Below are 72,089 nucleotides of genomic sequence, written 5' to 3'. Positions count from 1 at the left end.
TATATTGCCAACAGCCACTTGGGAGAAGTGTGTGGTGTTTCCTGAAACATCTAAAAAACAAAGCAACAGAGCCTAGAGCACTTCCTCTTATGGTCCTATAGCTTAGGGAAATTAAAATCAAAAAGACACAGCCACCCCAAAAGTTGGGACGGCTCTGTTTACAAGAACCTCGTTTATGGTACAAGTTCAATATCGCAGAAAGTGAAAAATGGATAAAGAAGTTGTGGTACTTACGTACAATGCAATATCACTCAGCAATGAAATCTATGTCATCAGGCCCGTAGCAGCATAATGAGTGGATTCAGGTATGATGATTCTAACTGAAATAAGTCACACAGAAAAAGAAACATCATAAGATATCACTAATACACGGAATGTAAACTTGGCTACACAGGAACTGAATTACAAAACGGAAGAGTGTCTCTAATTTAGAAAACCAACTTATGCTTGCTTAAGGGGAAAGGTGAGTTGGGGTGCTGCATAAAACCAGAGATTGAAATGAGCACAGATAAAGTTCCTTAAGCCAAATATGGAATAGACAAGAGCTACTCCTTGCTCAACGAAATGGACTCAACACCCCATATTAAACGCCTAAGAATGTACCTGACTAGTAAGTATCTTAAAACCTATGGATTGCTATATCTCCAAAAGAGAATCAAGCGTAGGTACAGGGGCATAAACGCAGCAGTGATAGGATTGGAGAGGTTCGGTGAGCTAATGAAGACCCTTTGAAGTCATATTGCATGGTACCCATTCCACAGGTCTCAAATCTCCAGGTTTAAGGTATTCTTCCTTCAGCTAAAACATGCATGTGGTACCCAGAGTATGATCAACCGTGTGATCAGGAGAAGTATTCAAATATGTCACAGTTTTCAACGCCTGGTACTTGGGTGCAACATTCCAGACGCTTTACTAACACTCTCCCAACTTAGAGAGTCAGTGCCTTTAACCTCCTGTTTGGCCCAGTTTGCAATTTCTGCGGAAGATGAACAGGAATAGGGAGAACCAATGAGAGACTAGCTGGAGGTGTCTGGACGGGCAAATTTAACTCTCATTTCCCACCAGGAAGAGGAATTAACCAAAGGCTCAGCGTGCCATGCCGGAACCAGATTAGGGCCTGAAGCAACCCTGCGGTGTTGCGGCCAGCTCACAAAAAAGCGAGTTGAAGGAAGGAGCTCAGGGGCACTGTAATTCACAAACCTGCAGAGTTATAAATGACAGCTATCGTCCAAAAATATACTGAAGTAAGGCTGCCAAGAGGACTTGAAAGCGGGGCAGAATTGCAGGAAACCGATTTCAGGAGTTAGACTGGAATTGCATTTAAAACATAGGAAAAGAGGCAGAACGTCCACAATGATGCACTTGGCCAAAAAGGGCGTATGCGTTTTTTCCTGAGTATATTCAGGAAAAAACGCATACGCCCTTTTTCGCCAACCAAGCAAGCTTGCAAAGGAAATCTGCACTACAATGAAGTCTCACTTCCCCCCGCTCAAAAGGGCCATCTGAAAAAAGTGTAAAATCCAGAAAGGCAGGACAGGCCATGGAGAACTGGGAGCCTTGTTATGCTGATGGGTGGGATGTAAATTGCCAACAGCCACTTGGGAGAAGTGTATGGTGTTTCCTGAAACATCTAAAAAACAAAGCAACAGAGCCTAGGGCACTTCCACTTATGGTCCTATAGCTTAGGGAAATTAAAATCAAAAAGACACAGCCACCCCAAAGTTTGGGACGGCTCTGTTTACAAGAACCTCGTTTACGGTACAAGTTCAATATTGCAGAAAGTGAAAAATGGATAAAGAAGTTGTGGTACTTACGTACAATGCAATATCACTCAGCAATGAAATCTATGTCATCAGGCCCATAGCAGCATAATGAGTGGATTCAGGTACGATGATTCTAACTGAAATAAGTCACACAGAAAAAGAAACATCATGAGATATCACTAATACACGGAATGTAAACTTGGCTACACAGAAACTGAATTACAAAATAGAACAGGGACTCAAATTTAGAAAACCATCTTATGCTTGCTTAAGGGGAAAGGTGAGTTGGGGTGCTGCATAAAAGCAGAGTTTGAAATTAGCACAGATACTGTTCCATAAGCCAAATATGGAATAGACAAGACCTACCCCTTGCTCAACGTAATGGATTCAGCAATGAGGTATCACCTCACACCTGGTAGAATAGGCATCATAGAAAATCTACAAACAAAAAATGCTGGAAAGGGTGTGGAGAAAAGGAACCCTCTTCCACTATTGTTTGGAATATAAATTGATAGTCATTATGGAGAACAATATGGAATTTCTTAAGAAACTAACAATAGAATTACCATATGATACAGCAATCCCAGTACTGGACATATACCCAGACAAAACCATAAATCAAAAAGAGTCATTCACCGCAATGTTCATTGCATCACTATTTACAATATCGAGGTAATGGAAGCAACCTAAATGCCCACAGACAAACGAATGCATAAAGCCGTGGTACATATATAAAATGGAATATTACTAAGCCATGAAAAGGAACGAAATTGGGTCATTTGTAGAGACGTCGATGGATCCAGAGACTGTCATACAGAGTGAAGTAAGTCAGAAAGAGAAAAACAAATCTTGTATATTCATGCATATATGTGGAACCTAGAAAAACTGTACAGATTAACCATTTTGCAAGGCATAAATAGAGCAACAGATGTAGACAACAAACGTATGGACAACAAGGGGGGAAAGCTGTTGGGGGGGTGGTGGTGGGAGGAGTTGAGAGACTGGGATTGGCATGTATACATTTATATGTATAAAATAGATAACCAATAAGAACCTGCTGTATAAAAATATAAAATAAAATTCAAAATTAAAAAGAAATAAAATTTAAAAAATAAAACAGAAAAAACAATTATTCCCTGCACATACATGTATTTATATGAATAATTTATTTCCATGCTTATATCTGTAAATACAAAAAAGAAGAATAAAATCTACCTTGAACCAAAAACGAAAAAGAGAAAAAAAACACAGAACCCACCAGTTACACAGAGGAAAACCGTATCAGGGCACTTGCTCCAGTTGTAAACAATTCTGAAGTTGGTCAGTGGTGGGGAATCATCTCCCATTCAGCCAGCAGCCCCCACGCAACAAGCGTCCTCATTGCAAAGCTGGGGCACCGTGCCAGGGCATCTGTGAGTAAACGTGAGCTGAGCCCCAGGCCAGTTGCTGCTGAACTATTCCCACCCGTCCCAGGTAAAACACCTGAATATATACAAGGACTTGAAAGCCTAGAGGAAGGGCCATGGAGCCACACGAGTGACAGCATGCCGGCCGACTTGGTGCCTGCAGGCCAGCCAGGATGGTCCTGGCCCTGGGTGCTCTTCTGGAAGATTTCCATTTCCCTGCCTGAGATACCCGTCCTGTCCCTGCCCCCACTGCTTTTTTCCTTCCTCACCTCTGCCCAGGGAGAAATTCCAGCAGCAGGTATGGGTGACACATCCTCTTCTTTAGCAGGTGGCAGCCTGGCAACTGCTGCAGAAAGTCCAGCAGAGCCCCACTCACACTGGGCCACCCACAAAGCCGTGGCCTCTCCCTCCCTCCCACCAGCCCAGCCCCGAGACTGCTGACAGGGCAGAGAAAATGGCGTCAGGCACGGCTGCAGGGGCTCTTGCTGCCTGGAGTGGTATTTATATTGATCTCAACCCAGGCACACCTGGGGAGGGCTGGCCGGCACGGTAAGTCTGCCCAGGTCAGCCAATCATCACCCCTCAGGGGCTCACAGTTGCAGAAAATGGAACTTGCTGAAGCGGCTAGGTCCAAGGAACAGGTGTGGGCTCCCGAGAGTCAGGATAGACAAGGGGCTGCAGCTTTGGCTTGTTTTCTAATCATTTTATCTGGCCCATGAGTGGGAGACAACTTCAAGAAAACCCTCTCCTAATGAGAGGAACCCAGGAGTCAGGGAGAGGAGGGGTGGGTGGTGGTTGGAGACAGAGGCCTGGTGCCCCGGGTGCAGTGGAAGTCTCTGGAAGACCAGGTGGAGGGAGGCCGCACGGAGTGATGCCCAGGGTCACAGACCTGTCACAGCTGCTGTTTGTTAGTTCAAGTCCTGCTCTGAGGTGCTCTGTGTCAGCTCTGAGCGACAGGTGAGCTGGGGGTGCTCTGCAATGAGGGCTATGTGCACGGTTCCTGTGTGCCCAGCCCTGCCACAGTATCTGCAAGGGTAGCTCTGTATCCTGGGAGGGGCCTGACCACGAGAGCCCCGTGGGCTGGGGTGGGGGTGGGGTACCTGCCCAGGTGAGCTCCATATTCTGGGATTGGTCTGACCACGAGAGTCCCATGGGCTGCTGGGGACCTGGTAAAGGATGTCAGGACAGTCAGTGAAGCCACCGAGGATATACCTCCAGTTGCTCCTAATTCCTACACCCTGCTGGTCATTCTACCAACCACCAGGACATGGTATTCTGTATTAGTCTTCAATGATGCCTTCTTTTGTATTCCATTAGTCCCAGAGTCACAAGAAATTTTGGCTTGTGAGTGGCAGGACTCAACATACAACTAAAACAATACTTCCGGGCCGTTCGGCCCCAAGGGTGCAAAAATTCCCACACCATCTTTGGGGAAAGCTTAGCTAAAGACCTAAAAGTTCTACCTCTGGAAAAGGAAACCCTCCTTCAATATGCAGGCGACATTCTGATCGCTAGCCCTACTAAGGAGGCCTCTGAACTACCAAGCCAATAAAGGATAGAAGTTGTCCAAGAAAAAGCTCAAATATCACAGACTGCGGTGACCTGCCTGGGCTTCATTCTCACAGAAGGTCGGAGAAGCCCATCCCAGGAAAGGGAAGAAACCATTTTCAGCCTTACCCCTTTCTAAAACTAGAAGACAGCTTAGGGGTTCCTGGGGAGGCCAGGGTTTGCTGCTTCTGGATCCCTAACTACAGTCTACTAGCTGGGCCTCTATATGAAACACTGAAAGGAAAAGATGATGATCCTTTTGAATAGAATCCAGAAGTGGCCTTTCAAGAATGGAAAGAGCAGTCAATTCAGACCCTTGCCCTGGAACTCCCTAATTTAGCTAAACCCTTTGACCTTTACATTCCCGGTGAAAGGTGAATCGCCATTGGAGAATTAGTGCAAAAACTGGGACCACTTGAAATGGAACAATGCAAGAATGCCATCCAGGTAGGATAAACTACGGTCACTAAGGGGCTTGGCCCACTGCCACATCTGGCCAAGATACTGGCGGTATCTAAAAACCTGGAAATCAGCAGCCCAAAAGGCCACCTCCCTCCTAAGGGAAAAGGACCCCACGTGGTGATCCTAACCACCAACCATGCCCTGAAGTTGCAGGGTTCGCTCCGCGGGCACACCGACCTCGAGTGAGGAGGCCCTCCAACTCCAACATCCAGAGAGATAACCGGGGGCAACAGGGCACCATGACGACTCGTGTGAACATCACTTGACCTGGAGTTTCTCTCATAAAACAACAAGAGTGTGTCCCAAAAGAGTAGACTACTGCTTGCAGGACTTACTGCACCCAGAGGGGAGCTAATAATCTTGGCGGGGGAACAGTATACCACACTGTCACCATAGAAAAGCCTACAGACACCGTGATGATGGTGGCCAATAAGACCGGCTGGACTCCTGTTTACTTCAAAAGGCTGTTGACTCAGTGGCCATCATGGTCCTTGATCACCACTGACCCTGGACTGTCTGGGAGTTGAGCGGGCAGGGCTCTGACACCTGGTGCTGTTTGTACGTTAATTCAGGGGCCTAATTGAAGAAAGCGCAGACTACTGGTCAGAGCATCTAGGCTGGCAGAAACGGTCAGCCTAAGGTGGCCAAACAAATGTGGGGCGGGGTGAAACCGGCCCCCACAGCGTCTCTGCACATCTCTTTCCTGGACCCTTAAAGGTCATTAGAATCTATAACACTTCCAATGCTGGTGCTCAGGTGGACGAGCAGGGAGGCAGGGGTCCTGGGGACAATCAACGTCACCGGGAGGCTGCTGGGGAGAAGCTCTGACCCTCGCCCCAGGGTATGAGGGCTCCCAACTCAGCACTCAGCAGTTACAGAAGAAGGGTCTGCACCCTCAGCACTCCAAGAATTAGGAACGGGACAAAAGGCAGAGGAGGGGTTTGTCCCCAGCAAAGCCCATTAAAAATCCCTGGGAGATAAAAATAGAATCTGGGCAATAAAGTCAAGTCTAACCTTTTTTATCCTTTGTGCTTTGTCTAATTTCACGTGCTCCTAGGGTCCCGCATGCAGAGGTTCCACACCCGGCACTTCAGACCAGATTTCCTAGTGCAGAATGGCTGGGTCGACACCTCAGCTCCTGGGGCCCAGTGCAGACTCCACGATATAGAGCCTGAGCTACAGCCAACCCGGCCCTCGAGAGCTCCGCCCCCTCCCTCCCTCCCACTGACTCTGACAGGATCTCTACACAGCAGCCCAGCCCACAGCCCACGGGGTAGTGCATGCTCTCACCTCTCCATTCTCTGATCAAAATATAAAGTTTCCTTTGCTTGTGAACCAAACTCAGTCTCGATCTGTTGGCCCCAATGACACTGGGCAGGGGGACACTTGTTGGGGTCCACTCTGGAGGATCAGTAACAGAAATTGAGACTATTGTAACCTCAATGAACAGATGTGTGAGCCAAACTGTAGTTAACATAGAACAGTGTATAAGGCTCGGGTAAAATAAGATGTTTTTAACACTTCCATTTGATATTTCCATTACTTTTTATAAGCAAGTTCAGTGAAAAGGTTTGTCTTATTTGTCAGGTCAATATTAGAGAAACGAAGTGATTTCTTTCCAAGGATGTACATCTAATAATCTTGGTTAAACCTTCAATCTTGTTTTAAATGCTTTTCCATTGAAAAGGATACCTCTCTTTCAGCTCCCCCATTTCTGAGAAGTATAAAATCTTATAATTTATTATTACCAAAGGGGAAAGGTGGAAGGAGGGATAAATTAACAGTTTGGAATTAACACATACACACTGTTATGTATAAAATAGATCATCAACAAGGAACTACTGTATAGCACAGGGAACTACACTCAACATTTTGCAATAACCTATAAGGGGAAATAATCTGAAAAAGAATAGATATTTTTATTGACATCATCTATCAATGACAGTTAAAGTGTAGCCTAAGGGAAGCTGGTGGTGAGTGCTTCTGACCCTGAAGACTTCAATTATCTAAAGTTTGGACTCTGCCTACTTCCCAAGGCCCTTAATGAACATATGTGTAGCCGTAGCTTAAAAACTTCCCCAGTTTGGGTTTCGGGGAGACACTGATTTTGAAAAAGCCCTGGTGTTCTCCTTACATGAATGGGACTCTTCCTACTGCTAAAACATGTCTGTCACACCCAGAGGATGGTATACCGTCTGATCGGGAAGAGTTTGGAAAAGGCATCTCATCTCCTCATCTCCTGGTGTTCGGGTTCACCCCTCCAGCGTCTTTACTAACAGTCTCCCCACTTGGAGATGTCAGCACTGTCAACATCCTGTTGCGTACAGTTTGGAATTTGTCCAGAGGATGAAGCGGAAGGATGAGGAACAATGAGAGACAAGTCCTAGGTGTTCAGACAGGCACGTGTCACTCTAATTTCCAATCAGTAAGACGAATTGACCAAAGGCTAGGGTTGCCCATGGAAACAGTATAGGGCTTGAGGAAATCCCGCTGCTTTGTGGCCAGTTCCCATAAACACAAGTTGAACAATGGAACTCAGGGGCAGTAAAATTCACAAAACTGCAGAGTTGAAAATATCCATCACTGAAAAATGTCTTGAGGAAAGTCAAAGAAAAGGACTTGTAAGCAAGGGAGAATGGCAGGAAAGGGATTTGAGGAGGTAGAAAGGACTCGCCATTAAGCACAAGAAAAGGAGCTGAACATTGCAGTTGGCCAAAAAGGGTGTATGCGTTTTTTTCTGTATATATTCAAGAAAAGGGCATACACTTTTTTAGCCAACCAAACAGGTGGGCACTGGAAGTCAATACTACAAAAGATATCACTTCGCATCAGTCAGAAGAGCCATCCTCATAAAGCGTAAACAACAGAAATGCAGGACAGGGCAACGAGAAGAGGGAGCCCTGTGAGACTTATAGTGGAAATGTATATTGCCAACGGCCATTCTGGAGAAGTGTATTGTGTTTACTAAAGCATCTAAAAAATGAGCTACAGAGCATAGGGCACTTGCACTCATGGGCGTATATCTTGGGAAAAACAAAAATCGAGAGGACACAGGCACCCCAATGTTTACCCCCTCTCTGTTTAAAAGATCCTCGACTAGGATATAACTTAAATGTCTCTGGAGGGAAAAAATGGATAGAGATGTGGTACTTAGGTAGAGTGGAATATTATTCAGCCTGGAAATCAATGAAATATGGCCAGTTGTAACAACTCCCGAGGAGTTATGTATGATCATTCTAAGTGACAGAATTCAAAAAGAAAAAGACACATATCATAAGCTATCACTTAAAGGTGGAATCCAAAATGGCTACACATGAAATAAATTACAAAACAAAAACATAGTCAAATATGTAGAAAACACGCATAAGGCTGCTAAACGGGAAAGGTGGGGAGGGGTGAGGCATCATCCAGGAGGTTGAAATTAGCAAAGATACCATTCCAAATACCAAACTGATAATCAACAAGGCCTACACGGTAGCTAAAAGAACTGCACTCAGCACACTCAAGTCACCGGAAAAGAATATATACGACTGGTAAGAATCTGAAAAAGAATTTATTGATGTCTCTCTGTACGTGAATCAAGTGGATGTACAGCAGCAAGAAACAGAGCTTTGAAAATCAGCTGTAACCAATATAGTAATAAATTGAAAAAAATAAACGACAGAGAGACAGAGAAAACCTCTTACAACTTTTCCTCAGGGACGGTGATGCAACATGGATTGAACACATCTAGACCCACAGCAGGATGAGACATAAGGCTGGAAACTGTTTGCGCTAAGAGAAATGTGAGGTTGGGTGAGGAAATGCACACCCTTTAAAGTAATACTACCTGGTACCCATTCAATGGGTCCCAAATCTGCAGGTTCAAGGGATCTTCCTACAGCTAAAACATGCATGGAAAACCCAGAGGACTGTACACCATGTGATCGGGAGATGTGTCTAAAATGCACCTCATTTATCCTCTCCTGGTGCTCCTGTTCACCATTCCAGCCACGCTACTTAGAATCTCCCCACTTGGAGAATCAGCACATTTAAACTTCTGTTTCACACATTTTGCAAATTGTGAGGAGGATGAACGGGAAGAGGGGGAACCAATGAGAGAATAGTTGTAGGGGTTTGGACGGGCACATATCACTCTAAATTCCCATTAAGAATAAGAATTAAAGAAAGGCTCAGCCTGCCTCGCCGGAGCCAAAATAGGGCCTGAAGCAATCCTGCGGGTTTGAGGCCAGCTCACAAAAGAGCAACTTAAAAAATGGAGCTCAGGGTCACTGCAATTCACAAACCTGCAGAGTTATAAATGAAAACTAACGTCCAAAAATATGTTGAGGTAAGGCAAAGAAGAGGATCTGAATGCAAGACAGAATTGCAAGAAACAGATTTCAAGAGATAGATTGGACTCGTCTTTAACGCACATGAAAAGCGGCAGAATTTCGACAATGATGCAGTTGGCCCAAAAGGGCGTATGCGTTTTTTCCTGATTATATCCAGGAAAAAAACGCATACGCACTTTATGGGCAACGAAGCAAGCAAGCAATGCAAATGTGCACAACAAAGAAGTCTCATTTCCCACCAGTCAAAAGGGCCATCCTAAAAAATTGTAAAAACCAGAAATGCAGGACAGGCCATGGAGAACAGGGAGCCTTTATACGCTGATGGGCAGTGTGTGAACTGCCGAGAGCCACTCTGGAGAAGTGTATGGTGGTTCCTAAATCATCTAAAAAACAGAGCTACAGAGCATAGGACACTTCCAATCATGGGAGTATATCTAGGGAAGTCTAAAAATCAACAAGACACAAGCACACCACAGTTTAGGGCTACTCTGTTTACAAGAACCTCAACTTCAGTACACCTTAAATATCCCAGGAAAGAGAACAATGGATAAAGAAGATGTGGTACTTATGTACAATGGAATATCTCTTCACCATGAAATCAATGTAATAAGGCTAGTAGAAGGATAAAGAGTGGATTTAGGTCCGATAATACTACTTGAAATAAGTCAAACAGAAAAAGAAACATATCATAAGATATCACTTATAGAGGGAGGGTAAATATGGCTGCACAAGAAATGAATTACAGAACAGAACAGTGTCTCACATTTAGAAAACACACTTATGTCAGCTTAAGGGGAAAGGAGAGGTGGGGTGATGCATAAAACCAGAGTTTGAAATTAGCACAGATACCGTTCAATAAACCAAATAGGTATTAGACAAGATCTACACCTTGCTCAATGAACTGGCCTCAACACACCCTATACACCGCAGAGAAATATATCTGAGTAATAAGAATCTTAAAACCCATGTATTGATATATCTCCATAAGGGAATCAAGTGTGTGCAGAGCGGCACAAACACAGCAGTGAAAATGAGCTAAACCCCATTATAGAAATAAATTTTAAAAACAAAACGCTGAAACAATGAAAGAGAGAAAAATTCTTACAAAATTCGCTCAGGGGCTGTGATGCAACCTGGATTGACCACATATAAACCCACAGCTGGATAAGACATAAGGCTGGACACTTGGGGCTGAGAGGATTGGTGAGCTTTGGTGAGCAACTGCCGAAAGTTTAATGCAATACTTCATGCTACTCATTCCAAGGGTCCCAACACTCCAGGTTGAAGGGAATCTTCCTACAGCTAAACCATGCTTGGGAAACCCAGCGACTGGTATACCATATGATCGGGAAAGGTTTCTAAAACGCACCTCATTTTTCCTCTCCTGGGGCTCCGGATCGACATTCCAGCCACTTTACTAACAACATCCCCACATGGAGAGTCAATGCCTTTAAGTTCTGGTATTGCACAGTCTGCAGTTAGTGCGGAGGATGAATGGGAATAGGGGGAACCAGTGAGAAACTAGCTGTAGCGGTTTCAATGGGCACATGTCACTCTAATGTCACATCAGTAAGAAGAATTAACCAAAGGCACAGCAAGGTGCCCCAGAAGAAAAATAGGGCTTCAAGGAATCCTGTGGTTATGGGGCAAGACCACAAAAATAAGAGCTGAAAAATGGAGCTAAGGGCCACTGCAATTCAAAAACCTGCAGAGTTATAAAGGCCAACTATTTTCAAAAAATATATTGAGGTAAGGCTATGAAGAGGCATTGAAAGCAAGGCAGAATTGCAGGAAACCGATATCAGTAGGTAGACTGGAATTGCATTGAAAACATATGAAGAGAGTCAAAACCTCGACAATGATGCACTTGGCCAAAAAGGGCGTATGCGTTTTTTCCGGAATATATTCAGGAAAAAACGCATACGCACTTTTTGGCCAACCAAGTAATCTTGCAAAGGAAATCTGCACTACAATGAACTCTCACTTCCACCGGGTCAAAAGGGCCATCTGAAAAAAGCGTAAAATGCATAAAGGCACCACAGGCCATGGAGAACTGGGAGCCTTCTTATGCTGATGGGCGGGATGTAAATTGCCAACAGCCACTCGGGAGAAGTGTATGGTGTTTCCTGAAACATCTAAAAAACAAAGCAACAGAGCCTAGGGCACTTCCACTTATGGTCCTATAGCTTAGGGAAATTAAAATCAAAAAGACACAGCCACCCCAAAGTTTGGGACGACTCTGTTTACAAGAACCTCATTTACCGTACAAGTTCAATATCGCAGAAAGTGAAAAATGGATAAAGAAGTTGTGGTACTTACGTACAATGCAATAACACTCAGCAATGAAATCTATGTCATCAGGCCCGTAGCACCATAATGAGTAGATTCAGGTATGATGATTCGAACTGAAATAAGTCACACAGAAAAGAAACATCATAAGGTATCACTAATACACAGAATGTGAACTTGGCTACACATGAACTGAATTACAAAACAGAACAGGGTCTCAAGTTTAGAAAACCAACTTATGCTTGCTTAAGGGGGAAGGTGAGTTGGGGTGCTGCATAAAACTAGAGTTTGAAATGAGCACAGATAAATTTCCTTAAGCCAAATATGGAATAGACAAGAGCTACTCCTTGCTCAACGAAATGGACTCAACACCCCATATTAAACGCCTAAGAATATACCTGACTAGTAAGAATCTTAAAACGTATGGATGGCTATGTCTGAAAGAGAATCAAGCGTGTGTACAGGGGCATAAACACAGCTGTGACAGGATTGGAGAGGTTCAGTGAGCAAATTAAGACCCTTTGAAGTCATATTGCATGGTACCCATTCCACGGGTCTCAACTCTCCAGGTTTAAGGTATTCTTCCTTCAGCTAAAATATGCATGTGGAACCAAGAGTATGATCAACCGTGTGATCGGGAGACGTGTTCAAATATGTCTCAGTTTTCGTCCCCTGGTACTCGGGTGCAACATTCCAGACGCTTTACTAACACTCTCCCGACTTGGAGAGTCAGTGCCTTTAAACTCCTGTTTGGCCCAGTTTGTAATTTCTGCGGAAGATGAATAGGAATAGGGAGAACCAATGACAGACTAGCTGGAGGTGTCTGGACGGGCAAATTTAACTGTCATTTCCCACCAGGAAGAGGAATTAACCAAAGGCTCAGCGTGCCATGCCGGAAACAGATTAGGGCCTGAAGCCATCCTGCGGTGTTGCGGCCAGCTCACAAGAAAGCGAGTTGAAGAAAGGAGCTCAGGGGCACTGTAATTCACAAACCTGCAGAGTTATAAATGACAGCTATCGTCCAAAAATATACTGAAGTAAGGCTGCCAAGAGGACTTGAAAGCGGGGCAGAATTGCAGGAAACCGATTTCAGGAGGTAGACTGGAATTGCATTGAAAGCATAGGAAAAGAGGCAGAACGTCCTCAATGATGCACTTGGCCAAAAAGGGCGTATGCGTTTTTTCCTGAATATATTCAGGAAAAAACGCATACGCCCTTTTTGGCCAACAAAGCAAACTTGCAAAGGAAATCTGCACTACAATGAAGTCTCACTTCCCCCCGGTCAAAAGGGCCATCTGAAAAAAGTGTAAAATCCAGAAAGGCAGGACAGGCCATGGAGAACTGGGAGCCTTGTTATGCTGATGGGCGGGATGTAAATTGCCAACAGACACTCGGGACAAGTGTATGGTGTTTCCTGAAACACCTAAAAAACAAAGCAACAGAGCCTAGGGCACTTCCACTTATGGTCCTATAGCTTAGAGAAACTAAAATCAAAAAGACACAGCCACCCCAAAGTTTGGGACGCCTCTGTTTACAAGAACCTCGTTTACCGTACAAGTTCAGTATCACAGAAAGTGAAAAATGGATAAAGAACTTGTGGTACTTACGTACAATGCAGTATCACTCAGCAATGAAATCTATGTCATCAGGCCCGTAGAAGCATAATGAGTGGATTCAGGTACGATGATTCTAACTGAAATAAGTCACACAGAAAAAGAAACATCATAAGATATCACTAATACACGGAATGTAAACTTGGCTACACAGGAACTGAATTCCAAAACAGAACAGGGTCTCAAATTTAGAAAACCAACTTATGTTTGCTTAAGAGAAAAGGTGAGTTGGGGTGCTGCATAAAACCAGAGATTGAAATGAGCACACATAAAGTTCCTTAAGCCAAATATGGAATAGACAAGAGCTACTCCTTGCTCAACGAAATGGACTCAACACCCCATATTAAACGCCTAAGAATGTACCTGACTAGTAAGTATCTTAAAACCTATGGATTGCTATGTCTCCAAAAGAGAATCAAGCGTGTGTACAGGGGCATAAACGCAGCAGTGATAGGATTGGAGAGGTTCGGTGAGCAAATGAAGACCCTTTGAAGTCATATTGCATGGTACCCATTCCACGGGTTTCAACTACCCAGGTTTAAGGTATTCTTCCTTCAGCTAAATCATGCATGTGGAACCCAGAGTATGATCAACCGTGTGAACGGGAGACGTGTTCAAATATGTCTCAGTTTTCGTACCCTGGTACTCGGGTGCAACATTCCAGACGCTTTACTAACACTCTCCGAACTTGGAGAGTCAGTCCCTTTAACCTCCTGTTTGGCCCAGTTTGCAATTTCTGCGGAAGATGAACAGGAATAGCGAGAACCAATGAGAGACTAGCTGGAGGTGTCTGGACGGGCAAATTTAACTCTCATTTCCCACCAGGAAGAGGAAATAACCAAAGGCTCAGCGTGCCGTGCCGGAACCAGATTAGGGCCTGAAGCCATCCTGCGGTGTTGCGGCCAGCTCACAAGAAAGCGAGTTGAAGAAAGGAGCTCAGGGGCACTGTAATTCACAAACCTGCAGAGTTATAAATGACAGCTATCGTCCAAAAATATACTGAAGTAAGGCTGCCAAGAGGACTTGAAAGCGGGGCAGAATTGCAGGAAACCGATTTCAGGAGGTAGACTGGAATTGCATTGAAAGCATAGGAAAAGAGGCAGAACGTCCACAATGATGCACTTGGCCAAAAAGGGCGTATGCGTTTTTTCCTGAATATATTCAGGAAAAACGCATACGCACTTTTTGGCCAACCAAGCAAACTTGCAAAGGAAATCTGCACTACAATGAAGTCTCACTTCCCCCCGGTCAAAAGGGCCATCTGAAAAAAGAATAAAATCCAGAAAGGCAGGACAGGCCATGGAGAACTGGGAGCATTGTTATGCTGATGGGCGGGATGTAAATTGCCAACAGACACTCGGGAGAAGTGTATGGTGTTTCCTGAAACATCTAAAAAACAAAGCAACAGAGCCTAGGGCACTTCCACTTATGGTCCTATAGCTTAGGGAAATTAAAATCAAAAAGACACAGCCACCCCAAAGTTTGGGACGCCTCTGTTTACAAGAACCTCGTTTACAGTACAAGTTCAACATCGCAGAAAGTGAAAAATGGATAAAGAAGTTGTGGTATTTACTTATAAAGCAATATCACTCAGCAATGAAATCTATGTCATCAGGCCCTTAGTAGCACAATGAGTGGATTCAGGTATGGTGATTCTAACTGAAATAAGTCACACAGAAAAAGAAACATCATAAGATATCACTAATACACGGAATGTAACCTTGGCTACACAGGAACTGAATTCCAAAACAGAACAGGGTCTCAAATTTAGAAAACCAACTTATGCTTGCTTAAGGGGAAAGGTGAGTTGGGGTGCTGCATAAAACCAGAGATTGAAATGAGCACAGATAAAGTTCCTTAAGCCAAATATGGAATAGACAAGAGCTACTCCTTGCTCAACGAAATGGACTCAACACCGTATATTAAACGCCTAAGAATGTACCTGACTAGTAAGTATCTTAAAATCTATGGATTGCTTTGTCTCCGAAAGAGAATCAAACATGTGTACAGGTGCATAAACGCAGCAGTGATAGGATTGGAGAGGTTCGGTGAGCAAATGAAGACCCTTTGAAGTCATATTGCATGGTATCCATTACACGGGTCTCAACTCTCCAGGTTTAAGCTATTCTTCCTTCAGCTAAAACAGGCATGTGGAACCCAGAGTATGATCAACCGTGTGAACGGGAGACGTGTTCAAATATGTCTCAGTTTTCCTCCCCTGGTACTCGGGTGCAACATTCCAGACGCTTTACTAACACTCTCCCCACTTGGAGAGTCAGTCCCTTTAACCTCCTGTTGGGCACAGTTTGCAATTTCTGTGGAAGATGAACAGGAATTGGGAGAACCAATGAGAGACTAGCTGGAGGTGTCTGGACGGGCAAATTTAACTCTCATTTCCCACCAGGAAGAGGAAATAATCAAAGGCTCAGCGTGCCGTGCCGGAACCAGATAAGGGCCTGAAGCCATCCTGCGGTGTTGCGGGCAGTTCACAAGAAAGCGAGCTGAAGAAAGGAGCTCAGGGGCACTGTAATTCACAAACCTGCAGAGTTATAAATGACAGCTATCGTCCAAAAATATACTGAAGTAAGGCTGCCAAGAGGACTTGAAAGCGGGGCAGAATTGCAGGAAACCGATTTCAGGAGGTAGACTGGAATTGCATTTCAAGCATAGGAAAAGAGGCAGAACGTCCACAATGATGCACTTGGCTAAAAAGGGCGTATGCATTTTTTCCTGAATATATTCAGGAAAAAACGCATACGCCCTTTTTGGCCAACCAAGCAAGCTTGCAAAGGAAATCTGCACTACAATGAAGTCTCACTTCCCCCCGGTCAAAAGGGCCATCTGAAAAAAGTGTAAAATCCAGAAAGGCAGGACAGGCCATGGAGAACTGGGAGCCTTGTTATGCTGATGGGCGGGATGTAAATTGCCAACAGACACTCGGGAGAAGTGTATGGTGTTTCCTGAAACATCTAAAAAACAAAGCAACAGAGCCTAGGGCACTTCCACTTATGGTCCTATAACTTAGGGAAATTAAAATCAAAAAGACACAGCCACCCCAAAGTTTGGGACGCCTCTGTTTACAAGAATCTCGTTTACCGTACAAGTTCAGTATCACAGAAACTGAAAAATGGATAAAGAACTTGTGGTACTTATGTACAATGCAGTACCACTCAGCAATGAAATCTATGTCATCAGGCCCGTAGCAGCATAATGAGTGGATTCAGGTACGATGATTCTAACTGAAATAAGTCACACAGAAAAAGAAACATCATAAGATATCACTAATACACGGAATGTAAACTTGGCTACACAGGAACTGAATTCCAAAACAGAACAGGGTCTCAAATTTAGAAAACCAACTTATGCTTGCTTAAGGGGAAAGGTGAGTTGGGGTGCTGCATAAAACCAGAGATTGAAATGAGCACAGATAAAGTTCCTTAAGCCAAATATGGAATAGACAAGAGCTACTCCTTGCTCAACGAAATGGACTCAACACCCCATATTAAATGCCTAAGAATGTATCTGACTAGTAAGTATCTTAAAACCTATGGATTGCTATGTCTCCAAAAGAGAATCAAGCGTGTGTACAGGGGCATAAACGCAGCAGTGATAGGATTGGAGAGGTTCGGTGAGCAAATGAAGACCCTTTGAAGTCATATTGCATGGTACCCATTCCACGGGTTTCAACTACCCAGGTTTAAGGTATTCTTCCTTCAGCTAAAACATGCATGTGGAACCCAGAGTATGATCAACCGTGTGAATGGGAGACGTGTTCAAATATGTCTCAGTTTTCCTCCCCTGATACTCGGGTGAAACATTCCAGACGCTTTACTAACACTCTCCCCACTTGGACAGTCAGCGCCTTTAACCTCCTGTTTGGCCCAGTTTGCAATTTCTGCGGAAGATGAACAGGAATAGTGAGAACCAATGAGAGACTAGCTGGAGGTGTCTGGACGGGCAAATTTAACTCTCATTTCCCACCAGGAAGAGGAAATAACCAAAGGCTCAGCGTGCCGTGCCGGAACCAGATTAGGGCCTGAAGCCATCCTGCGGTGTTGCGGCCAGCTCACAAGAAAGCGAGTTGAAGAAAGGAGCTCAGGGGCACTGTAATTCACAAACCTGCAGAGTTATAAATGACAGCTATCGTCCAAAAATATACTGAAGTATGTCTGCCAAGAGGACTTGAAAGTGGGGCAGAATTGCAGGAAACCGATTTCAGGAGGTAGACTGGAATTGTATTGAAAGCATAGGAAAAGAGGCAGAACGTCCACAATGATGCACTTGGCCAAAAAGGGCGTATGCGTTTTTTCCTGAATATATTCAGGAAAAAACGCATACGCCGTTTTTGGCCATCCAAGCAAGCTTGCAAAGGAAATCTGCACTACAATGAAGTCTCACTTCCCCCCCGTCAAAAGGGCCATCTGAAAAAAGTGTAAAATCCAGAAAGGCAGGACAGGCCATGGAGAACTGGGAGCCTTGTTATGCTGATGGGCGGGATGTAAATTGCCAACAGACACTCGGGAGAAGTGTATGGTGTTTCCTGAAACATCTAAAAAACAAAGCAACAGAGCCTAGGGCACTTCCACTTACGGTCCTATAGCTTAGGGAAATTAAAATAAAAAAGACACAGCCACCCCAAAGTTTGGGACGCCTCTGTTTACAAGAACCTCGTTTACCGTACAAGTTCAATATCACAGAAAGTGAAAAATGGATAAAGAACTTGTGGTACTTACGTACAATGCAGTACCACTCAGCAATGAAATCTATGTCATTAGGCCCGTAGCAGTATAATGAGTGGATTCAGGTACGATGATTCTAACTGAAATAAGTCACACAGAAAAAGAAACATCATAAGATATCACTAATACACGGAATGTAAACTTGGCTACACAGGAACTGAATTCCAAAACAGAACAGGGTCTCAAATTTAGAAAACCAACTTATGCTTGCTTAAGGGGAAAGGTGAGTTGGGGTGCTGCATAAAACCAGAGATTGAAATGAGCACAGATAAAGTTCCTTAAGCCAAATATGGAATAGACAAGAGCTACTCCTTGCTCAACGAAATGGACTCAACACCCCATATTAAACGCCTAAGAATGTACCTGACTAGCAATTATCTTAAAACCTATGGATTGCTATGTCTCCAAAAGAGAATCAAGCGTGTGTACAGGGGCATAAACGCAGCAGTGATAGGATTGGAGAGGTTCGGTGAGCAAATGAAGACCCTTTGAAGTCATATTGCATGGTACCCATTCCACGGGTTTCAACTACCCAGGTTTAAGGTATTCTTCCTTCAGCTAAAACATGCATGTGGAACCCAGAGTATGATCAACCGTGTGAATGGGAGACGTGTTCAAATATGTCTCAGTTTTCCTCCCCTGATACTCGGGTGCAACATTCCAGATGCTTTACTAACACTCTCCCCACTTGGACAGTCAGCGCCTTTAACCTCCTGTTTGGCCCAGTTTGCAATTTCTGCGGAAGATGAACAGGAATAGCGAGAACCAATGAGAGACTAGCTGGAGGTGTCTGGACGGGCAAATTTAACTCTCATTTCCCACCAGGAAGAGGAAATAACCAAAGGCTCAGCGTGCCGTGCCGGAACCAGATTAGGGCCTGAAGCCATCCTGCGGTGTTGCGACCAGGTCACAAGAAAGCGAGTTGAAGAAAGGAGCTCAGGGGCACTGTAATTCACAAACCTGCAGAGTTATAAATGACAGCTATCGTCCAAAAATATACTGAAGTAAGGCTGGCAAGAGGACTTGAAAACGGGGCAGAATTGCAGGAAACTGATTTCAGGAGGTAGACTGGAATTGTATTGAAAGCATAGGAAAAGAGGCAGAACGTCCACAATGATGCACTTGGCCAAAAAGGGCGTATGCGTTTTTTCCTGAATATATTCAGGAAAAAACGCATACGCCCTTTTTGGCCAACCAAGCAAGCTTGCAAAGGAAATCTGCACTACAATGAAGTCTCACTTCCCCCAGGTCAAAAGGGCCATCTGAAAAAAGTGTAAAATCCAGAAAGGCAGGACAGGCCATTGAGAACTGGGAGCCTTGTTATGCTGATGGGCGGGATGTAAATTGCCAACAGACACTCGGGAGAAGTGTATGGTGTTTCCTGAAACATCTAAAAAACAAAGCAACAGAGCCTAGGGCACTTCCACTTATGGTCCTATAACTTAGGGAAATTAAAATCAAAAAGACACAGCCACCCCAAAGTTTGGGACGCCTCTGTTTACAAGAATCTCGTTTACCGTACAAGTTCAGTATCACAGAAAGTGAAAAATGGATAAAGAACTTGTGGTACTTACGTACAATGCAGTATCACTCAGCAATGAAATCTATGTCATCAGGCCCGTAGCAGCATAATGAGTGGATTCAGGTACGATGATTCTAACTGAAATAAGTCACACAGAAAAAGAAACATCATAAGATATCACTAATACACGGAATGTAAACTTGGCTACACAGGAACTGAATTCCAAAACAGAACAGGGTCTCAAATTTAGAAAACCAACTTATGCTTGCTTAAGGGGAAAGGTGAGTTGGGGTGCTGCAAAAAACCAGAGATTGAAATGGGCACAGATAAAGTTCCTTAAGCCAAATATGGAATAGACAAGAGCTACTCCTTGCTCAACGAAATGGACTCAACACCCCATATTAAATGCCTAAGAATGTATCTGACTAGTAAGTATCTTAAAACCTATGGATGGCTATGTCTCCAAAAGAGAATCAAGCGTGTGTACAGGGGCATAAACGCAGCAGTGATAGGATTGGAGAGGTTCGGTGAGCAAATGAAGACCCTTTGAAGTCATATTGCATGGTACCCATTCCGCAGGTCTCAACTCTGCAGGTTTAAGGTATTCTTCCTTCAGCTAAAACATGCATGTGGAACCCAGAGTATGATCAACTGTGTGAACGGGAGACGTGTTCAAATATGTCTCAGTTTTCCTCCCCTGGTACTCGGGTGCAACATTCCAGATGCTTTACTAACACTCTCCCCACTTGGACAGTCAGCGCCTTTAACCTCCTGTTTGGCCCAGTTTGCAATTTCTGCGGAAGATGAACAGGAATAGGGAGAACCAATGAGAGACTAGCTGGAGGTGTCTGGACGGGCAAATTTAACTCTCATTTCCCACCAGGAAGAGGAAATAACCAAAGGCTCAGCGTGCCGTGCCGGAACCAGATTAGGGCCTGAAGCCATCCTGCGGTGTTGCGGCCAGGTCACAAGAAAGCGAGCTGAAGAAAGGAGCTCAGGGGCACTGTAATTCACAAACCTGCAGAGTTATAAATGACAGCTATCGTCCAAAAATATACTGAAGTAAGGCTGCCAAGAGGACTTGAAAGCGGGGCAGAATTGCAGGAAACCGATTTCAGGAGGTAGACTGGAATTGCATTGAAAGCATAGGAAAAGAGGCAGAACGTCCACAATGATGCACTTGGCCAAAAAGGGCGTATGCGTTTTTTCCTGAATATATTCAGGAAAAAACGCATACGACCTTTTCGGCCAACCAAGCAAGCTTGCGAAGGAAATCTGCACTACAATGAAGTCTCACTTCCCCCCGGTCAAAAGGGCCATCTGAAAAAAGTGTAAAATCCAGAAAGACAGGACAGGCCATGGAGAACTGGGAGCCTTGTTATGCTGATGGGCGGGATGTAAATTGCCAACAGACACTCGGGAGAAGTGTATGGTGTTTCGTGAAACATCTAAAAAACAAAGCAACGGAGCCTAGGGCACTTCCACTTATGGTCCTATAGCTTAGGGAAATTAAAATCAAAAAGACACAGCCACCCCAAAGTTTGGGACTCCTCTGTTTACAAGAACCTCGTTTACCATACAAGTTCAGTATCACAGAAAGTGAAAAATGGATAAAGAACTTGTGGTACTTACGTACAATGCAGTATCACTCAGCAATGAAATCTATGTCATCAGGCCCGTAGCAGCATAATGAGTGGATTCAGGTACGATGATTCAAACTGAAATAAGTCACACAGAAAAAGAAACATCATAAGATATCACTAATACACGGAATGTAAACTTGGCTACACAGGAACTGAATTCCAAAACAGAACAGGGTCTCAAATTTAGAAAACCAACTTATGCTTGCTTAAGGGGAAAGGTGAGTTGGGGTGCTGCAAAAAACCAGAGATTGAAATGGGCACAGATAAAGTTCCTTAAGCCAAATATGGAATAGACAAGAGCTACTCCTTGCTCAACGAAATGGACTCAACACCCCATATTAAATGCCTAAGAATGTACCTGACTAGTAAGTATCTTAAAACCTATGGATTGCTATGTCTCCAAAAGAGAATCAAGCATGTGTACAGGGGCATAAACGCAGCAGTGATAGGATTGGAGAGGTTCGGTGAGCAAATGAAGACCCTTTGAAATCATATTGCATGGTACCCATTCCGCGGGTCTCAACTCTGCAGGTTTAAGGTATTCTTCCTTCAGCTAAAACATGCATGTGGAACCCAGAGTATGATCAACCGTGTGAATGGGAGACGTATTCCAGTATGTCTCAGTTTTCCTCCCCTGATACTCGGGTGCAACATTCCAGATGCTTTACTAACACTCTCCCCACTTGGACAGTCAGCGCCTTTAACCTCCTGTTTGGCCCAGTTTGCAATTTCTGCGGAAGATGAACAGGAATAGCGAGAACCAATGAGAGACTAGCTGGAGGTGTCTGGACGGGCAAATTTAACTCTCATTTCCCACCAGGAAGAGGAAATAACCAAAGGCTCAGCGTGCCGTGCCGGAACCAGATTAGGGCCTGAAGCCATCCTGCGGTGTTGCGGCCAGGTCAAAATAAAGCGAGTTGAAGAAAGGAGCTCAGGGGCACTGTAATTCACAAACCTGCAGAGTTATAAATGACAGCTATCGTCCAAAAATATACTGAAGTAAGGCTGCCAAGAGGACTTGAAAACGGGGCAGAATTGCAGGAAACCGATTTCAGGAGGTAGACTGGAATTGTATTGAAAGCATAGGAAAAGAGGCAGAACGTCCACAATGATGCACTTGGCCAAAAAGGGCGTATGCGTTTTTTCCTGAATATATTCAGGAAAAAACGCATACGCCCTTTTTGGCCAACAAAGCAAGCTTGCAAAGGAAATCTGCACTACAATGAAGTCTCACTTCCCCCCGGTCAAAAGGGCCATCTGAAAAAAGTGTAAAATCCAGAAAGGCAGGACAGGCCATGGAGAACTGGGAGCCTTGTTATGCTGATGGGCGGGATGTAAATTGCCAACAGACACTCGGGAGAAGTGTATGGTGTTTCCTGAAACATCTAAAAAACAAAGCAACAGAGCCTAGGGCACTTCCACTTATGGTCCTATAGCTTAGGGAAATTAAAATCAAAAAGACACAGCCACCCCAAAGTTTGGGACGCCTCTGTTTACAAGAACCTCGTTTACAGTACAAGTTCAGTATCACAGAAAGTGAAAAATGGATAAAGAACTTGTGGTACTTACGTACAATGCAGTATCACTCAGCAATGAAATCTATGTCATCAGGCCCGTAGCAGCATAATGAGTGGATTCAGGTACGATGATTCTAACTGAAATAAGTCACACAGAAAAAGAAACATCATAAGATATCACTAATACACGGAATGTAAACTTGGCTACACAGGAACTGAATTCCAAAACAGAACAGGGTCTCAAATTTAGAAAACCAACTTATGCTTGCTTAAGGGGAAAGGTGAGTTGGGGTGCTGCATAAAACCAGAGATTGAAATGAGCACAGATAAAGTTCCTTAAGCCAAATATGGAATAGACAAGAGCTACTCCTTGCTCAACGAAATGGACTCAACACCCCATATTAAACGCCTAAGGATGTACCTGACTAGTAATTATCTTAAAACCTATGGATTGCTATGTCTCCAAAAGAGAATCAAGCGTGTGTACAGGGGCATAAACGCAGCAGTGATAGGATTGGAGAGGTTCGGTGAGCAAATGAAGACCCTTTGAAGTCATATTGCATGGTACCCATTCCACGGGTTTCAACTACCCAGGTTTAAGGTATTCTTCCTTCAGCTAAAACATGCATGTGGAACCCAGAGTATGATCAACCATGTGAATGGGAGATGTGTTCAAATATGTCTCAGTTTTCCTCCCCTGATACTCGGGTGAAACATTCCAGACACTTTACTAACACTCTCCCCACTTGGACAGTCAGCGCCTTTAACCTCCTGTTTGGCCCAGTTTGCAATTTCTGCGGAAGATGAACAGGAATAGCGAGAACCAATGAGAGACTAGCTGGAGGTGTCTGGACGGGCAAATTTAACTCTCATTTCCCACCAGGAAGAGGAAATAACCAAAGGCTCAGCGTGCCGTGCCGGAACCAGATTAGGGCCTGAAGCCATCCTGCGGTGTTGCGGCCAGCTCACAAGAAAGCGAGTTGAAGAAAGCAGCTCAGGGGCACTGTAATTCACAAACCTGCAGAGTTATAAATGACAGCTATCGTCCAAAAATATACTGAAGTAAGTCTGCCAAGAGGACTTGAAAGTGGGGCAGAATTGCAGGAAACCGATTTCAGGAGGTAGACTGGAATTGTATTGAAAGCATAGGAAAAGAGGCAGAACGTCCACAATGATGCACTTGGCCAAAATGGGCGTATGCGTTTTTTCCTGAATATATTCAGGAAAAAACGCATACGCCCTTTTTGGCCAACCAAGCAAGCTTGCAAAGGAAATCTGCACTACAATGAAGTCTCACTTCCCCCCGGTCAAAAAGGCCATCTGAAAAAAGTGTAAAATCCAGAAAGGCAGGACAGGCCATGGAGAACTGGGAGCCTTGTTATGCTGATGGGCGGGATGTAAATTGCCAACAGACACTCAGGAGAAGTGTATGGTGTTTCCTGAAACATCTAAAAAACAAAGCAACAGAGCCTAGGGCACTTCCACTTATGGTCCTATAGCTTAGGGAAATTAAAATCAAAAAGACACAGCCACCCCAAAGTTTGGGACGCCTCTGTTTACAAGAACCTCGTTTACCGTACAAGTTCAGTATCACAGAAAGTGAAAAATGGATAAAGAACTTGTGGTACTTACGTACAATGCAGTACCACTCAGCAATGAAATCTATGTCATCAGGCCCGTAGCAGCATAATGAGTAGATTCAGGTACGATGATTCTAACTGAAATAAGTCACACAGAAAAAGAAACATCATAAGATATCACTAATACACGGAATGTAAACTTGGCTACACAGGAACTGAATTCCAAAACAGAACAGGGTCTCAAATTTAGAAAACCAACTTATGCTTGCTTAAGGGGAAAGGTGAGTTGGGGTGCTGCATAAAACCAGAGATTGAAATGAGCACAGATAAAGTTCCTTAAGCCAAATATGGAATAGACAAGAGCTACTCCTTGCTCAACGAAATGGACTCAACACCCCATATTAAATGCCTAAGAATGTACCTGACTAGTAATTATCTTAAAACCTATGGATTGCTATGTCTTCAAAAGAGAATCAAGCGTGTGTACAGGGGCATAAACGCAGCAGTGATAGGATTGGAGAGGTTCGGTGAGCAAATGAAGACCCTTTGAAGTCATATTGCATGGTACCCATTCCACGGGTTTCAACTACCCAGGTTTAAGGTATTCTTCCTTCAGCTAAAACATGCATGTGGAACCTAGAGTATGATCAACCATGTGATCGGGAGACGTGTTCAAATATGTCTCAGTTTTCGTACGCTGGTACTCGGGTGCAACATTCCAGACGCTTTACTAACACTCTCCCGACTTGGAGAGTCAGTCCCTTTAACCTCCTGTTTGGCCCAGTTTGCAATTTCTGCGGAAGATGAACAGGAATAGCGAGAACCAATGAGAGACTAGCTGGAGGTGTCTGGACGGGAAAATTTAACTCTCATTTCCCACCAGGAAGAGGAATTAACCAAAGGCTCAGCGTGCCGTGCCAGAACCAGATTAGGGCCTGAAGCCATCCTGCGGTGTTGCGGCCAGGTCACAAGAAAGCGAGTTGAAGAAAGGAGCTCAGGGGCACTGTAATGCACAAACCTGCAGAGTTATAAATGACAGCTATCGTCCAAAAATATACTGAAGTAAGGCTGCCAAGAGGACTTGAAAGCGGGGCAGAATTGCAGGAAACCGATTTCAGGAGGTAGACTGAAATTGCATTGAAAGCATAGGAAAAGAGGCAGAACGTCCACAATGATGCACTTGGCCAAAAAGGGCGTATGCGTTTTTTCCTGAATATATTCAGGAAAAAACGCATACGCCCTTTTTGGCCAACCAAGCAAGCTTGCAAAGGAAATCTGCACTACAATGAAGTCTCACTTCCCCCCAGTCAAAAGGGCCATCTGAAAAAAGTGTAAAATGCAGAAAGGCAGGACAGGCCATGGAGAACTGGGAGCCTTGTTATGCTAATGGGCAGGATGTAAATTGCCAACAGACACTCGGGAGAAGTGTATGGTGTTTCCTGAAACATCTAAAAAACAAAGCAACAGAGCCTAGGGCACTTCCACTTATGGTCCTATAGCTTAGGGAAATTAAAATCAAAAAGACACAGCCACCCCAAAGTTTGGGACGCCTCTGTTTACAAGAACCTCGTTTACCATACAAGTTCAGTATCACAGAAAGTGAAAAATGGATAAAGAACTTGTGGTACTTACGTACAATGCAGTATCACTCAGCAATGCAATCTATGTCATCAGGACCGTAGCAGCATAATGAGTGGATTCAGGTACGATGATTCTAACTGAAATAAGTCACACAGAAAAAGAAACATCATAAGATATCACTAATACACGGAATGTAAACTTGGCTACACAGGGACTGAATTCCAAAACAGAACAGGGTCTCAAATTTAGAAAACCAACTTATGCTTGCTTAAGGGGAAAGGTGAGTTGGGGTGCTGCATAAAACCAGAGATTGAAATGAGCACAGATAAAGTTCCTTAAGCCAAATATGGAATAGACAAGAGCTACTCCTTGCTCAACGAAATGGACTCAACACCGCATATTAAACGCCTAAGAATGTACCTGACTAGTAAGTATCTTAAAACCTATGGATTGCTATGTCTCCGAAAGAGAATCAAGCATGTGTACAGGGGCATAAACGCAGCAGTGATAGGATTGGAGAGGTTCGGTGAGCAAATGAAGACCCTTTGAAGTCATATTGCATGGTACCCATTCCATGGGTTTCAACTACCCAGGTTTAAGGTATTCTTCCTTCAGCTAAAACATGCATGTGGAACCTAGAGTATGATCAACCATGTGATCGGGAGACGTGTTCAAATATGTCTCAGTTTTCGTACCCTGGTACTCGGGTGCAACATTCCAGATGCTTTACTAACACTCTCCCCACTTGGAGAGTCAGTCCCTTTAACCTCCTGTTTGGCCCAGTTTGCAATTTCTGCGGAAGATGAACAGGAATAGCGAGAACCAATGAGAGACTAGCTGGAGGTGTCTGGACGGGCAAATTTAACTCTCATTTCCCACCAGGAAAAGGAATCAAGCAAAGGCTCAGCATGCAGTGCCGGAACCAGATTAGGGACTGAAGCCATCCTGCGGTGTTGCGGCCAGGTCACAAGAAAGCGAGTTGAAGAAAGGAACTCAGGGGCACTGTAATTCACAAACTTGCAGAGTTATAAATGACAGCTATCGTCCAAAAATATACTGAAGTAAGGCTGCCAAGAGGACTTGAAAGCGGGGCAGAATTGCAGGAAACCGATTTCAGGAGGTAGACTGGAATTGCATTGAAAGCATAGGAAAAGAGGCAGAGCGTCCACAATGATGCACCTGGCCAAAAAGGGCGTATGCGTTTTTTCCTGAATATATTCAGGAAAAAACGCATACGCCCTTTTTGGCCAACCAAGCAAGCTTGCAAAGGAAATCTGCAGTACAATGAAGTCTCACTTCCCCCCGGTCAAAAGGACCATCTGAAAAAAGTGTAAAATCCAGAAAGGCAGGACAGGCCATGGAGAACTGGGAACCTTGTTATGCTGATGGGCGGGATGTAAATTGCCAACAGACACTCGGGAGAAGTGTATGGTGTTTCCTGAAACATCTAAAAAACAAAGCAACAGAGCCTAGGGCACTTCCACTTATGGTCCTATAGCTTAGGGAAATTAAAATCAAAAAGGCACAGCCACCCCAAAGTTTGGGACGGCTCTGTTTACAAGAACCTCGTTTACCGTACAAGTTCAATATCACGGAAAGTGAAAAATGGATAAAGAACTTCTGGTACTTACGTACAATGCAGTATCACTCAGCAATAAAATCTATGTCATCAGGCCCGTAGCAGCATAATGAGTGGATTCAGGTACGATGATTCTAACTGAAATAAGTCACACAGAAAAACAAACATCATAAGATATCACTAATACACGGAATGTAAACTTGGCTACACAGGAACTGAATTACAGAACAGAACAGGGTCTCAAATTTAGAAAACCAACTTATGCTTGCTTAAGGGGAAAGGTGAGCTGGGGTGCTGCATAAAACCAGAGATTGAAATGAGCACAGATAAAGTTCCTTAAGCTAAATATGGAATAGACAAGAGCTACTCCTTACTCAACGAAATGGACTCAACACCGCATATTAAACGCCTAAGAATGTACCTGACTAGTAAGTATCTTAAAACCTATGGATTGCTATGTCTCCGAAAGAGAATCAAGCATGTGTACAGGGGCATAAACGCAGCAGTGATAGGATTGGAGAGGTTCGGTGAGCAAATGAAGACCCTTTGAAGTCATATTGCATGGTACCCATTCCAAGGGTTTCAACTACCCAGGTTTAAGGTATTCTTCCTTCAGCTAAAACATGCATGTGGAACCTAGAGTATGATCAACCATGTGATCGTGAGACGTTTTCAAATATGTCTCAGTTTTCGTACCCTGGTACTCGGGTGCAAAATTCCAGACGCTTTACTAACACTCTCCCGACTTGGAGAGTCAGTCCCTTTAACCTCCTGTTTGGCCCAGTTTGCAATTTCTGCGGAAGATGAACAGGAATAAGGAGAACCAATGAGAGACTAGCTGGAGGTGTCTGGACGGGCAAATTTAACTCTCATTTCCCACCAGGAAGAGGAAATAACCAAAGGTTCAGCGTGCCGTGCCGGAACCAGATTAGGGCCTGAAGCCATCCTGCGGTGTTGCGGCCAGCTCACAAGAAAGCGAGTTGAAGAAAGGAGCTCAGGGGCACTGTAATTCACAAACCTGCAGAGTTATAAATGACAGCTATCGTCCAAAAATATAGTGAAGTAAGGCTGCCAAGAGGACTTGAAAGCGGGGCAGAATTGCAGGAAACCGATTTCAGGAGGTAGACTGGAATTGCATTGAAAGCATAGGAAAAGAGGCAGAACGTCCACAATGATGCACTTGGCCAAAAAGGGCGTATGCGTTTTTTCCTGAATATATTCAGGAAAAAACGCATACGCCCTTTTTGGCCAACCAAGCAAGCTTGCAAAGGAAATCTGCACTACAATGAAGTCTCACTTCCCCCCGGTAAAAGGGCCATCTGAAAAAAGTGTAAAATCCAGAAAGGCAGGACAGGCCATGGAGAACTGGGAGCCTTGTTATGCTGATGGGCGGGATGTAAATTGCCAACAGACACTCAGGAGAAGTGTATGGTGTTTCCTGAAACATCTAAAAAACAAAGCAACAGAGCCTAGGGCACTTCCACTTATGGTCCTATAGCTTAGGGAAATTAAAATCAAAAAGACACAGCCACCCCAAAGTTTGGGATGGCTCTGTTTACAAGAACCTCGTTTACCGTACATGTTCAACATCACAGAAAGTGAAAAATGGATAAAGAACTTGTGGTACTTACGTACAATGCAGTATCACTCAGCAATGAAATCTATGTCATCAGGCCCATAGCAGCATAATGAGTGGATTCAGGTACGATGATTCTAACTGAAATAAGTCACACAGAAAAAGAAACATCATAAGATGTCACTAATACACGGAATGTAAACTTGGCTACACAGGAACTGAATTACAGAACAGAACAGGGTCTCAAATTTAGAAAACCAACTTATGCTTGCTTAAGGGTAAAAGTGAGTTGGGGTGCTGCATAAAACCAGAGATTGAAATGAGCACAGATAAACTAACTTAAGCCAAATATGGAATAGACAAGAGCTACTCCTTGCTCAACGAAATGGACTCAACACCGCATATTAAACGCCTAAGAATGTACCTGACTAGTAAGTTTCTTAAAACCTATGGATTGCTATGTCTCCGAAAGAGAATCAAGCATGTGTACAGGGGCATAAACGCAGCAGTGATAGGATTGGAGAGGTTCGGTGAGCAAATGAAGACCCTTTGAAGTCATATTGCATGGTACCCATTCCACGGGTCTCAACTCTCCAGGTTTAAGGTATTCTTCCTTCAGCTAAAACATGCATGTGGAACCCAGAGTATGATCAACCATGTGAACGGGAGACGTGTTCAAATATGTCTCAGTTTTCCTCCCCTGGTACTGGGGTGCAACATTCCAGACGCTTTACTAACACTCTCCCCACTTGGAGAGTCAGCGCCTTTAACCTCCTGTTTGGCCCAGTTTGCAATTTCTGCGGAAGATGAACAGGAATAGCGAGAACCAATGAGAGACTAGCTGGAGGTGTCTGGACGGGCAAATTTAACTCTCATTTCCCACCAGGAAGAGGAATTAAACAAAGGCTCAGCGTGCCGTGTCGGAACCAGATTAGAGCCTGAAGCCATCCTGCGGTGTTGCGGCCAGCTCACAAGAAAGCGAGTTGAAGAAAGGAGCTCAGGGGCACTGTAATTCACAAACCTGCAGAGTTATAAATGACAGCTATCGTCCAAAAATATACTGAAGTAAGGCTGCCAAGAGGACTTGAAAACGGGGCAGAATTGCAGGAAACTGATTTCAGGAGGTAGACTGGAATTGAATTGAAAGCATAGGAAAAGAGGCAGAACGTCCACAATGATGCACTTGGCCAAAAAGGGCGTATGCGTTTTTTCCTGAATATATTCAGAAAAAAACGCATACGCCCTTTTTGGCCAACCAAGCAAGCTTGCAAAGGAAATCTGCACTACAATGAAGTCTCACTTCCCCCCGGTCAAAAGGGCCATCTGAAAAAAGTGTAAAATCCAGAAAGGCAGGACAGGCCATGGAGAACTGGGAGCCTTGTTATGCTGATGGGCGGGATGTAAATTGCCAACAGACACTCGGGAGAAGTGTATGGTGTTTCCTGAAACATCTAAAAAACAAAGCAACAGAGCCTAGGGCACTTCCACTTATGGTCCTATAGCTTAGGGAAATTAAAATCAAAAAGACACAGCCACCCCAAAGTTTGGGATGGCTCTGTTTACAAGAACATCGTTTACAGTACAAGTTCAACATCGCAGAAACTGAAAAATGGATAAAGAAGTTGTGGTATTTACTTACAAAGCAATATCACTCAGCAATGAAATCTATGTCATCAGGCCCTTAGTAACACAATGAGTGGATTCAGGTATGATGATTCTAACTGAAATAAGTCACACAGAAAAAGAAACATCATAAGATATCAGTAATACACGGAATGTAAACTTGGCTACACAGGAACTGAATTACAGAACAGAACAGGGTCTCAAATTTAGAAAACCAACTTATGCTTGCTTAAGGGGAAAGGTGAGTTGGTGTGCTGCATAAAACCAGAGATTGAAATGAGCACAGATAAAGTTCCTTAAGCCAAATATGGAATAGACAAGAGCTACTCCTTGCTCAACGAAATGGACTCAACACCGCATATTAAACGCCTAAGAATGTACCTGGCTAGTAAGTATCTTAAAACCTATGGATTGCTATGTCTCCAAAAGAGAATCAAGCGTGTGTACAGGGGCATAAACGCAGCAGTGATAGGATTGGAGAGGTTCAGTGAGCAAATGAAGACCCTTTGAAGTCATATTGCATGGTACCCATTCCACGGGTTTCAACTACCCAGGTTTAAGGTATTCTTCCTTCAGCTAAAACATGCATGTGGAACCCAGAGTATGATCAACCGTGTGAATGGGAGACGTGTTCAAGTATGTCTCAGTTTTCCTCCCCTGATACTCGGGTGCAACATTCCAGATGCTTTACTAACACTCTCCCCACTTGGACAGTCAGCGCCTTTAACCTCCTGTTTGGCCCAGTTTGCAATTTCTGCGGAAGATGAACAGGAATAGCGAGAACCAATGAGAGACTAGCTGGAGGTGTCTGGACGGGCAAATTTAACTCTCATTTCCCACCAGGAAGAGGAAATAACCAAAGGCTCAGCGTGCCGTGCCGGAACCAGATTAGGGCCTGAAGTCATCGTGCGGTGTTGCGGCCAGGTCAAAATAAAGCGAGTTGAAGAAAGGAGCTCAGGGGCACTGTAATTCACAAAGCTGCAGAGTTATAAATGACAGCTATCGTCCAAAAATATACTGAAGTAAGGCTGGCAAGAGGACTTGAAAACGGGGCAGAATTGCAGGAAACCGATTTCAGGAGGTAGACTGGAATTGTATTGAAAGCATAGGAAAAGAGGCAGAACGTCCACAATGATGCACTTGGCCAAAAAGGGCGTATGCGTTTTTTCCTGAATATATTCAGGAAAAAACGCATACGCCCTTTTTGGCCAACCAAGCAAACTTGCAAAGGAAATCTGCACTACAATGAAGTCTCACTTCCCCCCGGTCAAAAGGGCCATCTGAAAAAAGAATAAAATCCAGAAAGGCAGGACAGGCCATGGAGAACTGGGAGCCTTGTTATGCTGATGGGCGGGATGTAAATTGCCAACAGACACTCCGGAGAAGTGTATGGTGTTTCCTGAAACATCTAAAAAACAAAGCAACAGAGCCTAGGGCACTTCCACTTATGGTCCTATAGCTTAGGGAAATTAAAATCAAAAAGACACAGCCACCCCAAAGTATGGAACGGCTCTGTTTACAAGAACCTCGTTTACAGTACAAGTTCAACATCGCAAAAAGTGAAAAATGGATAAAGAAGTTGTGGTATTTACTTACAAAGCAATATCACTCAGCAATGAAATCTATGTCAACAGGCCCTTAGCAGCACAAAGAGTGGATTCAGGTACGATGATTCTAACTGAAATAAGTCACACAGAAAAAGAAACATCATAAGATATCAGTAATACACGGAATGTAAACTTGGCTACACAGGAACTGAATTACAGAACAGAACAGGGTGTCAAATTTAGAAAACCAACTTATGCTTGCTTAAGGGGAAAGGTGAGTTGGGGTGCTGCATAAAACCAGAGGTTGAAATGAGCACAGATAAAGTTCCTTAAGCCAAACATGGAATAGACAAGAGCTACTCCTTGCTCAACGAAATGGACTCAACACCCCATATTAAACGCCTAAGAATGTACCTGACTAGTAAGTATCTTAAAACCTATGGATTGCTATGTCTCCGAAAGAGAATCAAGCATGTGTACAGGGGCATAAACGCAGCAGTGATAGGATTGGAGAGGTTCGGTGAGCAAATGAAGACCCTTTGAAGTCATATTGCATGGTACCCATTCCACGGGTTTCAACTACCCAGGTTTAAGGTATTCTTCCTTCAGCTAAAACATGCATGTGGAACCTAGAGTATGATCAACCATGTGATCGGGAGACGTGTTCAAATATGTCTCAGTTTTCATACCCTGGTACTCGGGTGCAACATTCCAGACGCTTTACTAACACTCTCCCGACTTGGAGAGTCAGTCCCTTTAACCTCCTGTTTGGCCCAGTTTGCAATTTCTGCGGAAGATGAACAGGAATAGCGAGAACCAATGAGAGACTAGCTGGAGGTGTCTGGATGGGCAAATTTAACTCTCATTTCCCACCAGGAAGAGGAATTAACCAAAGGCTCAGCGTGCCGTGCCGGAACCAGATTAGGGCCTGAAGCCATCTTGCGGTGTTGCGGCCAGCTCACAAGAAAGCGAGTTGAAGAAAGGAGCTCAGGGGCACTGTAATTCACAAAACTTCAGAGTTATAAATGACAGCTATCGTCCAAAAATATACTGAAGTAAGGCTGCCAAGAGGACTTGAAAGCGGGGCAGAATTGCAGGAAACCGATTTCAGGAGGTAGACTGGAATTGCATTGAAAGCATAGGAAAAGAGGCAGAACGTCCACAATGATGCACTTGGCCAAAAAGGGCGTATGCGTTTTTTCCTGAATATATTCAGGAAAAAACGCATACGCACTTTTTGGCCAACCAAGCAAGCTTGCAAAGGAAATCTGCACTACAATGAAGTCTCACATCCCCCCAGTCAAAAGGACCATCTGAAAAAAGAATAAAATCCAGAAAGGCAGGACAGGCCATGGAGAACTGGGAGCCTTGTTATGCTGATGGGCGGGATGTAAATTGCCAACAGACACTCGGGAGAAGTGTATGGTGTTTCCTGAAACATCTAAAAAACAAAGCAACAGAGCCTAGGGCACTTCCACTTATGGTCCTATAGCTTAGGGAAATTAAAATCAAAAAGACACAGCCACCGCAAAGTTTGGGACGCCTCTGTTTACAAGAACCTCGTTTACCATACACGTTCAGTATCACAGAAAGTGAAAAATGGATAAAGAACTTGTGGTATTTACGTACAATGCAGTATCACTCAGCAATGAAATCTATGTCATCAGGCCCGTAGCAGCATAATGAGTGGATTCAGGTACGATGATTCTAACTGAAATAAGTCACACAGAAAAAGAAACATCATAAGATATCACTAATACACGGAATGTAAACTTGGCTACACAGGAACTGAACTCCAAAACAAAACAGGGTCTCAAATTTAGAAAACCAACTTATGTTTGCTTAAGAGAAAAGGTGAGTTGGGGTGCTGCATAAAACCAGAGATTGAAATGAGCACAGATAAAGTTCCTTAAGCCAAATATGGAATAGACAAGAGCTACTCCTTGCTCAATGAAATGGACTCAACACCCCATATTAAACGCCTAAGAATGTACCTGACTAGTAAGTATCTTAAAACCTATGGATTGCTATGTCTCCAAAAGAGAATCAAGCATGTGTACAGGGGCATAAACACAGCAGTGATAGGATTGGAGAGGTTCGGTGAGCAAATGAAGACCCTTTGAAGTCATATTGCATGGTACCCATTCCATGGGTTTCAACTACCCAGGTTTAAGGTATTCTTCCTTCAGCTAAAACATGCATGTGGAACCCAGAGTATGATCAACCATGTGAACGGGAGACGTGTTCAAATATGTCTCAGTTTTCGTACCCTGGTACTCGGGTGCAACATTCCAGACGCTTTACTAACACTCTCCCAACTTGGAGAGTCAGTCCCTTTAACCTCCTGTTTGGCCTAGTTTGCAATTTCTGCGGAAGATGAACAGGAATAGCGAGAACCAATGAGAGACTAGCTGGAGGTGTCTGGACGGGCAAATTTAACTCTCATTTCCCACCAGGAAGAGGAATTAACCAAAGGCTCAGCGTGCCGTTCCGGAAACAGATTAGGGCCTGAAGCCATCCTGCGGTGTTGCGGCCAGCTCACCAGAAAGCGAGTTGAAGAAAGGAGCTCAGGGGCACTGTAATTCACAAACCTGCAGAGTTATAAATGACAGCTATCGTCCAAAAATATACCGAAGTAAGGCTGCCAAGAGGACTTGAAAGCGGGGCAGAATTGCAGGAAACCGATTTCAGGAGGTAGACTGGAATTGCATTGAAAGCATAGGAAAAGAGGCAGAACGTCCTCAATGATGCACTTGGCCAAAAAGGGCGTATGCGTTTTTTCCTGAATATATTCAGGAAAAAATGCATACGCCCTTTTTGGCCAACCAAGCAAACTTGCAAAGGAAATCTGCACTACAATGAAGTCTCACTTCCCCCCGGTCAAAAGGGCCATCTGAAAAAAGTGTAAAATCCAGAAAGGCAGGACAGGCCATGGAGAACTGGGAGCCTTGTTATGCTGATGGGCGGGATGTAAATTGCCAACAGACACTCGGGAGAAGTGTATGGTGTTTCCTGAAACATCTAAAAAACAAAGGAACAGAGCCTAGGGCACTTCCACTTATGGTCCTATAGCTTAGGGAAATTAAAATCAAAAAGACACAGCCACCCCAAAGTATGGAACGGCTCTGTTTACAAGAACCTCGTTTACAGTACAAGTTCAACATCGCAAAAAGTGAAAAATGGATAAAGAAGTTGTGGTATTTACTTACAAAGCAATATCACTCAGCAATGAAATCTATGTCAACAGGCCCTTAGCAGCACAAAGAGTGGATTCAGGTACGATGATTCTAACTGAAATAAGTCACACAGAAAAAGAAACATCATAAGATATCAGTAATACACGGAATGTAAACTTGGCTACACAGGAACTGAATTACAGAACAGAACAGGGTGTCAAATTTAGAAAACCAACTTATGCTTGCTTAAGGGGAAAGGTGAGTTGGGGTGCTGCATAAAACCAGAGGTTGAAATGAGCACAGATAAAGTTCCTTAAGCCAAATATGGAATAGACAAGAGCTACTCCTTGCTCAACGAAATGGACTCAACACCGCATATTAAACGCCTAAGAATGTACCTGACTAGTAAGTATCTTAAAACCTATGGATTGCTATGTCTCCGAAAGAGAATCAAGCATGTGTAAAGGGGCATAAATGCAGCAGTGATAGGATTGGAGAGGTTCGGTGAGCAAATGAAGCCCCTTTGAAGTCATATAGCATGGTACCCATTCCACGGGTTTCAACTACCCAGGTTTAAGGTATTCTTCCTTCAGCTAAAACATGCATGTGGAACCTAGATTATGATCAACCATATGATCGGGAGACGTGTTCAAATATGTCTCAGTTTTCGTACCCTGGTACTCGGGTGCAACATTCCAGACGCTTTACTAACACTCTCCCGACTTGGAGAGTCAGTCCCTTTAACCTCCTGTTTGGCCCAGTTTGCAATTTCTGCGGAAGATGAACAGGAATAGCGAGAACCAATGAGAGACTAGCTGGAGGTGTCTGGACGGGCAAATTTAACTCTCATTTCCCACCAGGAAGAGGAATTAACCAAAGGCTCAGCGTGCCGTGCCGGAACCAGATTAGGGCCTGAAGCCATCCTGCGGTGTTGCGGCCAGGTCACAAGAAAGCGAGTTGAAGAAAGGAGCTCAGGGGCACTGTAATTCACAAACCTGCAGAGTTATAAATGACAGCTATCGTCCAAAAATATACTGAAGTAAGGCTGCCAAGAGGACTTGAAAGCGGGGCAGAATTGCAGGAAACCGATTTCAGGAGGTAGATTGGAATTGCATTGAAAGCATAGGAAAAGAGGCAGAACGTCCACAATGATGCACTTGGCCAAAAAGGGCGTATGCGTTTTTTCCTGAATATATTCAGGAAAAAACGCATACGCACTTTTTGGCCAACCAAGCAAGCTTGCAAAGGAAATCTGCACTACAATGAAGTTTCACTTCCCCCCGGTCAAACGGGCCATCTGAAAAAAGTGTAAAATCCAGAAAGGCAGGACAGGCCATGGAGAACTGGAAGCCTTGTTACGCTGATGGGCGGGATGTAAATTGCCAACAGACACTCGGGAGAAGTGTATGGTGTTTCCTGAAACATCTAAAAAACAAAGCAACAGAGCCTAGGGCACTTCCACTTATGGTCCTATAGCTTAGTGAAATTAAAATCAAAAAGACACAGCCACCCCAAAGTTTGGGACGCCTCTGTTTACAAGAACCTCGTTTACCGTACAAGGTCAATATCACAGAAAGAGAAAAATGGATAAAGAACTTGTGGTACTTACGTACAATGCAGTATCACTCAGCAATGTAATCTATGTCATTAGGCCCATAGCAGCATAATGAGTGGATTCAGGTATGATGATTCTAACTGAAATAAGTCACACAGAAAAAGAAACATCATAAGATATCAGTAATACACGGAATGTAAACTTGGCTACACAGGAACTGAATTACAGAACAGAACAGGGTCTCAAATTCACAAAACCAACATATGCTTGCTTAAGGGTAAAGGTGAGTTGGGGTGCTGCATAAAACCAGAGATTGAAATGAGCACAGATAAAGTTCCTTAAACCAAATATGGAATAGACAAGAGCTACTCCTTGCTCAATGAAATGGACTCAACACCCCATATTAAACGCCTAAGAATGTACCTGACTAGTAAGTATCTTAAAACCTATGGATTGCTATGTCTCCAAAAGAGAATCAAGCATGTGTACAGGGGCATAAACGCAGCAGTGATAGGATTGGAGAGGTTCGGTGAGCAAATGAAGACCCTTTGAAGTCATATTGCATGGTACCCATTCCACGGGTTTCAACTACCCAGGTTTAAGGTATTCTTCCTTCAGCTAAAACATGCATGTGGAACCCAGAGTATGATCAACCGTGTGAACGGGAGACGTGTTCAAATATGTCTCAGTTTTCGTACCCTGGTACTCGGGTGCAACATTCCAGACGCTTTACTAACACTCTCCCAACTTGGAGAGTCAGTCCCTTTAACCTCCTGTTTGGCCCAGTTTGCAATTTCTGTGGAAGATGAACAGGAATAGGGAGAACCAATGAGAGACTAGCTGGAGGTGTCTGGACGGGCAAATTTAACTCTCATTTCCCACCAGGAAGAGGAAATAACCAAAGGCTCAGCGTGCCGTGCCGGAACCAGATTAGGGCCTGAAGCCATCCTGCGGTGTTGCGGCCAGCTCACAAGAAAGCGAGTTGAAGAAAGGAGCTCAGGGGCACTGTAATTCACAAAACTTCAGAGTTATAAATGACAGTTATCGTCCAAAAATATACTGAAGTAAGGCTGCCAAGAGGACTTGAAAGCGGGGCAGAATTGCAGGAAACCGATTTCAGGAGGTAGACTGGAATTGCATTGAAAGCATAGGAAAAGAGGCAGAACGTCCACAATGATGCACTTGGCCAAAAAGGGCGTATGCGTTTTTTCCTGAATATATTCAGGAAAAAACGCATACGCCCTTTTTGGCCAACCAAGCAAACTTGCAAAGGAAATCTGCACTACAATGAAGTCTCACTTCCTCCCGGTCAAAAGGGCCATCTGAAAAAAGAATAAAATCCAGAAAGGCAGGACAGGCCATGGAGAACTGGGAGCCTTGTTATGCTGATGGGCGGGATGTAAATTGCCAACAGACACTCGGGAGAAGTGTATGGTGTTTCCTGAAACATCTAAAAAACAAAGCAACAGAGCCTAGGGCACTTCCACTTATGGTCCTATAGCTTAGGGAAATTAAAATCAAAAAGACACAGCCACCCCAAAGTATGGAACGGCTCTGTTTACAAGAACCTCGTTTACAGTACAAGTTCAACATCGCAAATGTGAAAAATGGATAAAGAAGTTGTGGTATTTACTTACAAAGCAATATCACTCAGCAATGAAATCTATGTCAACAGGCCCTTAGCAGCACAAAGAATGGATTCAGGTACGATGATTCTAACTGAAATAAGTCACACAGAAAAAGAAACATCATAAGATATCAGTAATACACGGAATGTAAACTTGGCTACACAGGAACTGAATTACAGAACAGAACAGGGTCTCAAATTTAGAAAACCAACTTATGCTTGCTTAAGGGGAAAGGTGAGTTGGGGTGCTGCATAAAACCAGAGATTGAAATGAGCACAGATAAAGTTCCTTAAGCCAAATATGGAATAGACAAGAGCTACTCCTTGCTCAACGAAATGGACTCAACACCCCATATTAAACGCCTAAGAATGTACCTGACTAGTAAGTATCTTTAAACCTATGGATTGCGATGTCTCCAAAAGAGAATCAAGCATGTGTACAGGGGCATAAACGCAGCAGTGATAGGATTGGAGAGGTTCGGTGAGCAAATGAAGACCCTTTGAAGTCATATTGCATGGTACCCATTCCACGGGTTTCAACTACCCAGGTTTAAGGTATTCTTCCTTCAGCTAAAACATGCATGTGGAACCAAGAGTATGATCAACCGTGTGAACGGGAGACGTGTTCAAATATGTCTCAGTTCTCCTCCCCTGATTCTCGGGTGCAACATTCCAGACGCTTTACTAACACTCTCCCCACTTGGAGAGTCAGGGCCTTTAACCTCCTGTTTGGCCCAGTTTGCAATTTCTGCGGAAGATGAACAGGAATAGCGAGAACCAATGAGAGACTAGCTGGAGGTGTCTGGACGGGCAAATTTAACTCTCATTTCCCACCAGGAAGAGGAAATAACCAAAGGCTCAGCGTGCCTTGCCGGAACCAGATTAGGGCCTGAAGTCATCCTGCAGTGTTGCGGACAGCTCACAAGAAAGCGAGTTGAAGAAAGGAGCTCAGGGGCACTGTAATTCACAAACCTGCAGAGTTATAAATGACAGCTATCGTCCAAAAATATACTGAAGTAAGGCTGCCAAGAGGACTTGAAAGCGGGGCAGAGTAGCAGGAAACCGATTTCAGGAGGTAGACTGGAATTGCATTGAAAGCATAGGAAAAGAGGCAGAACGTCCACAATGATGCACTTGGCCAAAAAGGGCGTATGCGTTTTTTCCTGAATATATTCAGGAAAAAACGCATACGCACTTTTTGGCCAACCAAGCAAGCTTGCAAAGGAAATCTGCACTACAATGAAGTCTCACTTCCCCCCGGTCAAACGGGCCATCTGAAAAAAGTGTAAAGTCCAGAAAGGCAGGACAGGCCATGGAGAACTGGGAGCCTTGTTATGCTGATGGGCGGGATGTAAATTGCCAACAGACACTCGGGAGAAGTGTATGGTGTTTCCTGAAACATCTAAAAAACAAAGCAACAGAGCCTAGGGCACTTCCACTTATGGTCCTATAGCTTAGGGAAATTAAAATCAAAAAGACACAGCCACCCCAAAGTTTGGGACGCCTCTGTTTACAAGAACCTCATTTACCGTATAAGTTCAGTATCACAGAAAGTGAAAAATGGATAATGAACTTGTGGTACTTATGTACAATGCAGTATCACTCAGCAATGAAATCTATGTCATCAGGCCCGTAGCAGCATAATGAGTGGATTCAGGTACGATGCTTCTAACTGAAATAAGTCACACAGAAAAAGAAACATCATAAGATATCACTAATACACGGAATGTAAACTTGGCTACACAGGAACTGAATTCCAAAACAGAACAGGGTCTCAAATTTAGAAAACCAACTTATGCTTGCTTAAGGGGAAAGGTGAGTTGGGGTGCTGCATAAAACCAGAGATTGAAATGAGCACAGATAAAGTTCCTTAAGCCAAATATGGAATAGACAAGAGCTACTCCTTGCTCAACGAAATGGACTCAACACCCCATATTAAACGCCTAAGAATGTACCTGACTAGTAAGTATCTTTAAACCTATGGATTGCGATGTCTCCAAAAGGGAATCAAGCGTGTGTATAGGGGCATAAACGCAGCAGTGATAGGATTGGAGAGGTTCGGTGAGCAAATGAAGACCCTTTGAAGTCATATTGCATGGTACCCATTCCACGGGTTTCAACTACCCAGGTTTAAGGTATTCTTCCTTCAGCTAAAACATGCATGTGGAACCCAGAGTATGATCAACCGTGTGAACGGGAGACGTGTTCAAATATGTCTCAGTTCTCCTCCCCTGATTCTCGGGTGCAACATTCCAGACGCTTTACTAACACTCTCCCCACTTGGAGAGTCAGGGCCTTTAACCTCCTGTTTGGCCCAGTTTGCAATTTCTGCGGAAGATGAACAGGAATAGCGAGAACCAATGAGAGACTAGCTGGAGGTGTCTGGACGGGCAAATTTAACTCTCATTTCCCACCAGGAAGAGGAAATAACCAAAGGCTCAGCGTGCCGTGCCGGAACCAGATTAGGGCCTGAAGTCATCCTGCAGTGTTGCGGACAGCTCACAAGAAAGCGAGTTGAAGAAAGGAGCTCAGGGGCACTGTAATTCACAAACCTGCAGAGTTATAAATGACAGCTATCGTCCAAAAATATACTGAAGTAAGGCTGCCAAGAGGACTTGAAAGCGGGGCAGAGTTGCAGGAAACCGATTTCAGGAGGTAGACTGGAATTGCATTGAAAGCATAGGAAAAGAGGCAGAACGTCCACAATGATGCACTTGGCCAAAAAGGGCGTATGCGTTTTTTCCTGAATATATTCAGGAAAAAACGTATACGCACTTTTTGGCCAACCAAGCAAGCTTGCAAAGGAAATCTGCACTACAATGAAGTCTCACTTCCCCCCGGTCAAACGGGCCATCTGAAAAAAGTGTAAAGTCCAGAAAGGCAGGACAGGCCATGGAGAACTGGAAGCCTTGTTATGCTGATGGGCGGGATGTAAATTGCCAACAGACACTCGGGAGAAGTGTATGGTGTTTCCTGAAACATCTAAAAAACAAAGCAACAGAGCCTAGGGCACTTCCACTTATGGTCCTATAGCTTAGGGAAATTAAAATCAAAAAGACACAGCCACCCCAAAGTTTGGAACGGCTCTGTTTACAAGAACCTCGTTTACAGTACAAGTTCAACATCGCAGAAAGTGAAAAATGGATAAAGAAGTTGTGGTATTTACTTACAAAACAATATCACTCAGCAATGAAATCTATGTCATCAGGCCCTTAGCAGCACAATGAGTGGATTCAGGTATGATGATTCTAACTGAAATAAGTCACACAGAAAATGAAACATCATAAGATATCAGTAATACACGGAATGTAAACTTGGCTACACAGGAACTGAATTACAGAACAGAACAGGGTCTCAAATTTACAAAACCAACTTATGCTTGCTTAAGGGGAAAGGTGAGTTGGGGTGCTGCATAAAACCAGAGATTGAAATGAGCACAGATAAAGTTCCTTAAGCCAAATATGGAATAGACAAGAGCTACTCCTTGCTCAACGAAATGGACTCAACACCGCATATTAAACGCCTAAGAATGTACCTGACTAGTAAGTATCTTAAAACCTATGGATTGCTATGTCTCCGAAGGAGAATCAAGCATGTGTACAGGGGCATAAACGCAGCAGTGATAGGATTGGAGAGGTTCGGTGAGCAAATGAAGACCCTTTGAAGTCATATTGCATGGTACCCATTCCACGGTTTTCAACTAGCCAGGTTTAAGGTATTCTTCCTTCAGCTAAAACATGCATGTGGAACCTAGAGTATGATCAACCATGTGATCGGGAGACGTGTTCAAATATGTCTCAGTTTTCGTACCCTGGTACTCGGGTGCAACATTCCAGACGCTTTACTAACACTCTCCCGACTTGGAGAGTCAGTCCCTTTAACCTCCTGTTTGGCCCAGTTTGCAATTTCTGCGGAAGATGAACAGGAATAGCGAGAACCAATGAGAGACTAGCTGGAGGTGTCTGGACGGGCAAATTTCACTCTCATTTCCCACCAGGAAGAGGAATTAACCAAAGGCTCAGCGTGCTGTGCCGCAACCAGATTAGGGTCTGAAGCCATCCTGCGGTGTTGCGGCCAGCTCACAAGAAAGCGAGTTGAAGAAAGGAGCTCAGGGGCACTGTAATTCACAAACCTGCAGAGTTATAAATGACAGCTATCGTCCAAAAATATACTGAAGTAAGGCTGCCAAGAGGACTTGAAAGCGGGGCAGAATTGCAGGAAACCCATTTCAGGAGGTAGACTGGAATTGCATTGAAAGCATAGGAAAAGAGGCAGAAGGTCCACAATGATGCACTTGGCCAAAAAGGGCGTATGCGTTTTTTCGTGAATATATTCAGGAAAAAACGCATACGCCCTTTTTGGCCAACCAAGCAAGCTTGCAAAGGAAATCTGCACTACAATGAAGTCTCACTTCCCCCCGGTGAAAAGGGCCATCTGAAAAAAGTGTAAAATCCAGGAAGGCAGGACAGGCCATGGAGAACTGGAAGCATTGTTATGCTGATGGGCGGGATGTAAATTGTCAACACACACTTGGGACAAGTGTATGGTGTTTCCTGAAACATCTAAAAAACAAAGCAACAGAGCCTAGGGCACTTCCACTTATGGTCCTATAGCTTAGTGAAATTAAAATCAAAAAGACACAGCCACCCCAAAGTTTGGGATGCCTCTGTTTACAAGAACCTCGTTTACCGTACAAGGTCAATATCACAGAAAGTGAAAAATGGATAAAGAACTTGTGGTACTTACGTACAATGCAGTATCACTCAGCAATGTAATCTATGTCATTAGGCCCATAGCAGCATAATGAGTGGATTCAGGTATGATGATTCTAACTGAAATAAGTCACACAGAAAAAGAAACATCATAAGATATCAGTAATACACGGAATGTAAACTTGGCTACACAGGAACTGAATTACAGAACAGAAGAGGGTCTCAAATTTAGAAAACCATCTTATGCTTGCTTAAGGGTAAAGGTGAGTTGGGGTGCTGCATAAAACCAGAGATTGAAATGAGCACAGATAAAGTTCCTTAAGCCAAATATGGAATAGACAAGAGCTACTCCTTGCTCAACGAAATGGACTCAACACCACATATTAAACGCCTAAGAATGTACCTGACTAGTAAGTATCTTAAAACCTATGGATTGCTATGTCTCCGAAAGAGAATCAAGCATGTGTACAGGGGCATAAACGCAGCAGTGATAGGATTGGAGAGGTTCGGTGAGCAAATGAAGACCCTTTGAAGTCATATTTTATGGTACCCATTCCACGGGTTTCAACTACCCAGGTTTAAGGTATTCTTCCTTCAGCTAAAACATGCATGTGGAACCTAGAGTATGATCAACCATGTGATCGGGAGACGTGTTCAAATATGTCTCAGTTTTCGTACCCTGGTACTCGGGTGCAACATTCCAGACGCTTTACTAACACTCTCCCGACTTGGAGAGTCAGTCCCTTTAACCTCCTGTTTGGCCCAGTTTGCAATTTCTGCGGAAGATGAACAGGAATAGCGAGAACCAATGAGAGACTAGCTGGAGGTGTCTGGATGGGCAAATTTAACTCTCATTTCCCACCAGGAAGAGGAAATAACCAAAGGCTCAGCGTGCCGTGCCGGAACCAGATTAGGGCCTGAAGCCATCCTGCGGTGTTGCGGCCAGCTCACAAGAAAGCGAGTTGAAGAAAGGAGCTCAGGGGCACTGTAATTCACAAACCTGCAGAGTTATAAATGACAGCTATCGTCCAAAAATATACTGAAGTAAGGCTGCCAAGAGGACTTGAAAGCGGGGCAGAATTGCAGGAAACCGATTTCAGGAGGTAGACTGGAATTGCATTGAAAGCATAGGAAAAGAGGCAGAACGTCCACAATGATGCACTTGGCCAAAAAGGGCGTATGCGTTTTTTCCTGAATATATTCAGGAAAAAACGCATACGACCTTTTCGGCCAACCAAGCAAGCTTGCGAAGGAAATCTGCACTACAATGAAGTCTCACTTCCCCCCGGTCAAAAGGGCCATCTGAAAAAAGTGTAAAATCCAGAAAGGCAGGACAGGCCATGGAGAACTGGGAGCCTTGTTATGCTGATGGGCGGGATGTACATTGCCAACAGACACTCGGGAGAAGTGTATGGTGTTTCCTGAAACACCTAGAAAACAAAGCAACAGAGCCAAGGGCACTTCCACTTATGGTCCTATAGCTTAGGGAAATTAAAATCAAAAAGACACAGCCACCCCAAAATTTGGGACGGCTCTTTTTACAGAAATCTCTTCTACGGCACAAGTTTAATATCCCAGAGAGCAAATAATGGATAAAGAAGTTGCGGTACTTATGTACAACAGAACACCACTCAGCAATGAAATCTATGTCACCAGGCCCATGCCAGCATAATGAGTGGATTGAGGCACGATGATTCTAAGTGAAATAAGTCACACAGAAGAAGAAACATCATAAGGTATCACTAATACACAGAATGTGAACTTGGCTACACATGAACTGAATTACAAAACAGAACAGGGTCTCAAGTTTAGAAAACCAACTTATGCCTGCTTAAGGGGGAAGGTGAGTTGGGGTGCTGCATGAAAGCAGAGTTTGAAATTAGCACAGATACCGTTCCATAAGCCAAATATGTAATAGACAAGACCTACCCCTTGCTCAACGAAATGGATTCAACAATGAGGTATCACCTCACACCTGGTAGAATAGGCATCATAGAAAATCTACAAACAAAAAATGCTGGAAAGGGTGTGGCGAAAAGGAACCCTCTTCCACTATTGTTGGGAATATAAATTGATACAGTCATTATGGAGAACAATATGGAATTTCTTAAGAAACTAACAATAGAATTACCATATGATACAGCAATCCCAGTACTGGACATATACCCAGACAAAACCATAAATCAAAAAGAGTCATTCACCGCAATGTTCATTGCATCACTATTTACAATATCGAGGTAATGGAAGCAACCTAAATGCCCACAGACAGACGAATGCATAAAGCTGTGGTACATATATAAAATGGAATATTACTAAGCCATGAAAAGGAATGAAATTGGGTCATTTGTAGAGACATCGATGGATCTAGAGACTGTCATACAGAGTGAAGTAAGTCAGAAAGAGAAAAACAAATCTTGTATATTCATGCATATATGTGGAACCTAGAAAAACTGTACAGATTAACCATTTTGCAAGGCATAAATAGAGCAACAGATGTAGACAACAAACGTATGGACAACAAGGGGGGAAAGCTGTTGGGGGGGTGGTGGTGGGAGGAGTTGAGAGACTGGGATTGGCATGTATACATTTATATGTATAAAATAGATAACCAATAAGAACCTGCTGTATAAAAATATAAAATAAAATTCAAAATTAAAAAGAAATAAAATTTAAAAAATAAAACAGAAAAAACAATTATTCCCTGCACATACATGTATTTATATGAATAAATTATTTCCATGCTTATATCTGTAAATACAAAAAAGAGGAATAAAATCTACCTTGAACCAAAAACGAAAAAGAGAAAAAAACACAGAACCCACCAGTTACACAGAGGAAAACCGTATCAGGGCACTTGCTCCAGTTGTAAACAATTCTGAAGTTGGTCAGTGGTGGGGAATCGTCTCCCATTCAGCCAGCAGCCCCCACGCAACAAGCGTCCTCATTGCAAAGCTGGGGCACCGTGCCGAGGCATCTGTGAGTAAACGTGAGCTGAGCCCCAGGCCAGTTGCTGCTGAACTATTCCCACCCGTCCCAGGTAAAACACCTGAATATATACAAGGACTTGAAAGCCTAGAGGAAGGGCCATAGAGCCACACGAGTGACAGCATGCCGGCCGACTTGGTGCCTGCAGGCCAGCCAGGATGGTCCTGGCCCTGGGTGCTCTTCTGGAAGATTTCCATTTCCCTGCCTGAGATACCCGTCCTGTCCCTGCCCCCACTGCTTTTTTCCTTCCTCACCTCTGCCCAGGGAGAAATTCCAGCAGCAGGTATGGGTGACACATCCTCTTCTTTAGCAGGTGGCAGCCTGGCAACTGCTGCAGAAAGTCCAGCAGAGCCCCACTCACACTGGGCCACCCACAAAGCCGTGGCCTCTCACTCCCTCCCACCAGCCCAGCCCCGAGACTGCTGACAGGGCAGAGAAAATGGCGTCAGGCACGGCTGCAGGGGCTCTTGCTGCCTGGAGTGGTATTTATATTGATCTCAACCCAGGCACACCTGGGGAGGGCTGGCCGGCACGGTAAGGCTGCCCAGGTCAGCCAATCATCACCCCTCAGGGGCTCACAGTTGCAGAAAATGGAACTTGCTGAACCGGCCAGGTCCAAGGAACAGGTGTGGGCTCCTGAGAGTCAGGATAGACAAGGGGCTGCAGCTTTGGCTTGTTTTCTAATCATTTTATCTGGCCCATGAGTGGGAGACAACTTCAAGAAAACCCTCTCCTAATGAGAGGAACCCAGGAGTCAGGGAGAGGAGGGGTGGGTGGTGGTTGGAGACAGAGGCCTGGTGCCCCGGGTGCAGTGGAAGTCTCTGGAAGACCAGGTGGAGGGAGGCCTCACGGAGTGATGCCCAGGGTTACAGACCTGTCGCAGCTGCTGTTTGTTAGTTCAAGTCCTGCTCTGAGGTGCTCTGTGTCAGCTCTGAGCGACAGGTGAGCTGGGGGTGCTCTGCAATGAGGGCTATGTGCACGGTTCCTGTGTGCCCAGCCCTGCCACGGTACCTGCAAGGGTAGCTCTGTATCCTGGGAGGGGCCTGACCACGAGAGCTCCGTGGGCTGGGGTGGGGGTGGGGTACCTGCCCAGGTGAGCTCCATATTCTGGGATTGGTCTGACCACGAGAGTCCCATGGGCTGCTGGGGACCTGGTAAAGGATGTCAGGACAGTCAGTGAAGCCACCGAGGATATACCTCCAGTTGCTCCTAATTCCTACACCCTGCTGGTCATTCTACCAACCACCAGGACATGGTATTCTGTATTAGTCTTCAATGATGCCTTCTTTTGTATTCCATTAGTCCCAGAGTCACAAGAAATTTTGGCTTGTGAGTGGCAGGACTCAACATACAACTAAAACAATACTTCCGGGCCGTTCGGCCCCAAGGGTGCAAAAATTCCCACACCATCTTTGGGGAAAGCTTAGCTAAAGACCTAAAAGTTCTACCTCTGGAAAAGGAAACCCTCCTTCAATATGCAGGCGAAATTCTGATTGCTAGCCCTACTAAGGAGGCCTCTGAACTACCAAGCCAATAAAGGATAGAAGTTGTCCAAGAAAAAGCTCAAATATCACAGACTGCAGTGACCTGCCTGGGCTTCATTCTCACAGAAGGTCGGAGAAGCCCATCCCAGGAAAGGGAAGAAACCATTTTCAGCCTTACCCCTTTCTAAAACTAGAAGACAGCTTAGGGGTTCCTGGGGAGGCCAGGGTTTGCTGCTTCTGGATCCCTAACTACAGTCTACTAGCTGGGCCTCTATATGAAACACTGAAAGGAAAAGATGATGATCCTTTTGAATAGAATCCAGAAGTGGCCTTTCAAGAATGGAAAGAGCAGTCAATTCAGACCCTTGCCCTGGAACTCCCTAATTTAGCTAAACCCTTTGACCTTTACATTCCCGGTGAAAGGTGAATCGCCATTGGAGAATTAGTGCAAAAACTGGGACCACTTGAAATGGAACAATGCAAGAATGCCATCCAGGTAGGATAAACTACGGTCACTAAGGGGCTTGGCCCACTGCCACATCTGGCCAAGATACTGGCGGTATCTAAAAACCTGGAAATCAGCAGCCCAAAAGGCCACCTCCCTCCTAAGGGAAAAGGACCCCACGTGGTGATCCTAACCACCAACCATGCCCTGAAGTTGCAGGGTTCGCTCCGCGGGCACACCGACCTCGAGTGAGGAGGCCCTCCAACTCCAACATCCAGAGAGATAACCGGGGGCAACAGGGCACCATGACGACTCGTGTGAACATCACTTGACCTGGAGTTTCTCTCATAAAACAACAAGAGTGTGTCCCAAAAGAGTAGACTACTGCTTGCAGGACTTACTGCACCCAGAGGGGAGCTAATAATCTTGGCGGGGGAACAGTATACCACACTGTCACCATAGAAAAGCCTACAGACACCGTGATGATGGTGGCCAATAAGACCGGCTGGACTCCTGTTTACTTCAAAAGGCTGTTGACTCAGTGGCCATCATGGTCCTTGATCACCACTGACCCTGGACTGTCTGGGAGTTGAGCGGGCAGGGCTCTGACACCTGGTGCTGTTTGTACGTTAATTCAGGGGCCTAATTGAAGAAAGCGCAGACTACTGGTCAGAGCATCTAGGCTGGCAGAAACGGTCAGCCTAAGGTGGCCAAACAAATGTGGGGCGGGGTGAAACCGGCCCCCACAGCGTCTCTGCACATCTCTTTCCTGGACCCTTAAAGGTCATTAGAATCTATAACACTTCCAATGCTGGTGCTCAGGTGGACGAGCAGGGAGGCAGGGGTCCTGGGGACAATCAACGTCACCGGGAGGCTGCTGGGGAGAAGCTCTGACCCTCGCCCCAGGGTATGAGGGCTCCCAACTCAGCACTCAGCAGTTACAGAAGAAGGGTCTGCACCCTCAGCACTCCAAGAATGAGGAACGGGACAAAAAGCAGAGGAGGGGTTTGTCCCCAGCAAAGCCCATTAAAAATCCCTGGGAGATAAAAATAGAATCTGGGCAATAAAGTCAAGTCTAACCTTTTTTATCCTTTGTGCTTTGTCTAATTTCACGTGCTCCTAGGGTCCCGCATGCAGAGGTTCCACACCCGGCACTTCAGACCAGATTTCCTAGTGCAGAATGGCTGGGTCGACACCTCAGCTCCTGGGGCCCAGTGCAGACTCCACGATATAGAGCCTGAGCTACAGCCAACCCGGCCCTCGAGAGCTCCGCCCCCTCCCTCCCTCCCACTGACTCTGACAGGATCTCTACACAGCAGCCCAGCCCACAGCCCACGGGGTAGTGCATGCTCTCACTTCTCCATTCTCTGATCAAAATATAAAGTTTCCTTTGCTTGTGAACCAAACTCAGTCTCGATCTGTTGGCCCCAATGACACTGGGCAGGGGGACACTTGTTGGGGTCCACTCTGGAGGATCAGTAACAGAAATTGAGACTATTGTAACCTCAATGAACAGATGTGTGAGCCAAACTGTAGTTAACATAGAACAGTGTATAAGGCTCGGGTAAAATAAGATGTTTTTAACACTTCCATTTGATATTTCCATCACTTTTTATAAGCAAGTTCAGTGAAAAGGTTTGTCTTATTTGTCAGGTCAATATTAGAGAAACGAAGTGATTTCTTTCCAAGGATGTACATCTAATAATCTTGGTTAAACCTTCAATCCTGTTTTAAATGCTTTTCCATTGAAAATGATACCTCTCTTTCAGCTCCCCCATTTCTGAGAAGTATAAAATCTTATAATTTATTATTACCAAAGGGGAAAGGTGGGAGGAGGGATAAATTAACAGTTTGGAATTAACACATACACACTGCTATGTATAAAATAGATCATCAACAAGGAACTACTGTATAGCACAGGGAACTACACTCAACATTTTGCAATAACCTATAAGGGGAAATAATCTGAAAAAGAATAGATATTTTTATTGACATCATCTATCAATGACAGTTAAAGTGTAGCCTAAGGGAAGCTGGTGGTGAGTGCTTCTGACCCTGAAGACTTCAATTATCTAAAGTTTGGACTCTGCCTACTTCCCAAGGCCCTTAATGAACATATGTGTAGCCGTAGCTTAAAAACTTCCCCAGTTTGGGTTTCGGGGAGACACTGATTTTGAAAAAGCCCTGGTGTTCTCCTTACATGAATGGGACTCTTCCTACTGCTAAAACATGTCTGTCACACCCAGAGGATGGTATACCGTCTGATCGGGAAGAGTTTGGAAAAGGCATCTCATCTCCTCATCTCCTGGTGCTCGGGTTCACCCCTCCAGCGTCTTTACTAACAGTCTCCCCACTTGGAGATGTCAGCACTGTCAACATCCTGTTGCGTACAGTTTGGAATTTGTCCAGAGGATGAAGCGGAAGGATGAGGAACAATGAGAGACAAGTCCTAGGTGTTCAGACAGGCACATGTCACTCTAATTTCCAATCAGGAAGACGAATTGACCAAAGGCTAGGGTTGCCCATGGAAACAGTATAGGGCTTGAGGAAATCCCGCTGCTTTGTGGCCAGTTCCCATAAACACAAGTTGAACAATGGAACTCAGGGGCAGTAAAATTCACAAAACTGCAGAGTTGAAAATATCCATCACTGAAAAATGTCTTGAGGAAAGTCAAAGAAAAGGACTTGTAAGCAAGGGAGAATGGCAGGAAAGGGATTTGAGGAGGTAGAAAGGACTCGCCATTAAGCACAAGAAAAGGAGCTGAACATTGCCAACATTGCAGTTGGCCAAAAAGGGTGTATGCGTTTTTTTCTGTATATATTCAAGAAAAGGGCATACACTTTTTTAGCCAACCAAACAGGTGGGCACTGGAAGTCAATACTACAAAAGATATCACTTCGCATCAGTCAGAAGAGCCATCCTCATAAAGCGTAAACAACAGAAATGCAGGACAGGGCAACGAGAAGAGGGAGCCCTGTGAGACTTATAGTGGAAATGTATATTGCCAACGGCCATTCTGGAGAAGTGTATTGTGTTTACTAAAGCATCTAAAAAATGAGCTACAGAGCATAGGGCACTTGCACTCATGGGCGTATATCTTGGGAAAAACAAAAATCGAGAGGACACAGGCACCCCAATGTTTACCCCCTCTCTGTTTAAAAGATCCTCGACTAGGATATAACTTAAATGTCTCTGGAGGGAAAAAATGGATAGAGATGTGGTACTTAGGTAGAGTGGAATATTATTCAGCCTGGAAATCAATGAAATATGGCCAGTTGTAACAACTCCCGAGGAGTTACGTATGATCATTCTAAGTGACAGAATTCAAAAAGAAAAAGACACATATCATAAGCTATCACTTAAAGGTGGAATCCAAAATGGCTACACATGAAATAAATTACAAAACAAAAACATAGTCAAATATGTAGAAAACACGCATAAGGCTGCTAAACGGGAAAGGTGGGGAGGGGTGAGGCATCATCCAGGAGGTTGAAATTAGCAAAGATACCATTCCAAATACCAAACTGATAATCAACAAGGCCTACACGGTAGCTAAAAGAACTGCACTCAGCACACTCAAGTCACCGGAAAAGAATATATACGACTGGTAAGAATCTGAAAAAGAATTTATTGATGTCTCTCTGTACGTGAATCAAGTGGATGTACAGCAGCAAGAAACAGAGCTTTGAAAATCAGCTGTAACCAATATAGTAATAAATTGAAAAAAATAAACGACAGAGAGACAGAGAAAACCTCTTACAACTTTTCCTCAGGGACGGTGATGCAACATGGATTGAACACATCTAGACCCACAGCAGGATGAGACATAAGGCTGGAAACTGTTTGCGCTAAGAGAAATGTGAGGTTGGGTGAGGAAATGCACACCCTTTAAAGTAATACTACCTGGTACCCATTCAATGGGTCCCAAATCTGCAGGTTCAAGGGATCTTCCTACAGCTAAAACATGCATGGAAAACCCAGAGGACTGTACACCATGTGATCGGGAGATGTGTCTAAAATGCACCTCATTTATCCTCTCCTGGTGCTCCTGTTCACCATTCCAGCCACGCTACTTAGAATCTCCCCACTTGGAGAATCAGCACATTTAAACTTCTGTTTCACACATTTTGCAAATTGTGAGGAGGATGAACGGGAAGAGGGGGAACCAATGAGAGAATAGTTGTAGGGGTTTGGACGGGCACATATCACTCTAATTTCCCATTAAGAATAAGAATTAAAGAAAGGCTCAGCCTGCCTCGCCGGAGCCAAAATAGGGCCTGAAGCAATCCTGCGGGTTTGAGGCCAGCTCACAAAAGAGCAACTTAAAAAATGGAGCTCAGGGTCACTGCAATTCACAAACCTGCAGAGTTATAAATGAAAACTAACGTCCAAAAATATGTTGAGGTAAGGCAAAGAAGAGGATCTGAATGCAAGACAGAATTGCAAGAAACAGATTTCAAGAGATAGATTGGACTCGTCTTTAACGCACATGAAAAGCGGCAGAATTTCGACAATGATGCAGTTGGCCCAAAAGGGCGTATGCGTTTTTTCCTGATTATATCCAGGAAAAAAACGCATACGCACTTTATGGGCAACGAAGCAAGCAAGCAATGCAAATGTGCACAACAAAGAAGTCTCATTTCCCACCAGTCAAAAGGGCCATCCTAAAAAATTGTAAAAACCAGAAATGCAGGACAGGCCATGGAGAACAGGGAGCCTTTATACGCTGATGGGCAGTGTGTGAACTGCCGAGAGCCACTCTGGAGAAGTGTATGGTGGTTCCTAAATCATCTAAAAAACAGAGCTACAGAGCATAGGACACTTCCAATCATGGGAGTATATCTAGGGAAGTCTAAAAATCAACAAGACACAAGCACACCACAGTTTAGGGCTACTCTGTTTACAAGAACCTCAACTTCAGTACACCTTAAATATCCCAGGAAAGAGAACAATGGATAAAGAAGATGTGGTACTTATGTACAATGGAATATCTCTTCACCATGAAATCAATGTAATAAGGCTAGTAGAAGGATAAAGAGTGGATTTAGGTCCGATAATACTACTTGAAATAAGTCAAACAGAAAAAGAAACATATCATAAGATATCACTTATAGAGGGAGGGTAAATATGGCTGCACAAGAAATGAATTACAGAACAGAACAGTGTCTCACATTTAGAAAACACACTTATGTCAGCTTAAGGGGAAAGGAGAGGTGGGGTGATGCATAAAACCAGAGTTTGAAATTAGCACAGATACCGTTCAATAAACCAAATAGGTATTAGACAAGATCTACACCTTGCTCAATGAACTGGCCTCAACACACCCTATACACCGCAGAGAAATATATCTGAGTAATAAGAATCTTAAAACCCATGTATTGATATATCTCCATAAGGGAATCAAGTGTGTGCAGAGCGGCACAAACACAGCAGTGAAAATGAGCTAAACCCCATTATAGAAATAAATTTTAAAAACAAAACGCTGAAACAATGAAAGAGAGAAAAATTCTTACAAAATTCGCTCAGGGGCTGTGATGCAACCTGGATTGACCACATATAAACCCACAGCTGGATAAGACATAAGGCTGGACACTTGGGGCTGAGAGGATTGGTGAGCTTTGGTGAGCAACTGCCGAAAGTTTAATGCAATACTTCATGCTACTCATTCCAAGGGTCCCAACACTCCAGGTTGAAGGGAATCTTCCTACAGCTAAACCATGCTTGGGAAACCCAGCGACTGGTATACCATATGATCGGGAAAGGTTTCTAAAACGCACCTCATTTTTCCTCTCCTGGGGCTCCGGATCGACATTCCAGCCACTTTACTAACAACATCCCCACATGGAGAGTCAATGCCTTTAAGTTCTGGTATTGCACAGTCTGCAGTTAGTGCGGAGGATGAATGGGAATAGGGGGAACCAGTGAGAAACTAGCTGTAGCGGTTTCAATGGGCACATGTCACTCTAATGTCACATCAGTAAGAAGAATTAACCAAAGGCACAGCAAGGTGCCCCAGAAGAAAAATAGGGCTTCAAGGAATCCTGTGGTTATGGGGCAAGACCACAAAAATAAGAGCTGAAAAATGGAGCTAAGGGCCACTGCAATTCAAAAACCTGCAGAGTTATAAAGGCCAACTATTTTCAAAAAATATATTGAGGTAAGGCTATGAAGAGGCATTGAAAGCAAGGCAGAATTGCAGGAAACCGATTTCAGTAGGTAGACTGGAATTGCATTGAAAACATATGAAGAGAGTCAGAACCTCGACAATGATGCACTTGGCCAAAAAGGGCATATGCGTTTTTTCCTGAATATATTCAGGAAAAAACGCATACGCACTTTTTGGCCAACCAAGTAAGCTTGCAAAGGAAATCTGCACTACAATGAAGTCTCACTTCCACCGGGTCAAAAGGGCCATCTGAAAAAAGTGTAAAATCCAGAAAGGCACCAAAGGCCATGGAGAACTGGGAGCCTTCTTATGCTGATGGGTGGGATGTAAATTGCCAACAGCCACTCGGGAGAAGTGTATGGTGTTTCCTGAAACATCTAAAAAACAAAGCAACAGAGCCTAGGGCACTTCCACTTATGGTCCTATAGCTTAGGGAAATTAAAATCAAAAAGACACAGCCACCCCAAAGTTTGGGACGGCTCTGTTTACAAGAACCTCGTTTACGGTACAAGTTCAATATCGCAGAAAGTGAAAAATGGATGAAGAAGTTGTGGAACTTACGTACAATGCAATAACACTCAGCAATGAAATCTATGTCATCAGGCCCGTAGCACCATAATGAGTGGATTCAGGTATGATGATTCGAACTGAAATAAGTCACACAGAAAAGAAACATCATAAGGTATCACTAATACACAGAATGTGAACTTGGCTACACATGAACTGAATTACAAAACAGAACAGGGTATAAAATTTAGAAAACCAACTTATGTTTGCTTAAGAGGAAAGGTGAGTTGGGGTGCTGCATAAAACCAGAGATTGAAATGAGCACAGATAAAGTTCCTTAAGCCAAATATGGAATAGACAAGAGCTACTCCTTGCTCAATGAAATGGACTCAACACCCCATATTAAACGCATAAGAATGTACCTGACTAGTAAGTATCTTAAAACCTATGGATTGCTATGTCTCCAAAAGAGAATCAAGCATGTGTACAGGGGCATAAACGCAGCAGTGATAGGATTGGAGAGGTTCGGTGAGCAAATGAAGACCCTTTGAAGTCATATTGCATGGTACCCATTCCACGGGTTTCAACTACCCAGGTTTAAGGTATTCTTCCTTCAGCTAAAACATGCATGTGGAACCCAGAGTATGATCAACCGTGTGAACGGGAGACGTGTTCAAATATGTCTCAGTTTTCGTACCCTGGTACTCGGGTGCAACATTCCAGACGCTTTACTAACACTCTCCCCACTTGGAGAGTCAGCGCCTTTAACCTCCTGTTTGGCCCAGTTTGCAATTTCTGCGGAAGATGAACAGGAATAGGGAGAACCAATGAGAGACTAGCTAGAGGTGTCTGGACGGGCAAATTTAACTCTCATTTCCCACCAGGAAGAGGAAATAACCAAAGGCTCAGCATGCCGTGCCGGAACCAGATTAGGGCCTGAAGCCATCCTGCTGTGTTGCGGCCAGCTCAAAAGAAAGCGAGTTGAAGAAAGGAGCTCAGGGGCACTGTAATTCACAAACCTGCAGAGTTATAAATGACAGCTATCGTCCAAAAATATACTGAAGTAAGGCTGCCAAGAGGACTTGAAAGCGGGGCAGAATTGCAGGAAACCGATTTCAGGAGGTAGACTGGAATTGCATTGAAAGCATAGGAAAAGAGGCAGAACGTCCACAATGATGCACTTGGCCAAAAAGGGCGTATGCGTTTTTTCCTGAATATATTCAGGAAAAAACGCATACGCCCTTTTTGGCCAACCAAGCAAGCTTGCAAAGGAAATCTGCACTACAATGAAGTCTCACTTCCCCCCGGTCAAAAGGACCATCTGAAAAAAGTGTAAAATCCAGAAAGTCAGGACAGGCCATGGAGAACTGGGAGCCTTGTTATGCTGATGGGCGGGATGTAAATTGCCAACAGACACTCGGGAGAAGTGTATGGTGTTTCCTGAAACATCTAAAAAACAAAGCAACAGAGCCTAGGGCACTTCCACTTATGGTCCTATAGCTTAGGGAAATTAAAATAAAAAAGACACAGCCACCCCAAAGTTTGCAACAGCTCTGTTTACAAGAACCTCGTTTACAGTACAAGTTCAACATCGCAGAAAGTGAAAAATGGATAAAGAAGTTGTGGTATTTACTTACAAAGCAATATCACTCAGCAATGAAATCTACGTCATCAGGCCCTTAGCAGCACAATGAGTGGATTCAGGTATGATGATTCTAACTGAAATAAGTCACACAGAAAAAGAAACATCATAAGCTATCACTAATACACGGAATGTAAACTTGGCTACACAGGAACTGAATTCCAAAACAGAACAGGGTCTCAAATTTAGAAAACCAACTTATGCTTGCTTAAGGGTAAAGGTGAGTTGGGGTGCTGCATAAAACCAGAGATTGAAATGAGCACAGATAAAGTTCCTTAAGCCAAATATGGAATAGACAAGAGCTACTCCTTGCTCAACGAAATGGACTCAACACCGCATATTAAACGCCTAAGAATGTACCTGACTAGTAAGTATCTTAAAACCTATGGATTGCTATGTCTCCGAAAGAGAATCAAGCATGTGTACAGGGGCATAAACGCAGCAGTGATAGGATTGGAGAGGTTCGGTGAGCAAATGAAGACCCTTTGAAGTCATATTGCATGGTACCCATTCCACGGGTTTCAACTACCCAGGTTTAAGGTATTCTTCCTGCAGCTAAAACATGCATGTGGAACCTAGAGTATGATCAACCATGTGATCGGGAGACGTGTTCAAATATGTCTCAGTTTTCGTACCCTGGTACTCGGGTGCAACATTCCAGACGCTTTACTAACACTCTCCCGACTTGGAGAGTCAGTCCCTTTAACCTCCTGTTTGGCCCAGTTTGCAATTTCTGTGGAAGATGAACAGGAATAGGGAGAACCAATGAGAGACTAGCTGGAGGTGTCTGGACGGGCAAATTTAACTCTCATTTCCACCAGGAAGAGGAATTAACCAAAGGCTCAGCGTGCCGTGCCGGAACCAGATTAGGGCCTGAAGCCATCTTGCGGTGTTGCGGCCAGCTCACAAGAAAGCGAGTTGAAGAAAGGAGCTCAGGGGTACTGTAATTCACAAACCTGCAGAGTTATAAATGACAGCTATCGTCCAAAAATATACTGAAGTAAGGCTGCCAAGAGGACTTGAAAGCGGGGCAGAATTGCAGGAAACCGATTTCAGGAGGTAGACTGGAATTGCATTGAAAGCATAGGAAAAGAGGCAGAACGTCCACAATGATGCACTTGGCCAAAAAGGGCGTATGCGTTTTTTCCTGAATATATTCAGGAAAAAACGCATACGCCCTTTTTGGCCAAGGAAGGAAGCTTGCAAAGGAAATCTGCACTACAATGAAGTCTCACTTCCCCCCGGTCAAAAGGGCCATCTGAAAAAAGTGTAAAATCCAGAAAGGCAGGACAGGCCATGGAGAACTGGGAGCCTTGTTATGCTGATGGGCGGGATGTAAATTGCCAACAGACACTCGGGAGAAGTGTATGGTGTTTCCTGAAACATCTAAAAAACAAAGCAACAGAGCCTAGGGCACTTCCACTTATGGTCCTATAGCTTAGGGAAATTAAAATCAAAAAGACACAGCCACCCCAAAGTTTGGGATGGCTCTGTTTACAAGAACATCGTTTACAGTACAAGTTCAACATCGCAGAAAGTGAAAAATGGATAAAGAAGTTGTGGTATTTACTTACAAAGCAATATCACTCAGCAATGAAATCTATGTCATCAGGCCCTTAGTAGCACAATGAGTGGATTCAGGTATGATGATTCTAACTGAAATAAGTCACACAGAAAAAGAAACATCATAAGATATCAGTAATACACGGAATGTAAACTTGGCTACACAGGAACTGAATTACAGAACAGAACAGGGTCTCAAATTTAGAAAACCAACTTATGCTTGCTTAAGGGTAAAGGTGAGTTGGGGAGCTGCATAAAACCAGAGATTGAAATGAGCACAGATAAAGTTCCTTAAGCCAAATATGGAATAGACAAGAGCTACTCCTTGCTCAACGAAATGGACTCAACACCGCATATTAAACGCCTAAGAATGTACCTGACTAGTAAGTATCTTAAAACCTATGGATTGCTATGTCTCCGAAAGAGAATCAAGCATGTGTACAGGGGCATAAATGCAGCAGTGATAGGATTGGAGAGGTTCGGTGAGCAAATGAAGACCCTTTGAAGTCATATTGCATGGTACCCATTCCACGGGTTTCAACTACCCAGGTTTAAGGTATTCTTCCTTCAGCTAAAACATGCATGTGGAACCTAGAGTATGATCAACCATGTGATCGGGAGACGTGTTCAAATATGTCTCAGTTTTCGTACCCTGGTACTCGGGTGCAACATTCCAGACGCTTTACTAACACTCTCCCGACTTGGAGAGTCAGTCCCTTTAACCTCCTGTTTGGCCCAGTTTGCAATTTCTGTGGAAGATGAACAGGAATAGCGAGAACCAATGAGAGACTAGCTGGAGGTGTCTGGACGGGCAAATTTAACTCTCATTTCCCACCAGGAAGAGGAATTAACCAAAGGCTCAGCGTGCCGTGCCGGAACCAGATTAGGGCCTGAAGCCATCCTGCGGTGTTGCGGCCAGCTCACAAGAAAGCGAGTTGAAGAAAGGAGCTCAGGGGTACTGTAATTCAAAAACCTGCAGAGTTATAAATGACAGCTATCGTCCAAAAATATACTGAAGTAAGGCTGCCAAGAGGACTTGAAAGCGGGGCAGAATTGCAGGAAACCGATTTCAGGAGGTAGACTGGAATTGCATTGAAAGCATAGGAAAAGAGGCAGAACGTCCACAATGATGCACTTGGCCAAAAAGGGCGTATGCGTTTTTTCCTGAATATATTCAGGAAAAAACGCATACGCCCTTTTTGGCCAACCAAGCAAGCTTGCAAAGGAAATCTGCACTACAATGAAGTCTCACTTCCCCCCGGTCAAAAGGGCCATCTGAAAAAAGTGTAAAATCCAGAAAGGCAGGACAGGCCATGGAGAACTGGGAGCCTTGTTATGCTGATGGGCGGGATGTATATTGCCAACAGACACTCGGGAGAAGTGTATGGTGTTTCCTGAAACATCTAAAAAACAAAGCAACAGAGCCTAGGGCACTTCCACTTATGGTCCTATAGCTTAGGGAAATTAAAATCAAAAAGACACAGCCACCCCAAAGTTTGGGACGCCTCTGTTTACAAGAACCTCATTTACCGTATAAATTCAGTATCACAGAAAGTGAAAAATGGATAATGAACTTGTGGTACTTATGTACAATGCAGTATCACTCAGAAATGAAATCTATGTCATCAGGCCCGTAGCAGCATAATGAGTGGATTCAGGTACGATGATTCTAACTGAAATAAGTCACACAGAAAAAGAAACATCATAAGATATCACTAATACACGGAATGTAAACTTGGCTACACAGGAACTGAACTCCAAAACAGAACAGGGTCTCAAATTTAGAAAACCAACTTATGCTTGCTTAAGGGGAAAGGTGAGTTGGGGTGCTGCATAAAACCAGAGATTGAAATGAGCACAGATAAAGTTCCTTAAGCCAAATATGGAATAGACAAGAGCTACTCCTTGCTCAACGAAATGGACTCAACACCCCATATTAAACGCCTAAGAATGTACCTGACTAGTAAGTATCTTTAAACCTATGGATTGCTATGTCTCCAAAAGAGAATCAAGCGTGTGTACAGGGGCATAAACGCAGCAGTGATAGGATTGGAGAGGTTCGGTGAGCAAATGAAGACCCTTTGAAGTCATATTGCATGGTACCCATTCCACGGGTTTCAACTACCCAGGTTTAAGGTATTCTTCCTTCAGCTAAAACATGCATGTGGAACCCAGAGTATGATCAACTGTGTGAATGGGAGACGTGTTCCAATATGTCTCAGTTTTCCTCCCCTGATACTCGGGTGCAACATTCCAGATGCTTTACTAACACTCTCCCCACTTGGAGAGTCAGGGCCTTTAACCTCCTGTTTGGCCCAGTTTGCAATTTCTGCGGAAGATGAACAGGAATAGCGAGAACCAATGAGAGACTAGCTGGAGGTGTCTGGACGGGCAAATTTAACTCTCATTTCCCACCAGGAAGAGGAATTAACCAAAGGCTCAGCGTGCCGTGCCGGAACCAGATTAGGGCCTGAAGCCATCCTGCGGTGTTGCGGCCAGCTCACAAGAAAGCGAGTTGAAGAAAGGAGCTCAGGGGCACTGTAATTCACAAACCTGCAGAGTTATAAATGACAGCTATCGTCCAAAAATATACTGAAGTAAGGCTGCCAAGAGGACTTGAAAGCGGGGCAGAATTGCAGGAAACCGATTTCAGGAGGTAGACTGGAATTGCATTGAAAGCATAGGAAAAGAGGCAGAACGTCCACAATGATGCACTTGGCCAAAAAGGGCGTATGCGTTTTTTCCTGAATATATTCAGGAAAAAACGCATACGCACTTTTTGGCCAACCAAGCAAACTTGCAAAGGAAATCTGCACTACAATGAAGTCTCACTTCCCCCCGGTCAAAGGGCCATCTGAAAAAAGAATAAAATCCAGAAAGGCAGGACAGGCCATGGAGAACTGGGAGCATTGTTATGCTGATGGGCGGGATGTAAATTGCCAACAGACACTCGGGAGAAGTGTATGGTGTTTCCTGAAACATCTAAAAAACAAAGCAACAGAGCCTAGGGCACTTTCACTTATGGTCCTATAGCTTAGGGAAATTAAAATCAAAAAGACACAGCCACCCCAAAGTTTGGGATGGCTCTGTTTACAAGAACATCGTTTACAGTACAAGTTCAACATCGCAGAAAGTGAAAAATGGATAAAGAAGTTGTGGTATTTACTTATAAAGCAATATCACTCAGCAATGAAATCTATGTCATCAGGCCCTTAGTAGCACAATGATTGGATTCAGGTATGGTGATTCTAATTGAAATAAGTCACACAGAAAAAGAAACATCATAAGATATCACTAATACACGGAATGTAACCTTGGCTACACAGGAACTGAATTACAGAACAGAACAGGGTCTCAAATTTAGAAAACCAACTTATGCTTGCTTAAGGGGAAAGGTGAGTTGGGGTGCTGCATAAAACCAGAGATTGAAATGAGCACAGATAAAGTTCCTTAAGCCAAATATGGAATAGACAAGAGCTACTCCTTGCTCAACGAAATGGACTCAACACCGTATATTAAACGCCTAAGAATGTACCTGACTAGTAAGTATCTTAAAATCTATGGATTGCTATGTCTCCGAAAGAGAATCAAACATGTGTACAGGTGCATAAACGCAGCAGTGATAGGATTGGAGAGGTTCGGTGAGCAAATGAAGACCCTTTGAAGTCATATTGCATGGTATCCATTACACGGGTCTCAACTCTCCAGGTTTAAGCTATTCTTCCTTCAGCTAAAACAGGCATGTGGAACCCAGAGTATGATCAACCGTGTGAACGGGAGACGTGTTCAAATATGTCTCAGTTTTCCTCCCCTGGTACTCGGGTGCAACATTCCAGACGCTTTACTAACACTCTCCCCACTTGGAGAGTCAGTCCGTTTAACCTCCTGCTGGGCCCAGTTTGCAATTTCTGCGGAAGATGAACAGGAATAGGGAGAACCAATGAGAGACTAGCTGGAGGTGTCTGGACGGGCAAATTTAACTCTCATTTCCCACCAGGAAGAGGAAATAACCAAAGGCTCAGCGTGCCGTGCCGGAACCAGATAAGGGCCTGAAGCCATCCTGCGGTGTTGCGGCCAGTTCACAAGAAAGCGAGCTGAAGAAAGGAGCTCAGGGGCACTGTAATTCACAAACCTGCAGAGTTATAAATGACAGCTATCGTCCAAAAATATACTGAAGTAAGGCTGCCAAGAGGACTTGAAAGCGGGGCAGAATTGCAGGAAACCGATTTCAGGAGGTAGACTGGAATTGCATTGAAAGCATAGGAAAAGAGGCAGAACGTCCACAATGATGCACTTGGCCAAAAAGGGCGTATGCGTTTTTTCCTGAATATATTCAGGAAAAAACGCATACGCCCTTTTTGGCCAAGGAAGGAAGCTTGCAAAGGAAATCTGCACTACAATGAAGTCTCACTTCCCCCCGGTCAAAAGGGCCATCTGAAAAAAGTGTAAAATCCAGAAAGGCAGGACAGGCCATGGAGAACTGGGAGCCTTGTTATGCTGATGGGCGGGATGTAAATTGCCAACAGACACTCGGGAGAAGTGTATGGTGTTTCCTGAAACATCTAAAAAACAAAGCAACAGAGCCTAGGGCACTTCCACTTATGGTCCTATAGCTTAGGGAAATTAAAATCAAAAAGACACAGCCACCCCAAAGTTTGGGATGGCTCTGTTTACAAGAACATCGTTTACAGTACAAGTTCAACATCGCAGAAAGTGAAAAATGGATAAAGAAGTTGTGGTATTTACTTACAAAGCAATATCACTCAGCAATGAAATCTATGTCATCAGGCCCTTAGTAGCACAATGAGTGGATTCAGGTATGATGATTCTAACTGAAATAAGTCACACAGAAAAAGAAACATCATAAGATATCAGTAATACACGGAATGTAAACTTGGCTACACAGGAACTGAATTACAGAACAGAACAGGGTCTCAAATTTAGAAAACCAACTTATGCTTGCTTAAGGGTAAAGGTGAGTTGGGGAGCTGCATAAAACCAGAGATTGAAATGAGCACAGATAAAGTTCCTTAAGCCAAATATGGAATAGACAAGAGCTACTCCTTGCTCAACGAAATGGACTCAACACCGCATATTAAACGCCTAAGAATGTACCTGACTAGTAAGTATCTTAAAACCTATGGATTGCTATGTCTCCGAAAGAGAATCAAGCATGTGTACAGGGGCATAAATGCAGCAGTGATAGGATTGGAGAGGTTCGGTGAGCAAATGAAGACCCTTTGAAGTCATATTGCATGGTACCCATTCCACGGGTTTCAACTACCCAGGTTTAAGGTATTCTTCCTTCAGCTAAAACATGCATGTGGAACCTAGAGTATGATCAACCATGTGATCGGGAGACGTGTTCAAATATGTCTCAGTTTTCGTACCCTGGTACTCGGGTGCAACATTCCAGACGCTTTACTAACACTCTCCCGACTTGGAGAGTCAGTCCCTTTAACCTCCTGTTTGGCCCAGTTTGCAATTTCTGTGGAAGATGAACAGGAATAGCGAGAACCAATGAGAGACTAGCTGGAGGTGTCTGGACGGGCAAATTTAACTCTCATTTCCCACCAGGAAGAGGAATTAACCAAAGGCTCAGCGTGCCGTGCCGGAACCAGATTAGGGCCTGAAGCCATCCTGCGGTGTTGCGGCCAGCTCACAAGAAAGCGAGTTGAAGAAAGGAGCTCAGGGGTACTGTAATTCAAAAACCTGCAGAGTTATAAATGACAGCTATCGTCCAAAAATATACTGAAGTAAGGCTGCCAAGAGGACTTGAAAGCGGGGCAGAATTGCAGGAAACCGATTTCAGGAGGTAGACTGGAATTGCATTGAAAGCATAGGAAAAGAGGCAGAACGTCCACAATGATGCACTTGGCCAAAAAGGGCGTATGCGTTTTTTCCTGAATATATTCAGGAAAAAACGCATACGCCCTTTTTGGCCAACCAAGCAAGCTTGCAAAGGAAATCTGCACTACAATGAAGTCTCACTTCCCCCCGGTCAAAAGGGCCATCTGAAAAAAGTGTAAAATCCAGAAAGGCAGGACAGGCCATGGAGAACTGGGAGCCTTGTTATGCTGATGGGCGGGATGTATATTGCCAACAGACACTCGGGAGAAGTGTATGGTGTTTCCTGAAACATCTAAAAAACAAAGCAACAGAGCCTAGGGCACTTCCACTTATGGTCCTATAGCTTAGGGAAATTAAAATCAAAAAGACACAGCCACCCCAAAGTTTGGGACGCCTCTGTTTACAAGAACCTCATTTACCGTATAAATTCAGTATCACAGAAAGTGAAAAATGGATAATGAACTTGTGGTACTTATGTACAATGCAGTATCACTCAGAAATGAAATCTATGTCATCAGGCCCGTAGCAGCATAATGAGTGGATTCAGGTACGATGATTCTAACTGAAATAAGTCACACAGAAAAAGAAACATCATAAGATATCACTAATACACGGAATGTAAACTTGGCTACACAGGAACTGAACTCCAAAACAGAACAGGGTCTCAAATTTAGAAAACCAACTTATGCTTGCTTAAGGGGAAAGGTGAGTTGGGGTGCTGCATAAAACCAGAGATTGAAATGAGCACAGATAAAGTTCCTTAAGCCAAATATGGAATAGACAAGAGCTACTCCTTGCTCAACGAAATGGACTCAACACCCCATATTAAACGCCTAAGAATGTACCTGACTAGTAAGTATCTTTAAACCTATGGATTGCTATGTCTCCAAAAGAGAATCAAGCGTGTGTACAGGGGCATAAACGCAGCAGTGATAGGATTGGAGAGGTTCGGTGAGCAAATGAAGACCCTTTGAAGTCATATTGCATGGTACCCATTCCACGGGTTTCAACTACCCAGGTTTAAGGTATTCTTCCTTCAGCTAAAACATGCATGTGGAACCCAGAGTATGATCAACTGTGTGAATGGGAGACGTGTTCCAATATGTCTCAGTTTTCCTCCCCTGATACTCGGGTGCAACATTCCAGATGCTTTACTAACACTCTCCCCACTTGGAGAGTCAGGGCCTTTAACCTCCTGTTTGGCCCAGTTTGCAATTTCTGCGGAAGATGAACAGGAATAGCGAGAACCAATGAGAGACTAGCTGGAGGTGTCTGGACGGGCAAATTTAACTCTCATTTCCCACCAGGAAGAGGAATTAACCAAAGGCTCAGCGTGCCGTGCCGGAACCAGATTAGGGCCTGAAGCCATCCTGCGGTGTTGCGGCCAGCTCACAAGAAAGCGAGTTGAAGAAAGGAGCTCAGGGGCACTGTAATTCACAAACCTGCAGAGTTATAAATGACAGCTATCGTCCAAAAATATACTGAAGTAAGGCTGCCAAGAGGACTTGAAAGCGGGGCAGAATTGCAGGAAACCGATTTCAGGAGGTAGACTGGAATTGCATTGAAAGCATAGGAAAAGAGGCAGAACGTCCACAATGATGCACTTGGCCAAAAAGGGCGTATGCGTTTTTTCCTGAATATATTCAGGAAAAAACGCATACGCACTTTTTGGCCAACCAAGCAAACTTGCAAAGGAAATCTGCACTACAATGAAGTCTCACTTCCCCCCGGTCAAAGGGCCATCTGAAAAAAGAATAAAATCCAGAAAGGCAGGACAGGCCATGGAGAACTGGGAGCCTTGTTATGCTGATGGGCGGGATGTAAATTGCCAACAGACACTCGGGAGAAGTGTATGGTGTTTCCTGAAACATCTAAAAAACAAAGCAACAGAGCCTAGGGCACTTTCACTTATGGTCCTATAGCTTAGGGAAATTAAAATCAAAAAGACACAGCCACCCCAAAGTTTGGGATGGCTCTGTTTACAAGAACATCGTTTACAGTACAAGTTCAACATCGCAGAAAGTGAAAAATGGATAAAGAAGTTGTGGTATTTACTTATAAAGCAATATCACTCAGCAATGAAATCTATGTCATCAGGCCCTTAGTAGCACAATGATTGGATTCAGGTATGGTGATTCTAATTGAAATAAGTCACACAGAAAAAGAAACATCATAAGATATCACTAATACACGGAATGTAACCTTGGCTACACAGGAACTGAATTACAGAACAGAACAGGGTCTCAAATTTAGAAAACCAACTTATGCTTGCTTAAGGGGAAAGGTGAGTTGGGGTGCTGCATAAAACCAGAGATTGAAATGAGCACAGATAAAGTTCCTTAAGCCAAATATGGAATAGACAAGAGCTACTCCTTGCTCAACGAAATGGACTCAACACCGTATATTAAACGCCTAAGAATGTACCTGACTAGTAAGTATCTTAAAATCTATGGATTGCTATGTCTCCGAAAGAGAATCAAACATGTGTACAGGTGCATAAACGCAGCAGTGATAGGATTGGAGAGGTTCGGTGAGCAAATGAAGACCCTTTGAAGTCATATTGCATGGTATCCATTACACGGGTCTCAACTCTCCAGGTTTAAGCTATTCTTCCTTCAGCTAAAACAGGCATGTGGAACCCAGAGTATGATCAACCGTGTGAACGGGAGACGTGTTCAAATATGTCTCAGTTTTCCTCCCCTGGTACTCGGGTGCAACATTCCAGACGCTTTACTAACACTCTCCCCACTTGGAGAGTCAGTCCGTTTAACCTCCTGCTGGGCCCAGTTTGCAATTTCTGCGGAAGATGAACAGGAATAGGGAGAACCAATGAGAGACTAGCTGGAGGTGTCTGGACGGGCAAATTTAACTCTCATTTCCCACCAGGAAGAGGAAATAACCAAAGGCTCAGCGTGCCGTGCCGGAACCAGATAAGGGCCTGAAGCCATCCTGCGGTGTTGCGGCCAGTTCACAAGAAAGCGAGCTGAAGAAAGGAGCTCAGGGGCACTGTAATTCACAAACCTGCAGAGTTATAAATGACAGCTATCGTCCAAAAATATACTGAAGTAAGGCTGCCAAGAGGACTTGAAAGCGGGGCAGAATTGCAGGAAACCGATTTCAGGAGGTAGACTGGAATTGCATTTCAAGCATAGGAAAAGAGGCAGAACGTCCACAATGATGCACTTGGCTAAAAAGGGCGTATGCGTTTTTTCCTGAATATATTCAGGAAAAAACGCATACGCCCTTTTTGGCCAACCAAGCAAGCTTGCAAAGGAAATCTGCACTACAATGAAGTCTCACTTCCCCCCGGTCAAAAGGGCCATCTGAAAAAAGTGTAAAATCCAGAAAGGCAGGACAGGCCATGGAGAACTGGGAGCCTTGTTATGCTGATGGGCGGGATGTAAATTGCCAACAGACATTCGGGAGAAGTGTATGGTGTTTCCTGAAACATGTAAAAAACAAAGCAACAGAGCCTAGGGAACTTCCACTTATGGTCCTATAGCTTAGGGAAATTAAAATCAAAAAGACACAGCCACCCCAAAGTATGGAACGGCTCTGTTTACAAGAACCTCGTTTACAGTACAAGTTCAACATCGCAGAAAGTGAAAAATGGATAAAGAAGTTGTGGTATTTACTTACAAAGCAATATCACTCAGCAATGAAATCTATGTCATCATGCCCTTAGCAGCACAATGAGTGGATTCAGGTATGATGATTCTAACTGAAATAAGTCACACAGAAAAAGAAACATCATAAGATGTCAGTAATACACGGAATGTAAACTTGGCTAAAAAGGAACTGAATTCCAAAACAGAACAGGGTCTCAAATTTAGAAAACCAACTTATGCTTGCTTAAGGGTAAAGGTGAGTTGGGGTGCTGCATAAAACCAGAGATTGAAATGAGCACACATAAAGTTCCTTAAGCCAAATATGGAATAGACAAGAGCTACTCCTTGCTCAACGAAATGGACTCAACACCGCATATTAAACGCCTAAGAATGTACCTGACTAGTAAGTATCTTAAAACCTATGGATTGCTATGTCTCCAAAAGAGAATCAAGCGTGTGTACAGGGGCATAAACGCAGCAGTGATAGGATTGGAGAGGTTCGGTGAGCAAATGAAGACCCTTTGAAGTCATATTGCATGGTACCCATTCCACGGGTTTCAACAACCCTGGTTTAAGGTATTCTTCCTTCAGCTAAAACATGCATGTGGAACCCAGAGTATGATCAACCGTGTGAACGGGAGACGTGATCAAATATGTCTCAGTTTACCTCCCCTGGTACTCGGGTGCAACATTCCAGATGCTTTACTAACACTCTCCCCACTTGGACAGTCAGCGCCTTTAACCTCCTGTTTGGCCCAGTTTGCAATTTCTGCGGAAGATGAACAGGAATAGCGAGAACCAATGAGAGACTAGCTGGAGGTGTCTGGACGGGCAAATTTAACTCTCATTTCCCACCAGAGAGAGGAATTAACCAAAGGCTCAGCGTGCCGTGCCGGTACCAGATTAGGGCCTAAAGCCATCCTGCGGTGTTGCGGCCAGCTCACAAGAAAGCGAGTTGAAGAAAGGAGCTCAGGGGCACTGTAATTCACAAACCTGCAGAGTTATAAATGACAGCTATCGTCCAAAAATATACTGAAGTAAGGCTGCCAAGAGGACTTGAAAGCGGGGCAGAATTGCAGGAAACCGATTTCAGGAGGTAGACTGGAATTGCATTGAAAGCATAGGAAAAGAGGCAGAACGTCCACAATGATGCACTTGGTCAAAAAGGGCGTATGCGTTTTTTCCTGAATATATTCAGGAAAAAACGCATACGCCCTTTTTGGCCAACCAAGCAAGCTTGCAAAGGAAATCTGCACTACAATGAAGTCTCACTTCCCCCCGGTCAAAAGGGCCATCTGAAAAAAGTGTAAAATCCAGAAAGGCAGGACAGGCCATGGAGAACTGGGAGCCTTGTTATGCTGATGGGCGGGATGTAAATTGCCAACAGACACTCGGGAGAAGTGTATGGTGTTTCCTGAAACATCTAAAAAACAAAGCAACAGAGCCTAGGGCACTTCCACTTATGGTCCTATAGCTTAGGGAAATTAAAATAAAAAAGACACAGCCACCCAAAAGTTTGGGACACCTCTGTTTACAAGAACCTCGTTTACCGTACAAGTTCAGTATCACAGAAAGTGAAAAAGGGATAAAGAACTTGTGGTACTTACGTACAATGCAGTACCACTCAGCAATGAAATCTATGTCATTAGGCCCGTAGCAGCATAATGAGTGGATTCAGGTACGATGATTCTAACTGAAATAAGTCACACAGAAAAAGAAACATCATAAGATATCACTAATACACGGAATGTAAACTTGGCTACACAGGAACTGAATTCCAAAACAGAACAGGGTCTCAAATTTAGAAAACCAACTTATGCTTGCTTAAGGGGAAAGGTGAGTTGGGGTGCTGCATAAAACCAGAGATTGAAATGAGCACAGATAAAGTTCCTTAAGCCAAATATGGAATAGACAAGAGCTACTCCTTGCTCAACGAAATGGACTCAACACCCCATATTAAACGCCTAAGAATGTACCTGACTAGCAATTATCTTAAAACCTATGGATTGCTATGTCTCCAAAAGAGAATCAAGCGTGTGTACAGGGGCATAAACGCAGCAGTGATAGGATTGGAGAGGTTCGGTGAGCAAATGAAGACCCTTTGAAGTCATATTGCATGGTACCCATTCCACGGGTTTCAACTACCCAGGTTTAAGGTATTCTTCCTTCAGCTAAAACATGCATGTGGAACCCAGAGTATGATCAACCGTGTGAATGGGAGACGTGTTCAAATATGTCTCAGTTTTCCTCCCCTGATACTCGGGTGCAACATTCCAGATGCTTTACTAACACTCTCCCCACTTGGACAGTCAGCGCCTTTAACCTCCTGTTTGGCCCAGTTTGCAATTTCTGCGGAAGATGAACAGGAATAGCGAGAACCAATGAGAGACTAGCTGGAGGTGTCTGGACGGGCAAATTTAACTCTCATTTCCCACCAGGAAGAGGAAATAACCAAAGGCTCAGCGTGCCGTGCCGGAACCAGATTAGGGCCTGAAGCCATCCTGCGGTGTTGCGGCCAGCTCACAAGAAAGCGAGTTGAAGAAAGGAGCTCAGGGGCACTGTAATTCACAAACCTGCAGAGTTATAAATGACAGCTATCGTCCAAAAATATACTGAAGTAAGTCTGCCAAGAGGACTTGAAAGTGGGGCAGAATTGCAGGAAACCGATTTCAGGAGGTAGACTGGAATTGTATTGAAAGCATAGGAAAAGAGGCAGAACGTCCACAATGATGCACTTGGCCAAAAAGGGCGTATGCGTTTTTTCCTGAATATATTCAGGAAAAAACGCATACGCCCTTTTCGGCCAACCAAGCAAGCTTGCAAAGGAAATCTGCACTACAATGAAGTCTCACTTCCCCCCGGTCAAAAGGGCCATCTGAAAAAAGTGTAAAATCCAGAAAGGCAGGACAGGCCATGGAGAACTGGGAGCCTTGTTATGCTGATGGGCGGGATGTAAATTGCCAACAGACACTCGGGAGAAGTGTATGGTGTTTCCTGAAACATCTAAAAAACAAAGCAACAGAGCCTAGGGCACTTCCACTTATGGTCCTATAACTTAGGGAAATTAAAATCAAAAAGACACAGCCACCCCAAAGTTTGGGACGCCTCTGTTTACAAGAACCTCGTTTACCGTACAAGTTCAATATCACAGAAAGTGAAAAATGGATAAAGAACTTGTGGTACTTACGTACAATGCAGTATCACTCAGAAATGAAATCTATGTCATCAGGCCCGTAGCAGCATAATGAGTGGATTCAGGTACGATGATTCTAACTGAAATAAGTCACACAGAAAAAGAAACATCATAAGATATCACTAATACACGGAATGTAAACTTGGCTACACAGGAACTGAATTCCAAAACAGAACAGGGTCTCAAATTTAGAAAACCAACTTATGCTTGCTTAAGGGGAAAGGTGAGTTGGGGTGCTGCAAAAAACCAGAGATTGAAATGGGCACAGATAAAGTTCCTTAAGCCAAATATGGAATAGACAAGAGCTACTCCTTGCTCAACGAAATGGACTCAACACCCCATATTAAATGCCTAAGAATGTACCTGACTAGTAAGTATCTTAAAACCTATGGATTGCTATGTCTCCAAAAGAGAATCAAGCGTGTGTACAGGGGCATAAACGCAGCAGTGATAGGATTGGAGAGGTTCGGTGAGCAAATGAAGACCCTTTGAAGTCATATTGCATGGTACCCATTCCACGGGTTTCAACAACCCTGGTTTAAGGTATTCTTCCTTCAGCTAAAACATGCATGTGGAACCCAGAGTATGATCAACCGTGTGAATGGGAGACGTGTTCAAATATGTCTCAGTTTTCCTCCCCTGATACTCGGGTGCAACATTCCAGATGCTTTACTAACACTCTCCCCACTTGGAGAGTCACCGCCTTTAACCTCCTGTTTGGCCCAGTTTGCAATTTCTGCGGAAGATGAACAGGAATAGCGAGAACCAATGAGAGACTAGCTGGAGGTGTCTGGACGGGCAAATTTAACTCTCATTTCCCACCAGAGAGAGGAATTAAACAAAGGCTCAGCGTGCCGTGCCGGTACCAGATTAGGGCCTAAAGCCATCCTGCGGTGTTGCGGCCAGCTCACAAGAAAGCGAGTTGAAGAAAGGAGCTCAGGGGCACTGTAATTCACAAACCTGCAGAGTTATAAATGACAGCTATCGTCCAAAAATATACTGAAGTAAGGCTGGCAAGAGGACTTGAAAACAGGGCAGAATTGCAGGAAACTGATTTCAGGAGGTAGACTGGAATTGTATTGAAAGCATAGGAAAAGAGGTAGAACGTCCACAATGATGCACTTGGCCAAAAAGGGCGTATGCGTTTTTTCCTGAATATATTCAGGAAAAAACGCATACGCCCTTTTTGGCCAACCAAGCAAGCTTGCAAAGGAAATCTGCACTACAATGAAGTCTCACTTCCCCCAGGTCAA

The sequence above is a fragment of the Pseudorca crassidens genome, chromosome 6 (genome assembly GCF_039906515.1).
Source record: "Pseudorca crassidens isolate mPseCra1 chromosome 6, mPseCra1.hap1, whole genome shotgun sequence".
NCBI lineage: Eukaryota > Metazoa > Chordata > Mammalia > Artiodactyla > Delphinidae > Pseudorca > Pseudorca crassidens.
Note: the sequence above shows the minus strand (reverse complement) of the source record.